The 62,019-nt window shown below is 52.3% G+C and overlaps 2 protein-coding genes across 9 annotated transcripts; both read left to right on the forward strand.

The window, feature by feature from the left end:
- The first annotated feature begins 2,405 nt into the window (after positions 1 to 2,405).
- Positions 2,406 to 18,306, forward strand: SLC4A1 (solute carrier family 4 member 1 (Diego blood group)). The gene is made up of 20 exons (XM_040245167.1): positions 2,406 to 2,482; positions 7,097 to 7,179; positions 7,293 to 7,410; positions 8,373 to 8,437; positions 9,285 to 9,465; positions 9,558 to 9,693; positions 10,111 to 10,234; positions 10,388 to 10,469; positions 10,638 to 10,834; positions 11,302 to 11,512; positions 11,724 to 11,930; positions 12,079 to 12,227; positions 12,342 to 12,536; positions 13,601 to 13,774; positions 14,221 to 14,310; positions 14,808 to 14,974; positions 15,465 to 15,718; positions 16,800 to 16,969; positions 17,061 to 17,237; positions 17,904 to 18,306. Exons 2-20 carry the CDS (start codon positions 7,165 to 7,167, stop codon positions 17,982 to 17,984), a joined length of 2,793 nt encoding a protein of 930 aa, XP_040101101.1. The 5' UTR covers positions 2,406 to 2,482; positions 7,097 to 7,164; the 3' UTR covers positions 17,985 to 18,306.
- A 22,519-nt stretch (positions 18,307 to 40,825) lies between these two features.
- On the forward strand, positions 40,826 to 59,106 carry UBTF (upstream binding transcription factor). Of its 8 annotated transcripts, none has more exons than XM_040245170.1 (21): positions 40,826 to 43,134; positions 46,063 to 46,187; positions 47,716 to 47,891; positions 48,442 to 48,525; positions 48,618 to 48,773; positions 51,178 to 51,242; positions 51,523 to 51,643; positions 52,001 to 52,111; positions 52,462 to 52,595; positions 52,766 to 52,907; positions 53,201 to 53,242; positions 53,379 to 53,492; positions 53,595 to 53,750; positions 54,126 to 54,260; positions 54,421 to 54,531; positions 54,938 to 55,026; positions 55,129 to 55,318; positions 56,073 to 56,120; positions 56,439 to 56,510; positions 56,609 to 56,752; positions 56,847 to 57,613. In XM_040245170.1, the coding sequence occupies exons 2-21, from the start codon at positions 46,130 to 46,132 to the stop codon at positions 56,970 to 56,972; spliced, it is 2,274 nt and encodes a 757-aa protein (XP_040101104.1). In that variant the 5' UTR covers positions 40,826 to 43,134; positions 46,063 to 46,129; the 3' UTR covers positions 56,973 to 57,613. The 8 variants fall into 8 exon arrangements, with proteins under 8 accessions (XP_040101104.1, XP_040101109.1, XP_040101106.1 ...); XM_040245172.1 differs by having other exon boundaries at positions 42,191 to 42,443; XM_040245168.1 differs by lacking the exon at positions 40,826 to 43,134 and adding an exon at positions 43,423 to 43,604 and having other exon boundaries at positions 56,847 to 59,106.
- Positions 59,107 to 62,019: the final 2,913 nt, after the last annotated feature.

A 62,019-nucleotide genomic window follows, 5' to 3' on the forward strand; every position in this document is an offset into this window, starting at 1 on the left:
AGACGTCCTGGAGCTCTGCTCAGTTCCCCAGAGTCCAGGCCTCTGATTATCTCCATCCAGCCCAGGGGCATGGCGAGGGGAAGGGAGCCCCTCTCTTATCTCCCCAGTGCCTGAATTGAACTGACCCGAGTCCAAACTGGAATAAAATGAGTGAGAAGAGCCATCACTTCTTCCTGGAAAATCTTTAAAACAAGAGAAATGTGACGTTGGGCAGATTTCGGGGGAACATCCGCCAAAGTCAATCAAGGTGACAAGAATGATCAAGAGCACGTGGTGTGAGGGGGAAGGACCAGAGGCCCTTCTGCTCTGAGGCTGCCTGGGTGACTTGGGCTGCGAGGGGCTGGTACCTGCAGAACAGCTGGGTAGATTCTCCTTCTAAGCCAGATATTCCCATGTCATCCCGCCATCTCCTTGCCTCCCACCTAGCTAGCTGCTGGTCCTTTCTGGCCCTGGGGGAGGTGCTCTCTGGCTGCCTCCTTCACTTGGCTGCCTCTCAGCTTCAGAGATAGGCAGAGGGCTAGGTGCCTGGGCCCTCTGGGCTGTGCAGGGAAGGCAGGGCCTACATCTGGCGTTCATTCACTGCCATGCACCACAGGAAACAGCCCAGTCTGGACCGGGCCTTGGGACACATGCCATCAGCTGGGAAACTGAGCACCAACGTGGAGCACTGGGAGGCATCCCTTTACCAAGACCTCTCTGCTTCTACTGGCATCAAGGCCAAGGGTGGCAGGAGGGAGCCCAGGGCTTGGCAGCAGGCAGAACACCAGTGAAGGGGCCTGGGGGGATTCGTCCACCTCTCCATCCACCTTCCCCATCTGTAAGAGGGAAAGAGCAATAATAAACAGCGCCTTCCTCAGAGGGGCTTGCAGAGCTCAGAGAGAGATGTGTGTGAAGCCCCAGGCACAGAAACCTGAACAGAGCGGGTGTCCATTCATTGGTTGTTCTTTCTTTCTTTTTTTTGACTGAGTGGTGTGACATGTGAGATCAGACCCATGACCCCTGCCTTGGGAGTGCAGAGTCTTAACCACTGAATCACCAGGGAAGTCCCGTCATGGGTTATCCTTTTTACTGGGAAGCCACTTTACCTCTCTGTCAAATGGGGGGTTGTGGGGGGGGTGGCTGTAAGGATTAAGTGTGACCACCAGGTGAAGGCCCGCAGGGCATTGCCTGGAGCAGATTCCTCAGCAAACAGGATTCCCTTTCTCCCTCTGCCAGGGCTGGGCACGTGCGGGCTCGTGGTGAGACCCAGGAAATGGCTGTGGAATTGCTGGGTATGCCACCTCTCTGACCTGGTCTCTGGGTTGCTATTGTTCGAATCTCAAGCAGGAAATCCCCAGGCTGGTGGCCGTGGAACCGGCATTCTCCCTTTATAGATGAGGTCACAGAAGCCCAGAGAGGGGCAGGCACTTGTCCCACGTCCCACAATCTGGCTGGTTCCAACGGGGCTGGGACACAGTTTCCTCCCTCTCTGCAGTGTCCACAAAATCCCCTTTCTGTCTGCTTTCAAACCTCTGTTCATCCTTGCCGATCTGAACTCATCTTTCAGCCCAGGAACAGGTGACCAGCTCCAGCAACACCCTCACTCCCCAAGAGCAGAGACTGCCCTGCTGGGGGGTGAGGGGAGGGCCACGGCGGGGGCCGAGAATGCGGCTGCTCTGGTCCGGGGGCCTGGGGCCGGGTTGCCGACAGAGGAGCCAGTGTGCCCAGACATTGGGGCTTTGTGAGCTCAGGGCACCGTGTGGGGATGTTGTTTGTATTGACCTGAGATTGTTTCAGGTTGGCGGAGGGGCAGCGTCTTAGCGTCCAGGTGCCAGTTCTTCAGAGCCAGTTGCAGTCTTGAGGAGAGGGTGGCTGGGTTGCCCTAGCCTGGGGCAAGAAGGGGAAGGGGCTGTTTGAGCTGGTTCCGCTAGGGGTGGAGGGGATGGCTACAGAGGAAGAGTGAGTGAGCCCCCGAGGGAGGGCACCAGAACAGAGGGAGGAGAAAGCAAGCACCGTGCAGCTTGGGTCCTGAGCAGAGGGGTCTGGCCGGAGTGAGGATGGACAGAGGCAGGACAGGTGCATCCAAGGCTGGGGCGGACCTGCCGGGAGGCTGGGTGCTCCAAGAACCCAGCCGTCAAAGGCTAGTCCATGAAGGAAGACCCAGGAGAATCGCAGGGGCCAGGAGGGCCTTGGGAGGCCTCGGGGGCTGGCCAGTGGGGTTGGGTGGGGTGGGCCAGCCTCACAGCTGTCCAGATGTAGGTGAGAGATAGCTCTGTTTACCAGGCGCCCAGCGGCAGCGGGGCAGGGGGGGTGGAAGGGGCTCCCAGGGCCCGTGGGGCGGGCAGATTAGGAGGCGGGGGCATGAGTCAGGGGTTTGGGAGCTGCCCCCGGGGCTCGGGAGCCGGGACCTATTGCCAGCTGGAGCAGGTGTGAGCTCATCTGGGCGCAGAGGCCACAGGTGGCTGCAGGAGCTTGCCGAGGGACCCCCGAGGCTTGTGAGCAGGTGAGCAGGGCAGGGAGGGGCTGGGGTGGTCCTGAGGCGCCTGTCCTGAAGGTTTCTGCAGGTGCCCAACCTGAATCTGGGCCCAGGCAGGCATGGGTGCTGGCCCTCCAAGGGGTGCCGGTGGTGGGGTGAGAATGTTACCGTGTGCGTTGTTACCCCTCAGGGCACAGGCCCATTGGCACCTGCACCTGGGAAGAGTGGGGCGGCAGGTGTTAGGGGAAAAAAGGCTGGCACGTGGCAGCAGAGGTGTGTGAGTGTGTGTGTGGAGGGGCAAACCTGATTCCCCTCCAGGTGTGGGTCCTTGTCAGGCTCCTTTTTACCAGCCCCTTGAATCACACAGGCTAGGGTCTCCCAGCCACCCAGCCCCCTCTTTCCTCCATGTATGGGGATCCCCAAGCCACTCTGTCTCCTGCCTAGGAGGAAAATTGTCAGCTGACGCTGCTCATTTTGAAACATTTCCAGGGACTCTAGCCAAGGAGACCTGGCGCTGTCCTCATCTTCGGGGGTGTTGGGAGGGAAAGGAGGAGACCCCCGTCACCTGAAGGTCTCCAAACACAGGTTAATTCCATGGGAACTGAAGGAAAATCAGAAGGGAATGAAGACAGCAAGTCTGCCTTTCATCTCTAGGAGCAGAGCTAATGATAGCAAACATTCAATGAGAGCTCTTTATGTGCCAGGCACTACTCTTTTTTCGTTTTAACTTTTTATTTTATATTGAGATATAGCTGATTAACAATATTGTGACAGTTTCAAGCGAACAGCAAAGGGACTCAGCCATACATATACATGTATCCACTTTCCTCCAAGTTCCCTTCCCATCCAGGCTGGCCAGGCAGTATTCTGAGTGCTTTATATGCATGAACTTTCTTAATGCTGCAACAGGTCTATGGGGTAGATAGCATTATGGTGGTGGTGGTTTAATCGCTAGGTTGTGTCCTACTCTTGTGACCCCATGGACTGTAGCCTGCCAGGCTCCTCTGTCCATGGGACTCTCCAGGCAAGAGTACTGGAGTGGGTTGCCGTTTCCTTCTCCAGAGGATCTTCCCAACCCAGGAACTGAACCCGGGTCTCCTGCATTGCAGGCAGATTCTCTACCAACTGAGCTATGAGATAGCATTATGATTACCCCCATTTTACAGATGAGAAAACTGAGGCACAGAGAGGTTGAGTTACTTGCCCAAGGTCACACAGTGAGTGGCAGGGCTGGGATTGTGGCAGCCTGACTGCAGAACCCATACTCTTAGTCACTAATACTAAACCAGCTAATAGATATTTTATCTTCTGGGAGGCAACTCAGCACCATGGTTAGAGCGGTAGCTGGAGCAAGATAGGCCAGGGCTTAATGCTGCCTCTGCTATCTACCTGCTAGGGAACCAGGGCAGGTAAGCCTCTCTGAACCTCAGCTTTCTCATCTGTAAAGTGTGGCTAATGACACTACCCACTTCACAGAGTGGTTTGCGGATCATCAGAGATAAGACAGCACAGCTATGTATGGTGTCGGGGTGATTACACAAAGGTGGTGTCCTGTGCTTCCAGGGAGCCTTCCCCATCATCTGGTACCCGCCCCCCACTCTCTACCAGCTGTGTTCCACCTCCTGGGCCCCAGATGCCCTGCTCCCCTTTATCTGCCTGGCCCTGGCTGGTGGGCTGGCCAGGTGTTTGGTGTACTTCCAGACACAAGTCAGCCATCGGGGTCCAGGCTCTTGTCAGTGCCCGCAGAGCAAGCCCTGCAGCTGGGGAGTGGCTGGGCCTGGGGCAGGCAGCAATCTGGGTCATGGGTGCACCCTCTAAGGCCCTAGAGGAGCTCAAGGCATCTACGTTCTCCCCTCTTCTCTCTCACTGATGCCTCCGGACCCCAGCAGAAGGGCCTTCCATTGTACAGACGGGGTGACTGAGCCCTAGAGAGAGTCTGGGAGCTGCCAGTCAGTGGCAGAGAGGCAGCTTGGATGTGTCTGGGTGCTCTGGCTCTGGAGGGACCCTCTCCCCACTCAGATGGGAAACTAAGACCGCAGTGCCTGCCCAAGGAGGGCGGTGTTTAGCACCTCAGGGTTGACAAGGTGGAAGCAGCTAGAGACCTGAGGTCCAGGTGGCGACAAGACCAGAGAAGGAAGAGAGAGGTTAAAGACGGGAGAAGAGGAAGGAGAAGGGGACAGGGAAGGACAGAAGAGGGAGAGAAAAAAGGTGCATGAGGACTTCCCTGATAATCCAGTGGCTAAGACTCCGTGCTCCCAATGCAGGGGGCCCTGGTTTGATCCCTGGTCAAGGAACTAGAATTCACATGCCGCAACTAAGACCCAGTGCAGCCAAATAAACAAATAAATATTTTTATTATAATAATAATAATAAAACATAATTTTTTAAAAAAAGGTTTTCTCTGCAATACCAGAGACCTCGAATGCCAAGTCTCCTGCAGTAGGGACACCCCATCCTCAGACTTTAGAATTCCCCACCATGGCCATCACTTGCCCTACAACCAACCCAAGGCAGGGACCCTTGCCTTCCTCAGTTTGGGTCAGGGGCTCACTCATGCCCCTTCTCTATGTCTAAGGACTGCAGGACTATCCATTCCTCAGAAACAGAGCTCTGTGTACAGTTCTTTCTGTACATACTCCCCATCCTGTTCCCTTCCACAGTGCCCAGCCTTCTCTGGCATGGTCTTCTCTCTGCCTCTTGCCACCATTCCTAACACCTGGACTAGCCCTTCCCATCTCTCAGCCCTTCAAATCCCACCAGTGCTCTGGGGCAAGCACCAGTGTCCCCTGCTGCAGGGACAGTCTGCCTCCTAACCCCATCAGCAAGTCCTGCTCTCCTTCCTGCCACAGACATCCTTGGCAGCCAGTACAGTCTGCTCACTGCTTGCGTTGGTTTGGGACACGTGTTTTCTCCTGAACCTCTTCACCTGTCACGTGTTCCTGGCTGGTCTCCCCAGCCAGGGCTGTGAGCTTCCAGAGAGCTGAACAGTGTCTTCTTCATCTCAGCTTCCCAGGCTCTATGCCAGGCGTGGAGGGGCACAGTTGTCAATCAGACTCAAATCCGTGTCACCACAACATGCTATGCAGCCTGCCGTGGGTGAAGGGGAGAAGGATGTCCCTCCACACCCAGTCTGGGCCATAGTAGGGCACCCCTGTGTTCCCTGGGGCTGGTCCTCACATTCCTGAGTGGGTGTCCTTCCTTTCCACTAGAGACACAACTGAGAAAACGGAGGTGCAGGATTCCATGGCCTCCTGGCCTCCTAGTCATCCTGGCTGCCCAGGCCCAGAGCCCCAAGCCTGCAAGGGGCAGCCATTCTTCCACTCTTTCAACATACTCTTTTTTTAAAAAAAATTTTTATTATAATTGCTTTACCACGTTGCATTAATTTCTGATTTACAGCAAAGTGAATCAGTTATACGTATACATATAGCCTCTCTCTTTTAAATTCCCTTCCCATTTAGGTCACCTCAGATCATCGAGTAGAGTCCGCTGTGCTACACAATAGGTTCTCAGTAGTTATCTATTTCATACACAGTAATCAACACGTATTTATTGAGCGCCTACTATGTGGCAACCACTCTGCTAGGAGTGGTGGATCTGGTGGGGATTTAGATGTGCAGGGTCTCAGTGCTCCTGTGGCTTCCCTTTTAGAGGTGTCCTCAGACCATACATGGGCTTCCCTAGTGGCTTAGACAGTGAAGAATTCACCTGCAATGCAGGAGACCTGAGTCGAGAAGATCCCCTGGAGAAGGGGCTGGCTACACACTCCAGTCTTCTTGCCTAGAGAACTCTATGGACAGAGGAAACTGGTGGGCTACATGGGGTCGCAAAGAGAATGACATACTAAACGACTAATAGCCACTCACTCAGACCATATATACACAAATGAATCAAGAAACCAGAAAATGACAGCCTGCGTTAGTGATTGTTAGGGTAGTCAGGAAGGGAATCTGAAGAGCTGGTGTGTGAGCTGAGGAGTGGGAAGGGCTGAAGTCGGGGGCTGGACATCCAGGACATGGACAAAGCAGGTGCCAAGGCCCTGGGGCAGGAAAGGGCTTGGGAAGCAGGCCAGTGGAATAGGTGGTGAGAGAGCGAGAGAGATGGAGTTCAAGATGGAGTAGGGGAGAGAAGCAAGGCCGCATCATCTAGAGCCTGTGAGCCCCTCCTAAGGATACCGCAGCCCTATGCCCAGCAGGAAGCAGCTATTTCTGGGAGAAGACAGTGGAGACTGTCAGCTAAGCTCCCTGAAAGAGGGACAGGTCATCTCCTGAAGTTAGCTGATTCCTGGGGAGGGGCAGAAAAGGAAGTCGGGTGAGGACTGGTGGATGGAGGAAGGAGTTTATTTGAAACAACCCCCATCCTCCCAAACACCCTGAGGTCGATGCCAGCCGAGTTTCAACTCCCCTGCACACCTGCCCTCACTCCTGCAAACCCAGCTCCGCCCCTCAACCCCCCACTTCCATCCCTCAACCCCCCACTTCCACTTCTTTCCTCTGACCCTCCCTTGTCTCCTAACACTCGGGATCCCACTTCGATCAAATGCAGCCCCCCGGGAGGTCCCCTTGGGGGACGAAGGGAAGGGGAGACCCCAGGTTGCCTCATGCCTCACCCAGCCTGTACCTTCCCCCCAGTCCACCACAGGAACTCCGAGAGTTGGTTATGCTGGGGGCTCAGATCACCACAGACAATTGAACAATCAGGACAGCACCATGCGGGATCCAGAGGTGAGTCTTTGGTGGTGTCTGCAGGGCTCCCACCTGGGGGCTCTGGGAACCCAGCCCTGGACTCCCACCTTCAGAGCCCCCCGCAGTCCAGCCCTGATGGCAGCTTCTCACAGGAGTATGAAGATCAACTGGAGGAGATTCTAGAGCTAAAAGAATCTGAAGACCGTGAATCCGTCAGCGTCCAAATGGAAGAGGAAGAAGGTGACACAATTCAGGAGGAGGAGGCACAAGGTGAGCCCATCTCCCACTTTCCTGTTGGGATGAGCTGCTGAACCCTATCATTGACAGGTGGGGAGTTTGTCTTTGCCTTCTTCCCCCTCTCCACCGGCCCAGCCCCAGGGCCAGTTCTCCCACAATCCTGGCTGATTGAAGGATAAACAGAGTTTTGTTTGAAATGATCACAGGAGGTGACTAGGGGCGATGTGGGGGGGAGCAGAACCAGTCACCCATTACTGTGCCCCGTAGATTTGTGACTGGGCAGTCAGCCCTGTCTGGAACAAGGGCATGAGCCCCCATGCCATTTGTGCCCATCCGGCTTCCGGGCCAGGTGCTGGGCCTGTTCTGAGAACATTGTTCTGTTTGGAAGTCCAGAAATCCTGAGAAATGGGCGGGCTGCAGGGACCCTCAGGGCAGAGAGACCCAGGGAAACCTTCCTGGGCTTGTCCAAGGTCTTGGTTGGGGAGCCCTGGGAGGGGACCTGTTTACTGTCAACTGGGCTTAAGTGCTGGCAATTGATATAGGAGATAAGAGGCCCCTCTGGAAATGAGGGCTAGGGGGTGTGAGGGCCAATATAAAGGCAGCCCCCACCCTGGCTCCCAAAGCTCCGCTTGGAGGTGGTGAGAAGCTGCTGGGCCAGTGAGATTATTGAGGCAGGTGGGAAAAAAGAAGAGAATCTGGTCCCAGAAGGTAGCAGGAGAGGGAAGAGAACTGCTGTTTAGGACGCCCTAATCCCCTTGGAGATGACCCTCCTGTCAGCGCGGGGGGATGAGCCCCAGGGGTCTTCCACAGGGCTCAGATGGCGAGTGACAGCGCCAGTCTGGGCCAGGAACAGGCGTAGGGCAGGGTCCCAGCCAGGGGCAACGAGAAGGAGAGAGGCGTCATCCTGTGTGGTCTCTGCATCTCGTGGGGATGGGGCAGGAGCGTCTTGGGGGGGATTGTCTGGGGGCATCACTAACTGGCTTTGGGGTTTTCAGCTCGGGTCACCCAGCTGACAGACACAGACTACCACACAGCATCGCAACACCCAGGAACCCACAAGGTGAGCACCCCAGCCTCCCCCAACCTTCTTTTCTGTGCTGCCCTTGGGACCCATCATTCTACCAGGGGAGGGGAGGAACGGAGGCAGAGCTACAGCTTTGAGATGGGGAGACTCCACAGAGAAGGAACGGGCATCCTGGGAAATAGGTAGACGAGGACATCTCCCGGTGAGGGGGGAGACCTGGGCCTCCTTGCACTCATGGGGAGCTCCCTGGACAGAGGTAAACTGGCCACTGGAGGTCTGAGCCCCCAGGTCCGCTGGCCCGGGCTGGACTGTCACGTGCCCTGTGGAGAAGCACAGAATTACATGCATGCTCTCCTCCACCCAGCTTTCCCTCCCCAAGCCCCCCGTGTCATTGCTGGGCACCAGACTGTGTAGCCAGTTAGGAAATTGGGTCTGCCCTCAGCTAGGCCCCTGAGAGTGGGCCCCTGGCCTCATGGAAACCCAAGGGCACGCCGAGCCCACGCAGAAATCTTAGCGGCAAGAGACAGACCCAGTGGCTCCCAAGGCTTTCCTCTCCTCTCCCGTGCCCACTCTAGCACCCCTTTTGCATATCTTCAAATGCCTCTGAAATGGGGGGAAGGGCCTGGTCAGGAAGTTGGGGAACAGAGGCAGAGGTGGGGGACCCTCAAGCATCTCCCCACGTGTCACATCTCACTCTACACCCCCAGGGTGTAGCCCCTGATGGTCCCCTCTGAGCTCAGCCTCTGTCCTGAGTGCCCCAGGACCCTGGGCCTCTGACAGACACCCCTCAGGGCCTGTCAAGTGCCCCCCATGCTGGGCTTCCAGTCCCCCCAACAGCCCTGCCCTGGGTCTGAGGAACTAATTCAAGCCTGTGGGGCCGCAGGTGTGCGTGGAACTGCGGGAACTGGTGATGGATGAGAAGAACCAAGAGATACAATGGATGGAAACAGCACGCTGGGTGGGGCTGGAGGAGAACCTGGGCAAAGATGGGATCTGGGGCTGCCCCCACATGCCTTACCTCAACTTCTGGAGCCTCTTGGAGCTTCAGAAAGCCTTTGCCAAGGGTGGGTGAACCTTCTGCAGCCCTGCATGTAAAGCCTGCTGGGGGGCAGGGGCGGGGACAGGGCCAGCAACCTCACCCCTTCACTACCTGCAGGTACTGTCCTTCTGGATCTGCCAGGGAAATCCCTGGCTGAAGTGGCCAACCAGCTGCTGGACAGGTTTATCTATGAGGGGCAGATCCAGCCAGACGACCAAGAAAATCTGCTCCGGATCCTGCTGCTGAAACACAGGTGCCCGTGCCTGCTGGGCCCTGGACCCCATGCCCACAGGGCCTACCTCCCCAGCCCGCCTGCCCCAAGCTCTCCCCGGGAGCGCCTCCCCACCAGGCTGGGTCCCACTTTTCTTGCACCATGGCTCCTGCCTCCGACACCTTTCAGGCGGTGACCATGTCTCCATGCTCAGTTTTGGGGGCCACTGGTCCCCAGGAGGACAGACTCTCAAAGTCCCTCCCTCCATCCATTTTTCTGGCTACCTAGTCAGTTCAGACTGAGGCCACCCGCTCACAACCACAGCATCCTTTGGAGGAGGCCGATTCTCCTTCCACCCCTGGGCCTCTCTAGTCTGACGCTAGCGAGTCGCAGTCTCCACTCTGCTAACAGCCCGGCCTGAGCAGCCTACTCAGCCCATGTCCACTGTGTGCCCTGCAGCCACGCCAGCGACATGGAGGCCCTGGGGGGCGTGAAGCCTGTGGTTGTGACACATTCTGGGGACGCTTTGGAGGCTCTGCTCCCACAGCATCCATCACTGGAGACAGAGCTCTTCTGTGCACAGGTGAGGCTGCGCCGAGGCCGTGTGAGGAGAGCCGGAAGGCCCTCAACCTGAACGTGGTTCTAAATGAGAGTGGGTGGAGGAGAGGGGGTGGGACACTCGGGTGTCCGGGGTCTGCGGTGGCCGAGGACTCCCCTTACCACCTCCTCCCAACAGGGAGAGGGTAGCGCACGAGGGCACGCATCTGAAATTCTGGAAGAGAGTCCCCAGGACTGGGAAGCCACCCTGGTGCTAGTGGGTAGGTGGCCAGAGGGCTCCTTCCCTCATCCCTGCATACTCCCTGCTCTGCCTCCTGCCCTGGCACTGCCCCTCCATAAGCCTGGACCCCACCAGCACTGCTCGCACCCTGCCCCGTGCCCCCCACCTCCCCAACGAGCCTTAGCACCTCATTTCCTCCACCCGCCAGGCCGTGCCAGATTTCTGAAGCGGCCAGTGCTGGGCTTTGTGAGGCTAAAGGAGCCGATGGAGCCAGAGCCAAAGCCAGAGGGGTCAGAGGAGCCAGCAGTGCCTGTGCGCTTCCTCATTGTGTTGCTGGGACCCGAGGGCCCCAACATCGACTACACCCAGCTGGGCCGAGCTGCCGCCACCCTCATGTCGGAGAGGGTGAGGAGGGGCCGGCGAGGGCCGGGGGAGCCGGGGGCCCTGGGTGGCAGGGGAAGCCTGGCTTACTTTAATGTCACTAGTTTGGCCCGTTCTGTTGGATCTATTCTGTCTGCTCAGCAGGGTCCAGGCCCTTGTTCTGGCCTAGCCCTGCCTGATCAGGCCTGGTTTAGTCTGGCCTACTCTGTCTTGGTTCTACCTGGTTAGGGCTGGCCTGGTCTGCTCTCGTTCCATCTGGTCTGCTACAAGCCACTTGGTTCACTTTAGTTCTTTCTGCTTTCCCCACTCAGGGCCCTGTCTGCCCTTTCTCAGTAGAGAGTGGATGGGTGGAGGGACAGGGCAGGAAAAGCAGATCCTAGCTGGCAGGAGCTGGGTGAAAGGATTCTGATCCCCAGAGGCCTTGGCTGTGGACTCCTGGGTCATTTTATCCACCAGGTCCTAGTGGCTCCGGCCTTCTCTCCTGCCCCCAGGTGTTCTGGAATGAGGCATACCTGGCCCAGAGCAGGGAGACGCTGGTCCAGTCCCTGGAGGGCTTTCTTGACTGCAGTCTGGTGCTGCCTCCCTTGGACGCCCCCTCTGAGAAGGCCCTGCTCAGTCTGCTGCCTGTGCAGAAGGAGCTGCTGAGAAGACGCTACCTACCCAGCTCTGCCAAGCCCGACCCCAGTATCTTCAAGGACCTAGGTACCTGCCCTGCTCTGCCCAGCCCAAGTTTTTTTTTGAGCCTCCAGACTCCCAGCGCGGCCCTGTGACCCCCTGGCTCCCCTCTCGCTGTCCTCATCCCTCCCAGCCTCCTGGATGACCCCACTCCCATCAGGCATCTCCTCCTCGATTCTCCTCTGCCCTCACTTCCCCCTTCAATCTTCTGTGACCGTGGTCCTGCCCTCCACTACAGATGTGAAGAAAGGTCCAGGGGACACCCCAGAAGACCCTCTGCAGCGGACAGGCAGGCTCTTCGGGGGACTGGTGCGTGACATCCGGCGCCGCTACCCCCACTACCTGAGCGACATCACAGATGCCTTGAACCCCCAGGTCCTGGCTGCCATCATCTTCATCTACTTTGCCGCCCTGACCCCCGCCATCACCTTCGGCGGCCTCCTGGGTCAGTGTCTCCACGCGTCCCACTAACCCTCACCTCTGACCCTCTGGCCTACGTATCAGCCCTGATTTTGCCCCGATCTGACACTCTGGACCCCTACGTCAGCTTACCCGTGAAATGATCTTGACCTTGACCACACCTCCACCCACAGGAGACAAGACCCAGAACCTGATGGGGGTGTCGGAACTGCTCCTCTCCACCGCGTTGCAAGGCATCATCTTCTCCCTGCTGGGGGCTCAGCCCCTGCTCGTGTTGGGCTTCTCGGGACCCCTGCTTGTGTTTGAGGAAGCCTTCTACTCGGTAACTCTATCCTGGCCCCACTGTGACCCTGTAACTGGTCCCCAGCCCCACCTGCTTAATGCATGGTGCCCGGGCCCCTGTATCTGACCCCAGCTCCCTCTGACCACCCTACAGTTCTGCCAGACTAACAACCTGGAGTACATTGTGGGCCGTGTGTGGATTGGCTTCTGGCTCATCCTGCTGGTGGTGCTGGTGGTGGCCTTCGAGGGCAGCTTTCTGGTCCGCTTCATCTCCCGCTACACCCAGGAGATTTTCGCCTTCCTCATCTCCCTCATCTTCATCTATGAGACCTTCAACAAGCTGGTCACGGTGAGGGCTGCAGGAGTGTTAGCGGCGTGTGCATCCGTGTGTGTGTGTGACTGTGCATAAGCCACGTGACTGTGGGTGTCATTGCACTAGTGTCTGTTCGGCATTTATGTGGCTCTGTTTTCATGGAATGTGACTGGGGCCACATCCATGTTGACACCAGCTGTCTGTGGGCTGGTATTCTCACCATGACTGTGCATGAGAGGGCCCTTCTGCATGCAAAGGCCCGTGTGTATAATCACAGACAGTGACTAATGAGCTTCCCTGGTGGCTCAGATGGTAAAGAATTTATCTGCAATGCAGGAGACCCAGGTTTGATTCCTGGGGTGGGAAGATCCCCTGGAGAAGGGAATGGCAACCCACTCCAGTATTCTTACCTAGAGAACTCCATGGACAGGGGAGCCTGGTGGCTTACAGTCCATGGGGTCACAAAGAGTTGGCTGCAACTTAGCACTTTCACTTACATGTGTGTGAGACTGAATGTGGGAACGAGTAGGCATGGCATGGTGGCAGAGGTCCTGGGGGCTCTGAAGGCCCACCCCGCCGCTCCCTCTCCTGCTACTGCCCTTAAGAACCACAGGGCCTGCACAGCATGTGCCCCGCCTCCTCAGCTGTGTCACCTTGAACTATGCCTACTTCTGGGCCTGCATTTTATATGGAGGAAGGGTGAATACAGTACATCTACCCCTGATTCTGCTGGTTGATGGGTATTTCTGTTTTCAAGTCTACCTCCTTGGCACTTGTTTCCTGCCCTCCAGCCTTCTCATGGCTCCCAGGCCCTGCATGCATGTACACACACACACACAGACTCATTTCCTCCATGGTCTGCCCCACCCAAGCCTAGATTGGTCCTCAGTCCTGAAAACCAAGCTGTGGAATCCCATTGCCTCTCTGTTTCCATGACAGCTGAGGAATAAGATAGGTAGATCGATGATGGATTGGTGAATGGATGCTGATAGAGAGATAAATGGTGAATACAGAGATGCATGGACGGATGATGGATAGATAAGTGATGGTTGGAGGTGGATGGATGGGAAGGAGCAGGATGCCTTGGTTTTCTGCTGCAGATCTTCCAGGAACATCCACTGCAGAAGAACTATGACCGCGATGTGCTGACAACACCCAAACCTCAGGCCGCCCTGCCAAACACAGCCCTCCTCTCTCTTGTGCTCATGGCTGGCGCCTTCTTCCTCGCCATGATGCTGCGCAGGTTCAAGAACAGCTCCTTCTTCCCTGGCAAGGTCAGCACACCCTCCCCACCTGTCCTTGCCTTTACTGCCCCATCCAACTCCAAGGCACTCGCCTCAGCTTTCCAGGTGCCATCATTTCCCCTTCTTACCCTAGATTCCCATTTCCAGTTCCAAGCTCTGCTGGCCCCCTCATCACTTAGGATTTTACCCTTGAGACAATCCCTTTCTCAGCACATCCAGGCTGAGGACCCAAGTGGGGAGCCAAGGATAGTTCTTCGAAGGGGGTAGAGAAGCTGTGGGGCCGGGGTGCAGCCTGGCCAGGGGGACAAGAAAGGAGGCAGGTATGTAGAGGCGCAGGACAGGTCGTTAGATGTTGATGGACCCCCTGAGAAGAGTGGGCGCCTCCTGGTGAAGATGGGGCATGAGTGGGGCCACGTGGAAGGTGGGAGGTGGGACGTCACTGGGCACTGACCACTGGCCCCTCCACCTGCCCTCAGCTGCGACGGATCATTGGGGATTTCGGGGTTCCTATCTCTATCCTGATCATGGTCATGGTGGATGCCCTCGTCCAGGACACCTACACCCAGGTGACCCTCTCTCCCCGCCCTGCTACTTTATTTCATTCCCCCAGCAAGCCCCCTCCCCCAAACCGCCTTCCCACGCCTGAAACCAGCTAGAACTACCCCTCCCCCATCCCTGCCTCCCCTGGGAGCCCCGTGTTCTTCCCACAGCCCCTCAAGACCCCTCTGGCTGCAGCAAGGGCCTGGGTCAGGTGGCCTCCTTTTACTCCTTAATCCAGGGCGATAGGAAAGAATCTGCTTTGGAGCCCAGGCTGTCCTGAGTATGAATCTCAGTTTTGCCACTAAATAGCTGTGCGATGCAGAGCCAGCTGCATAATTTCTCTGATTCTGTTTCCTCATCCATAAAGTAAGGAATGAGAAAATGTATGTAAAGGGCCTAGTGCGGTTATGGAGTACAAAGTAGATGTTCAATATAAGTAAGTTCCCAAGTGCCCAGGACCCTGGCTCCACCTTTCCCCATCCTCCTACCCCCAAGTGTTCTCACCAGCATTCTCCTCCCACAGAAACTCAGTGTACCTGAAGGCCTCGCTGTATCTAACCCCACAGAGCGAGACTGGCTTATCCACCCACTAGGCATACGTGTCGAATTTCCCATCTGGATGATGTTTGCCTCTGCCCTGCCTGCCGTACTTGTCTTTATTCTCATCTTCCTTGAGTCCCAGATCACCACGTAAGAGCCAGGGTGGGATGGGGCCTGGGAGGGTCCGAGGCAGAGGAAGGGACAAGCTCCAAGCAGGCAAGGGACTAAGTGCTCAGAGGAATGATGGGCGGGCGGGGGCAGGTCCAGATTTTGTGGGACCTGATATGACATTATTTGAGGGGTGCTTTTTAAGAAAAAGAATATAAAATGAAAATTGTAAATTTAGGTGCTAGATCTTGGAAAGGGCCTGTACCGGTGAGGTTCTCTGAAGTGTACACTTCTTCAGTTTCCGAGTAGACCTGCTGGCGGGTGTTCTAGGCAATGATGAAGACATTTCTGCTCTTAGAGTCTCTACTGTCAAGATGGGGTGGGGGTTGAGGGGCGGAGCATGGAACTCCAAGGGAGAAGGGCAAAGAAGGACAAACTAAAGTAGAGGGACCCAAGACTGGGGAAGAAAAGAGGGGTGAAGGGAGGTTGGGGTGAAGGAGAGCCCTGCTTACTCGACTTTCCACACCCCCAGGCTGATCATCAGCAAACCGGAGCGCAAGATGGTCAAGGGCTCTGGCTTCCACCTGGACCTTCTGCTGATCATGGGCATGGGTGGGGTGGCTGCCATCTTTGGGATGCCCTGGCTCAGCGCCACCACTGTGCGCACTGTGACCCATGCCAACGCCCTCACCGTCATGAGCAAGGACAGCACTCCAGGGGCTGCATCCCAGATTCAGGGAGTCAAGGAACAACGGATCAGTGGACTTCTGGTCGCTGTGCTCGTGGGTGAGTGAAGACTGGCCACCCTCTCCAACTTTCCACCACCTGCTGGCTCTGCCTCTTAGCATCCAGTGTCCCTCCAGCCCTGGCCCTGCAGCCAGGTCTCCCCAAACACCCACTGCCAATGTCTTCCTAGAGTCAATTATTCACCTGAGGGAATTCTGGAGGATAACTCCAGGCTCTGAGATGGGCATCTGGGCAGGGCACGTGGGTGGACCACTTGCTGGAACCTTCTCTAGACAAGACCCTGTAGTCAGAGCTTCTCCAACAGTTCAGTGAACTGTGATTCCACCCTGACTGGCTGCTAACCAGGCATCTCATCTCATCTCTTATCTCATCTCATCTCATCTCATCATCTTATCTCAAATTTCTCTGTCTGCACCAAGAGAGGGTTCATTAGATGTCCGAGGTCTCCCCAGCTCAGCCCCTCTGTGACTGATACAAACAGCAGGGCTCCTGGAGCAGGGGATGGGTGAGGTGAAGACAGAGGGTCAGGGATCTGAGTTCTGGAGCAGCCCAGAGTCCAATGGGCTCTGTGTGTGGGCAGCGCCACGGTCACTGTTGGAGAGGCCAGGGAAGCTTCCTGAAGGAGGTGAAGTTGATGTTAGCTGGAGGAGACCTGGGATTTGGGTAGGTGGAGGGTGATGGAGGCATTCTGGACTGGGGTAAGAGGAAAGGTGGGCTTCTCTGACCTCCGTAACTCCCTCGATTAAAGGAGTAGGCTATGACATCAGGCAGGCAGGAGTCTGACTCCCTGCTCTGCACTTACTAGCTGTGTAGCCTTAGGTAAGTTGCTTCCCCTCTCTGCATGTTTCCTCACCTGTAAAATGGGGATAACATCTATCAAGAGGATCCAGGGAGTTCCCTGGCCATCCAGTGATTAGGACTCGGCACTCTCACGGCTGTGGGCTCAGGATCAAGTCTCTGGCAGAGGAACTGAGATGTCACAAGCCATGTAGCATGGCTAAAAAAATAAAAGAGGATCCACAGAAGGAGTTTCATATAATTCCTGTGATTTTGCTCCTCAGCCCCTGCTGGTGCCGATCCTTGATCCTTGGGGGCTAAGAGTGCGTGGTTCTCCCCGCAGGCGTGTCCATCCTCATGGGACCCATCCTCCGCCACATCCCCCTGGCGGTGCTATTCGGCATCTTCCTCTACATGGGGGTTACCTCCCTCAGTGGCATCCAGTTGTTTGACCGCATCTTGCTTTTGTTGAAGCCGCGCAAGTACTACCCAGATGTGCCCTACGCCACGAGGGTATGCGGCCGTCTCAGATGCCCAGGTCGGGGTGGGGTGGGGGTCTGGGTGCCCGGGCCGGGCAGGCGATGACCCCAGCCTCTGCCCGCAGGTGAAACCCTGGCGCATGCACATATTCACGATCATCCAGGTTGCCTGCCTGGTGGTGCTGTGGGTGGTGAGGAGCATCAAACAGATCTCGCTGGCCCTCCCCTTCGTCCTCATCCTCACAGTGCCCCTACGTCGCTTCCTGCTACCACTCATCTTCAGAGACATGGAGCTCAAGTTTGTGAGTCTCTGCTCCCACCTCTGTCCCCTTCACCCATTTCCTCTGACCAGAGGGCACAACTCCAGGGCAGGGGGCAGAGAGGGGTCATCAGTGGCTCTGGGAGAATGTGGGAGGGGGAGGGGTCTGGGAACTAAGGAAGGCAGAAGAGCACCGCGACCAAAGCCTGGGTATCCTGCCTGCCTCCTCATCCCAGCCCTGCCATGTCCTGGTGGGTGACCTGGAGCAAGTGGCCTCGTTGCTCTGTACCTCAGGCGTCCTCCCCTGGAAAGAGAGGAACAGTGACAGGGCTGCTGAGAGGGCTAAGAGGCTCGCGGGATGCATTGCTTGTGGGTTGTCCTGACCACTGAGCAGCTAGCCCTTGGTCTTCCAAACCATCTGGACAGTCACTCCTCCAACAGAATGCTTCCACGACGCGACACAGGTCACTGTAGCACTGCCCACATGAAGGGGTCTCCTGCCTGCCTTCTGGAGGCCCTCTCCCACCAGGGACCAGATTCCTGGGCGTTCTATCTAGACCATCCCTAGGGGATGAAAGGACAGGACGGGAGACTTGACCCAGGTTCACAGAGAGACAGGCTCTGCTGACTCCAGAAGTGCCTCCGTGCAGTGGGGAGGGCTCACGTGGCCCCTCAGCCGCTCACCCTCTGTCTTTCCTTCTTCCCACAGCTGGATGCTGAGGATGTCAAACCGAACTTAGATGAGCAGAATGGTCAGGATGAATATGATGAGGTGGTCATGCCTGTGTGAGGGGAGAGCCTGGGCCCCAGAGCCCCCTCCACCATTCCACTTCCCCGTTCTTCCAAGAAAAGCAGAAGTTCCTGGGCATCCCATGGACTCCCAGGTGCCCGCTGGGCAGCAGTCGAGGTCCTGGGGACATGGGTAGGGGAAGGAAGGGGTGTCTAGCTAGCTTTGCATGAAGGGTAGACTGGCTTTTCTGGATGGAAATGACCAGTGGGGCCCAAAGTAGAGGATTTGCTGTGCAGCCCCTCCTGGGCCACACTGAGGGTCCTGGCCTGGAAGACTGAAATCTAAGTCCTACCTCCTCAAGGCATAGACAGGGGCAGTAACAAGGTGGGAGTTGGTGGGGGGTTGGGGGGTGGGGATTCAAAATCCTGCTTGCTATATGACCTTGGGAAAGTCCCTGGATCTCTCCAGCCTCTGCTTCCTTATCTGTAAAGTGGGTATATTGATAATCCTACCCACATTACAGGATGGTCTCTGAGCACCAAAGATAAATGTGAAGAAAGGGCTCTGTAAAATCTGAACAGACTATTAGACAATAGTCATCACTCTTCAAGCCTGCCCAAGGTTACCCAGCTCCTGAGCCATGCAGCTGGAATTTGACCTCTGAGGCCAGAGTCTCCTTCAGTCACCCACCTTTCCAGGCTTAGAGATGTGCCTGCTGGTCCCTCTCTTCCCCTTCTCTGCTCATACTGGGACCCTCTTCCTCTGGGCAGAGGAGGTATCCTGGTAACGGCAAGGATCAGGTGAGGACAAAGTCAGGGCTGGGACTCAGGACTCCTAAGTGCTTGCTCTCTCTCCCATGGTCTCATTCATTCACTCATTCATTCATTCCACAAACATGTACCAAAGGCCCTGGACCCTGTGGCCACAGAGGTTACTGAGACAAGACCTTGCCCTGGGGTTGGGGGTGGGGGCAGTGTACAGTCTTCTTGATTTGGAGGGGGTTGGAAAGAGGATGAGAAGATAGGGAGGAGATGGGAAGGGGAAGGGAGGGAGGTTTGTAATTTATACCTTGTATATTCTCAGAGCTTTCATTGTACTTCACCTATGCACCTATGCACATGCACACGCATACACGCATACCCTGATTAAAGACTCACTGTCCTCAACTCCACTTGAACCAAATCTTGGGGAGAATCCCAATTCAACCAACTGGGGTAGGAGACAGTGGTAGCTGCAGAATATGGGCAAAATGTTTTTGTTTTTTGTTTTTTTACAAAAGAAAAATATAAAAAGAGTTGAAAGAACTAGAAGCAGTGAGAGTTGGTTGAAACTGGGGAGCGGGGTATGACAGAAAAGAAAGGAGGCTGAGAGAGGACTCTCAGGTACCTCTTGAAGGCTGACAGCTGCTTCCCACCACTTCACTGTTCTATGCCTCAGTTTTCTCATCTGTAAAGTGGTACCTACTTTGTAGGATCCTTATAAGGATTAAAGGAGACAATGCCTGTAAAGTGATTGCTTAGCACAGACCCCTAAGCAAGAGTTTGGCAGAGTTAGCCACTGGTCTTGTTATTCTGAATGGGATGTCCCTGTCCCCACCCTCTGCTCCTTGATCACTGCTAAGTGGAAAAAGTCACTCTGCTAGCATCCTTCCCCTTGATGGTGGGAAATAGGTTTTACTAATAAATGCATATATGGTAGAGTGAGGACTGTGCTAGAATTCCCCTCCCAGAGTTGGGGGGGGGGTGGTCCCAGGGGTCTGGGCTGGATGAGGTGGACAAGGAATGTATGCTGTGGAGCTGGGGCAGGGCTGTGGCCCTGGGAGGAGGGTGGAGAGGGGCAAGGTGGGCTGGGCTGGGGGAGGGGAGTGGCACTAGAGTTGGGGGAGAGGCAGAGCTGGTGGGGAGGGCCAGCACCCAGTGAGGGAGTGAAAGAGCAAAGGAAGACAAGTTTATGTCCTGATAGCCAGCCTCTGCAAAATAAGCAAGACCCATGGAGGTGGGGAGAGGAACTTTCCAGGGGCCTTTCCCTCTGTCCCTTATACAGTGAACCCCAAGTCCCTTTGGGCCAATTAGCCTCCTAGCTGGGACTCATGAGGCTGGACAGCACCTTTAAGGGAAATTGCTGGAGAGGGACTTCCCTGGTGGTCCAGTGGCTAAGACTCCTCACTCCCAATACAGGGGGTCTAGGTTTGATTCCTGCTCAGAGAACTAGATCCCGCATGTCACAACTGAGACCCAGAGCATCCAGTAAAGAAAAAGAAAAACAATAGAAAAAAAACTGCCAGAGAGAAAATGCAATTTGCCACGGGTCACAGAAGAACAGCATCCCCTGACCACCTTCTCACCAGCCCCCGCCACTGTGATCCCCATGGAGGCTCTGTCCCCTCCCCTCCCCCAGCCACTTCTAGCAATTCCAGGGGGCTGCTGGGTTGGGGGTTACCCATCCTGAGGAAGATGCCAGGACATAATCCCTCCCCACCCCCACCCCCACAGCCCTCCAACCTTCCCAAGAGAGGTCAGCGCAGGGTTGGGCCGCCTGGCTTCCTTCCCTGGATCTATATTTACATGCTGTCTATCCCCAGCTGACCCCTCCCAGGCTGGCCAGGGCGGCCGCCAAAAGGCCAGAGCACTGCCGTGAGCCCAGGGATAGTGGCCTCAGGCACTCCTCTCCAACCCATAGCAACTTCAGGTTCCACAGGCCTGCCCAGTCCCTGGGGCTTGCCGGAGACCCACCCCCACCGCCCCCTGCAACCTGAAGACCACAAAAGTCACTCAGGATCCAACTTCCTGCCTGGCCTGAGACCTCACCCCCCCACCCCTAGATTTCCTGCCTTCTCTCCTCACAGATGCCCTGCCCCCATGCCTGCACTTCCTCTCAGGAAAACTGCCTCAACGTGAATTAACTGCCATAATGAGGTCTACTGTGTGAACACAAACTAACCTAACCCTCACCCACTCCTGGTAAGGGTATAAATGCCACAGAATCCAGAAGCTTTATACTCAAAAATATGCCTTGCAGGACTATCGATGAAAGTAAAAATCTAGAAAGAGCCCAAATACTCTGCAATAGGAGGGCTGTTAGTAAATTACAGGGAGTTACATCAATATAATGGACTATTACGCAGGCCCTAAAAATAACGGGCTTCCCTGGTGGCTCAGATGGTAAAGCGTCTGTCTGCAAAGCGGGAGACCCAGGTTCTGTCCCTGGATTGGGAAGATTCCCTGGAGAAGGAAATGCCAGCCCACTCCAGTACTCTTGCCTGGAAAATCCCATGGATGGAGGAGCCTGGTAGGCTATAGTCCATGGGGTCGCAAAGAGTTGAACACGACTAAGTGACTTCACATTCATTCATTCAAAAATAATGATGATGATGAAGAATTGATTGGATCAACTTGGTACAGTCACGAGATCCTGAGACCAAGCTGTTTGAAATTTCAGCTAAGAACCACATTCCTGGGCTCAGTTTTCTGCATCTGTACAATGGAGACCAGGACACGGGACTGACCTCACTCACAATGTTACTGAGAGGATGAACTGAAATCACACACCAGTGAGTCCTAGCTCAGTGCTGGCGCTCAGGAAGCAGAAGGGCATTCCTGTTTCTAAGGGAGGCATATGGTGATGTGGCCGTCATGGTGACAGCCAGGTGGAAAAGTAAGGTGGGCACAGGAAGGAAGGGGAGAGGCTTAGACAGAAATAGTTAAAATGCCATAGTGGTAGAGGTATATGGGGTATCAATTTCTTTCTGTTTTTTTTTTTTTTTTTTTTTTATTTGTTTTTGCTGTGTTGGGTCTTTGTTGCTGTGTGCAGGCTTTCTCTAGTTGCAGCGAGTGGAGGGGCTGTTCTCTAGTTGTGATTCGAGGGCTTCTCATTGTAGTCACTTCTTTTGTTTCAGAGCAGAGGCTCTGGGACTAGGGCTGAGTTGCCCCAAGGCATGTGGGACCATCCCAGACAGGGATCTAGCAGGCAGATTGTTAACCACAGGACCACCAGAAAAGTCCTCCTCCTTCTATTGGACTTTAGGTGCAAAAGGTTAATTATCCTCCTGAGGACAAATGGGATTTTCATTGATCACTGTTGTTTTCTTTCTTCTGTCCTTCCTTCCCTTTTGTCTTCATTTTCTACTTAAAAAAAAAAAAAAGGAAACCATGGCAGGTTTTTTAAAAAAATTAATAAATTTGTTTCTTTTTATGGCTGTGTTGGGTTTTAGTTGCAGCACAAAGAATCTTCATTGCAGCACATGGACTCTCTACTTGAGTGTGCTCAGGCTTAGTTGCCTTGCTGCATGTGGGATCTTAGTTCCCTGACCGGGGATTAAAACTTCGCCTCCTGCACTGGAAGCATAGCGTTGTAACCACTGAACCGTCAAGGACTATGTGAACATAGTCTTGAAAATATGTATCAAAATTGATGCTATTTTGTTTTACTATGAAATTTTTAATACATACACAAAAATAGAGACAATAGTACAACAACCCCCAATATATTCATCTCAGACTCAAAACTTATCAAGATTTTAACCTTAAAATCTTGCTTAAATCCCTGCCTACAACACATTTGTTTCATCTTTTTCCCCTCTGCTGAACCACTAGAAAGTAAATTCCATACATTGTGCCATTTTACCCCTATATTTTTCAGCTATGCATCCCCCCAACATTATACATTTTCTTGCCCAACTGCACCACCATCATCTCTGTCCAATCCAGAACCAAATTTCTCAGAATGTCTGTTTTCAGTTGGTTTGGGGTGGGTGTGTGTGTGTGTGTGTGAGTGTGTTTGTGTATGCGTTGGGCTGCACCCTCAGTTCCGTTCAGTCGCTCAGCCGTGTCCGACTCTTTGCGACCTCATGAATCGCAGCATGCCAGGCCTCCCTGTCCATCACTAACTCCCAGAGTTCACTCAAACTCATGTCCATCGAGTCAGTGATGCCATCCAGCCATCTCATCATCTGTTGTCCCCTTCTCCTCCTGCCCCCAATCCCTCCTAGCATCAGAGTCTTTTCCAATGAGTAAACTCTTTGCATGAGGTGGCCAAAGTATTGGAGTTTCAGCTTTAGCATCATTCCTTCCAAAGAATGCCCAGGACTGATCTCCTTTAGGATGAATTGGTTGGATCTCCTTGAAGTCCAAGAGACTCTCAAGAGTCTTCTCCAACACCACCGTTCAAAAGCATCAATTCTTCAGCTTCAGCGTTCAGCTTTCTTCATAGTCCAACTCTCACATCCATACATGACCACAGGAAAAACCATAGCCTTGACTAGACAGACCTTTGTTGGCAAAGTAATGTCTCTGCTTTTGAATATGCTATCTAGGTTGGCCATAACTTTCCTTCCAAGGAGTAAGCGTTTTTTAATTTTATGGCTGCAATCACCATCTGCAGTGATTTTGGAGCCCCCCAAAATAAAATCTGACACTGTTTCCACTGTTTCCCCATCTATTTGCCATGAAGTGATGGGGCCAGATGCCATGATCTTAGTTTTCTGAATGTTGAGCTTTAAGCCAACTTTTTCACTCTCCACTTTCACTTTCAGCAAGAGGCTCTTTAGTTCCTCTTCACTTTCTGCCATAAGGGTGGTGTCATCTGCATATCTGAGGTTATTGATATTTCTCCTGGCAATCTTGATTCCAGCTTGTGCTTCTTCCAGCCCAGCGTTTCTCATGATGTACTCTGCATATTAGTTAAATAAGCAGGGTGACAATATACAGCCTTGACGTACTCCTTTTCCTATTTGGAACCAGTCTGTTGTTCCAGGTCCAGTTCTAACTGTTGCTTCCTGACCTGCATACAGATTTCTCAAGACACAGGTCAGGTGGTGTGGTATTCCCATTTCTTTCAGAATTTTCCACAGTTTATCGTGATCCACACAGTCAAAGGCTTTGACATAGTCAATAAAGCAGAAATAGATGTTTTTCTGGAACTCTCTTGCTTTTTTCATGATCCATCGGATGTTGGCAATTTGATCTCTGGTTCCTCTGCCTTTTCTAAAACCAGCTTGAACATCTGGAAGTTCACGGCTCACATATTGCTGAAGCCTGGCTTGGAGAATTTTAAGTATTACTTTACTAGCGTGTGAGATGAGTGCAATTGTGCAGTAGTTTGAGCGTTCTTTGGCATTGCCTTTCTTTGGAATTGGAATGAAAACTGACCTTTTCCAGTCCTGTGGCCACTGCTGAGTTTTCCAAATTTGCTGGCATGTTGAGGGCAGCACTTTCACAGCATCATCTTTCAGGATTTGAAATAGCTCAACTGGAATTCCATCACCTCCACTAGCTTTGTTTGTAGTGATGCTTTCTAAGGCCCACTTGACTTCACATACCAGGATGTCTGGCTCTAGGTGAGTGATCACACCATCGTGATTATCTGGGTCATGAAGCTCTTTTTTGTACAGTTCTTCTGTGTATTCTTGCCACCTCTTCTTAATATCTTCTGCTTCTATTGGGTCCATACCATTTCTGTCCTTTATCGAGCCCATCTTTGCATGAAATGTTCCCTTGGTATCTCTAATTTTCTTGAAGAGATCTCTAGTCTTTCCCATTCTGTTGTTTTCCTCTATTTCTTTGCATTGATCACCGAGGAAGGCTTTTTTATCTCTCCTTGCTATTCTTTGGAACTCTGCATTCAGATGCTTATAACTTTCCTTTTCTCCTTTGCTTTTTGCTTCTCTGGGCTACAGATGCTGTGCTTACCGAGCTTCAAGTCTAAAGAAGGAGTCTGGAGTCAGCAATAGGCACATCAGTGGTTTAATGGATGGGGGAGCTTACACATCTGAAGCAAAGTCTTAGAGCAACACCCTACCATGTATAGCGGACAGAAAGCAGGACTTGGCTGCAGTCTTTGTTCTGGTGGGAAAGAGGAGATTGCCAATTGTGGGGGGAATTGATATCTGGTTTGTCATTAGTTAAGGACTTTCCTGGTGGCTTAGACGGTAAAGCGTCTTGTTTACAATGCGGGAGACCTGGGTTGAATCCCAGGATCGGGAAGATCCTCTGGAGACGGAAATGGCAACACACTCCAGTACTCTTGCCTGGAAAATCCCATGGACGGAGAAGCGTGGTGGGCTACAGTCCATGGGGTGGCAAAGAGTCGGACACAACTGAGTGACTTCACTTGTCATTAGTTACCAGGGAAACCAGCAGAGAGGCATGCCCCTTACCACTCGTTTGATAAGCTATCAGTAGCTGGGCCCTGGGGCAAGTACGTAGGAAGGTCAATCATGTGCGTGGGGTGCAAGTGAAGCAGGCACTGGCTGGGCAGGGGATGTACACAAGGCAAGAGAACAGCCATCTTGAGTGGCCTGACAAGACAGTGCGTGTTTCTCTATATACATTACTGTTGATGGGGTTCTCAAGGCAAGCACACTGAAGTGGTTTGCCATTCCCTCCTCTAGTGGACCATTGCCATTCCCCTGACTCCAGCGGTGTCAGAACATTTTGTTAGAACTCTCCAGCATGACCCATCCGTCTTGGGTGGCCCTATATGGCATGGTTCATAGTTTCTTTGAGTTAAACAAGGCTGTGATGGGCAGGGAAGCCTAGTGTGCTGCAGTCCATGGGGTCGCAAAGAGTCGGACACAACTGAGCGACTGAACTGAACTGATCTGTATACATTACCAGCACTGTGTTCTAGGCCTTGTTCTGTTGGTCCTCCTTTCACCCAGCACTATGGTTTTAAGATCCAATCAGGTTGCCCTGTGAACACTGAGGTGTTTTCATTGCTGTGGGGGCAACCCCCCACTTTGGCCTCTCTGCTATCCCAGAGAGAAACATCTGACTGCACCCAACTCCCCTCCAACAAATCGCGCTGCGTGCACACCCTCAGCCCTGTTCACCTATGGATTCAGTGAGAATCTCTCTGGGTTATACACGTAGAAACTAGGAGTGGACTTACTAGGTCATAAGCTGTAAATATATGTCTCCCTTTGACTAAGTACAGACATATTTTTCTCCTCAGTGTCTGCCCCAGTGCACACTCCCACACACAGAGCAGAAGGTTCCTATATTCCCATATGATTGATGTTATCCAGCTGTCTGATTTTTCCTACCCTGACTGAGGTATTATCTCACTGTTGTTTTATTTGCATTTGTCTGGTCACTCACTAAAGAGTTTGAGCATCTCTGCACTTGATGATTAGTCTTTCACATTTCCTCTTACATAAACAGTCTTTTTATATCATTGTGTTATATTTCTATTGATGCCTTTTTGGAGGCTGATTTGCAGGAGATCTGAAAGAGTCTATCCTTTGTTAGTTTTGGATCTTGCAAATATATTTTCCCATTTTGTCATCTCTCTCTTAACTTTGTCCACCTCATTGAACAGAAGTCTTTAATTTTGATTTAATTAAATATACACAAGAAGAAGAGTTTGGATTTGATTCAGTAGGCACTAGGGAGTCATTGCAGGTTCTAGAACTGGGGATGACATGATTAAAGTGATTTATTTGGAAGCTATATACAGGAGGAGTTGCCTGAAAAGAGGTAAATTGGGAATCTTTCCAGGTAGATGAGTCAATAGCAGAGGCAGGTGGATGCCATCCCAACCCTCATAGGACTTCCAGTCCACATGGGAGTCAGGGTTCAAGAGTGATCTGTATCTACAGCAAGTGCTGGAAGCAGAGGAGACTGGAGTTTGGCAAGGCTACCTGGAAACATTTACTCTGACTCCTGAGGAAAAGTAAGAGCTGGGCCAGAGATGAGAGAGGGGAAATATCTTGAGAGAATAAGAGTCTGGAGAATGGAAAACATTGAGACATAATCTGAAGATAAAGTGGGTGAAATTTGCTCAACAAAATCAAGTCACATGATGGAAAGCCTGCTGGGCTGGCAGGCCACATGGTGACCTCAAAAAATTGTTTCTTTCCCAGGCACCTGGGCCCAAAGCCAGGTGACAGGAGGTGAGGAAGGAAGGGCTGATAAGCAAGAGAAGCAGGAGGTAGAAGCCACAGTCTGGGAGCTTGGCAGGATGGGACAGGCAGAGAGCTCCCTTTTTTCTGAGATGGATCACAGAATGCTTTGCAGGCTGGGAGGACACATTTGCGGGCACCTTTATATTTTCAAATTTCAAAATAATACAAGTGTTGCAGGATGGGGGACCCCTTCCAGGCCCCGAAACTGGGCTCTTGTCTAACACTCGGAAATGAATTGTTCGAGGAGACACACGTGCTCACAAAGCAAGAGATTTTATTGGGAAAGGGCATCTGGGTGGAGAGCAGTAGGGTAAGGGAACCCAGGAGAACAGCTGTCACATGGCTTGCAGTCTCGGGTTTTATGGTGATGGGACTAGTTTCCGGGTTGTCTTTAGCCAATCATTCTGACTCAGAGTCCTTCCTGGTGGTGCACGCACGTCTTGTTCGGCCAATATGGATGCCAGAGAGAATTCTGGGAGGTGGTCGGACATGTGGTGTCTCCTTTTGACCTTTCCCCAAACTCTTCCAGTTGGTGGAGGCTTATTAGTTCTGTGTTCCTTACCAGGACCTCCTGTAGTGAAACAGCTCATGCAAATGGTTACTATGGTGCCTGGCCAGGGTGGGTGGTTTCAATCAGTGTGCTTCCCCTAACACATGCATATCATAAAACACTTAAAATTATAGAACTATTTAACATTGAGAATAAAAGCCTCCAATACCCTCCTCCAGTAACCACTGTTAATAATTTAGACTATTTTCCTCCAGATTGCTTATACATGAACACTAGTTTTGTTGTTATTCTTCAGTAGCTAAGTTCTGACTCTTTGTGACCTCAGAGACTGTAGCATGCTAGGCTCCTCTGTCCTTCATTATCTCCTGCAGTTTGCTTAAATTCATGTCCATTGAGTCAGTGATGCTACCTAATCATCCCATCCTCTGTTGCTGCCCCGCCCCCCTCTCCTTTTGTCTTTAATCTTTCCCAGCATCAGGGTCTTTTCTAGTGAGTCAGCTCTTCCCAACTGGTAGCCAAAGTATTGGAGCTTCAGCTTCAGCAACAGACCTTCCAATGGATATTCTGGGCTGATCTCCTTTCGGATTGACTGGTTTGATCTCCTTGCAGTCCAGGGGACTCTCAAGAGTCTTCTCCAACACCACAGTTCAAAAACATCAATTCTTCAGCGCTCAGTCTTCTTTATGGTCCAGCTCTCACATTCATAACATGACTACTGGAAAAACCATAGCTTTGACTAGACAGACCTTTGTCAGCAAGTGATATCTCTGCTTTATAATATGCTGTCTAGGTTTGTCATAGCTTTCCTTCCAAGGAGCAAGCATCTTTTAACCTCATGGTTGCAATCACCATCTGCAATGATGTTGGAGCCCAAGAAAATAAAGTCTGTCACTGTTTCCATTGTTTCCCCATCTATTTGCCATGAAGTAATGGGACCGGACGTGAATCTGAGTGAACTCCGGGAGTTGGTGATGGACAGGGAGGCCTGGCGTGCTGCGATTCATGGGGTCGCAAAGAGTCAGACACGACTGAGCGACTGAACTGAACTGAACTGATGGGCCCGGATGCCATCATCTTCATTTCTGAATGTTGAGTTTCAAGCCAACTATTTCACTCAACTCTTTCACCCTCATCAAGAGGCTCTTTAGATCCTCTTCACTTTCTATCATTAGAGTAGTATCATCTGCATATCTGAGGTTGTTGATATTTCTTCCAGCCATCTTGGTTTCATCTTGTGATTCATCCAGCCCAGCATTTTGCATGGTGTACTCTGCATATAAGTTAAATAAGTGGGTGACAATATACAGCCTTGTACTCCTTTCCCAATTTTGAACCAGGCTGTTGTTTCACATCTGGTTCTAACTGTTGCTTTTTGATGCACATACATATAGGTTTACATCCTTTTAAAAAAATCATAGAGGCTGAAAGCAGAATGGTGGTTCCCAGAAGCTGGAGGGAGGAGGAATGAGGAGTAATCATTGAATGGGTAGAGTTTGTTTTACACAATGAAGAGTTATAAAGATGAATGGTAGTGATAGTAGTGTAGTATTATGAATGTATTTAATATCACTAAAGTGCACACTAACAAATGATTAAGACAGTAAAATTTATGTTATACATATTGGGGAAAATAATGAATTAAATAGTGTAGAAAAGGAGAAAACAAAAGAACAACAAAAAGAAGTAGAGGACTTCTGGTTTCTGGTCCAGCATATAAGAAGGCTAGAAATCTTCATTCTGTCCTAAAAACAAGTAAAGAGAAGAACAAATGAAAAAACAACAATTCTTTGATCTGCCAGAGAAGTCAGGTCACAAGGCAAACTATTGTGGACCCCCCACCCCCCCAAATTGGAAGGACAGACAGGCAGATACAGAGGATCGCAATTTACCTAAGCAGAAACCGGCACTGGAACCACTGTTAGCAGGAAAACCTGAACTGTGACTGACAAATTGCTGGAAGTTTAGCGTAGACATGCCCGGGAGTTGAACACTCCAAGGGAACACAGTTCTAGTGGGACCCAAACTTTTGTGAGTTTATCCAAGTTTTATATCCAAGGGCTCTACCAGGTCCTCACAGAGAATATCAGAGAAAAATCCTCTCATGCTTCTGACACCGGGAGGGGAAAGGAACCATTCTGAAATATCCTAGAGCTAGGAGAAACTATTTTATGAGACCTAACCTGCTGGGAGAGGGGGAGGCAGTTGTTTTGTTTTGTTTTAAGTATTTATGTATTTAGGTACAGCTGGATCTTAGTTGCAACATGAGAACTCTGAATTTAGCATGTGGGATCTATTATAGTTCCCAGACCAGGGATGGGACCCTGGACCCCCTGCATTTGGAGCAGAGTCTTAGCCCCTGGACCACCAGGGATGTCCCCCTGCTGGGATTTTACCGGAGACTAATTTAATAGAGAATAGAACAATTCCAGCCCCCTGTAGTCATCCTACCCCACCTGTGGGGAGAAAAACCTGAAAAGTACAGGTTAGGTTCACAATCTAATAGGACAGACTCACCAAAAGAGAAGACCTAATCAGACCTACAGAGTGCTTTCCCAAGTTCCCACCACGTTATTAAAGGCCTATTTACCTTAATTCCTTTTACCTAGCACTTCATATCTGCCTTGCAGCAAATAACTGCAAAGCACACTAAAAGACAAAAAAACACAGTCTGACGAGGCAGAACAAACCAGAGTCCAGTATGGCATGAATTTTAGCATTAACAGTTTAGGATTTTTAAAAATTATGATTAATATGCTGATGCAAAGAGCTGACTCATTTGAAAAGACCCTGATACTGAGAAAGATTGAAGGCAGGAGGAGAAGGAGATGACAAAGGATGAGATGGTTGGATGGCATCACCGACTCAATGGACATGAGTGTGAGAACTCCAGAAGTTGGTGATGGACAGGGAGGTCTGGCGTGCTGCAATCCATGGGGTCGCAAAGAGTTGGACATGACTGAGCGACTGAACTGAACTGAACTGACGCTGAGAATTTAATAGAAAAAGCAGGTGTCCTGCAAGAAAGATGGACAATATAAGCAGAGGGATGGAGAGTCTAAAAAAATTATAAAAAGAAATGCTGGAGATCAAAGACACTGTAACAGAACTATAGAATGCTTTTGATGGGCTCCTTCGTAGACTGGACAGGGCTGGGAACAATCCTGAGCTTGAGAATATGACAACAGAAATTTCTGAAACTGAAAAGCAAAGAGAAAGATGAGTAAAACAGAGAGAAAGAACAGGATATCCAAGAACTGAGTTTAACTACAAAAGGTGCAATATACGCACAGTAAGAATACCAGGAGAAGAAAGAGAGAAAGAAACAATATTTGAAGCGGTAATGATTAAGAATTCAGACTTCCCTGGTGGTCCAGTGGTTAAGAATCTGCCTTGCAATACAAAGGGCTGCAGGTTTGAGGGTTTGATCCCACCCACCAAGGGGCAACTAAAGCGTGTGCTCTGGAGCTTAACAAAAGATCCCACATGACAAAGATCCTGCATGCCGCAACTAAGACCCAGTACAGCTGCGGCAAGATAGTAAATATATACATGCGTACGTACAGACTGAGAATTTCCCCAAATCAATGTCAGGCAACAAGTCTCAGATCCAGGAAACTCAGAGAACATTAAGCAAGATGTTGATGTTGCCAAAAAACAAACCCAACAAAACACACATACACATAAAAGAACCCTGCAATAGGAACAGGTATATCTTATTCAAACTTCAGAAAATTAAAGCTAAAGAAAAAAATCTTGAAAGAAGCCAGAGGGGGAGAAAACTCCCGATCTATCTATAGAGGAACAAAGGTAAGTTACATTTGACTTCTCAGAAGCCATGCAAGCAAGAACAGTGTTTAAAAGTGTTGAGAGTGAAAAAATACCAACCTAGAATACTGTATTCTGCAAAATTACCCTTTAAAAGTGAACAAGAGGGCTTCCCTGGTGGCTCAGTGGTAAAAAATTCGCCTGCCAATGCAGGAGACACGGGTTCAATCCCTGATCCAAAAATATGCCCCATGCCAAGGAGCAACTAAGCCTGTGCACCACAACTATTGAACCTGTGCTCTAGAGCCTGGGAACTGCAACTACTGAGCCCATGCGCCCTAGAGTCTGTGCTCTGCAACAAGAGAAGCCACTGCAATGAGAAGCCTGCACACTGCAGCCAGAGAGTAGCCCCAACTCCCCACAACTACAGAAACGCCTGAGCAGCAATGAAGACCCAGCACAGCCAAAAATAAATAAATAAAATTATTTTTTAAAAGCGAACAAGAAATAAAGATGTTCTCAGACAAACAAAAATGAGGGGAATTTGTTGTTAGCAGACCTATCTTGTAAGAAGAGTTAAAACAAGTTCAGCAGAGAAAAGGAAAATGGCAACTCAGAAATTCAGATTTATATAAAGAAAGGAAGAGTACTAGAGAAGAAAAAAGTGAATGTAAAAGGAAAACATTATTTTTCTTATGTTTTTAGAAAAAATATTTTTATCATTCTTAAATAACCTAACATAACAGTTTGTTCAAAATAATAATAGAAACAATGTATTTGACTAGTATGCTTGTGGGTGTGTGTTAGTCCTTAAGTCCTGTCTGACTCTTTGCAACTCCATGGACAGTAGCCCACCAGGCTTCTCTGGCTGTGGAATTCTCTAGGCAAGAATACTGGTGTGGGTTGCCATTCCCTCCTTCAAGGGATCTTCCCGACCTGGGGACTGAACCCAGGTCGTATGCTTATATACATATATATGTATGCCTATATATCAGTGAAATGAATGACAACTATGACAGGAGGGATGGGAGGAGGGAGGGAGGAATTAGGAATATTTTGTTATAAAGTATTTGTACAACCCATGAAGTGGTATAGTGTTTTTGAAAGTTGTAAATATATATTGCAAAGTGTAGAGCAACCAACTAAAAAACATAGGGGCAGAAAAGCATAATGATATGCCAAGAAAGGAGAGAAAATGAATTCATATAAAGTACTTAAAACCACAAAAGGCAGAAAATGTGTGGAAGAAACAAAGGAACAGAGAACAAAAGGAACAAATAGAAGATAGCAACAAATATGAATGCAACCATGTCAATAATCACCTTAAACATGTATGGTCCACATATACTAATTAAAAGATAAAGATGGTCAGAAAGGGTAAAAAAACAAGACCCAATTATATATTATCTATAAGAATCTCACTTTAAATATTATAAGTACACATATAGATTCACAGCAAAGGGATGGAGAAAGATATACCATGCTAACACTGATCAACAGAAAAGTGGAGGGAGTTCCCTGGTGGTCTAGTTAGGATTCAGTGCTTTCACTTCTGTTGCCCAGGTTCAATCCCTGGTTGGGAAACTAAGATCCCACATACTGCAAAGCATGGCCAAAATGAAAAAGTGAGGTTAGACATATTAATTTCAGACAAAGCCAACTTCAGAGCAAGCAAAGTTACCAAGGATAAAAAGGGCATTACCAATTAATAAAAAGGTCAATACCCCAAGAAGATGTACCAATCCTTTAAAAAAAAAAACAAAACTTATTTGGCTGTATCAGGTCTTAGTTGCCAAGTTGCCCCATGGCATATGGGATCTTGGTTCCCCAACCAGGGACTGAACCTATGTCCCCTGCATTGCAAGGTAGATTCTTAACCATTGGACCATCAAGGAAGTACCCAACCATCCTTCACTTATATGGGCCTAGCAACAGAGTGTCAAAATACATGTGCAAAAACTGATAGATCTGCAAGGAGAAATAGATGACTCCACTGTAACAGTTGGAGACTCTAACACTTCTCTATCAGAAATGGATAGACCCAGCAGGCAGAAAATCAGTAAGGACATGGTTGAACTCAACCACACTGTAAATAAACTGTATATGATTGACATCTATAGACTACTTATCCAACAACACATTGGTCTCAGACTCACACATGGAACAATCACCAAGGTATACTATATTCAGGGCCATAAAGCACACTTTAATAAGTTTATAACATTAGAAATCATACAACGTCTACCCTCAGACCACAATGGAATGAAACTCGAAATCAACAACAGAAAGATAGCTGGAAAATTTCCACATACTTGGAGACAGAGCAGCATATTTCTAATAACACATGGGATAAAGGGGAAATTTCAAGAGAAATTTTAAAATATTTTGAAATAAATGAAAACAGAAACAACTTATCCAAATTTGTAGGATTTAGCAAAACCATTGCTCAAATTTATATCAACAAATGCAGATAGTATTAGAAAGAAGAAAGATCTAAAATCAATAATCTAAATTTCCACTTCAGGAAACAAGAACAAAAAGAGTGAACTAAATCCAAATTCAACAAAAGAAAAGAAATAATAAAAAAGAATCAGAGCCAAAATCAATGAGGTTGAAAATAGGAAGTCAACAGAGAAAATCGACAAAACCAAAAGCTGGTTCTTTGAAAAGATCCATAAAATTGATAGACTTCTAGCCAGAGTAACTAAGGGAAAAAAGAGAAGAGAAGACACAAATTACTAATATCAGGACTTGTCTGGTGGTACAGTGGATAGGAGTCTGCCTGGCAATGCAGGGGACACAGGGGCTTCAGTCCCTGGTCTGGGAAGATTCCACATGCCACAGAGAAAATAAAGCCCATGGGCCACAAATAGTGAGCCCACGTGCTGCAACTGTGGAAGCCCCCTGCACCTAGAGCCTGTGCTTTGAAACAAGAGAAGCCACCAAAATGAGAAACCCATGTACCGCCATGAAGAGTAGCCCACAGTCACCACAATCAGAGAAAGCCCATACGCAGCAATGAAGACGCCACCAAAAATAAATAATTTTTTAAAAACTGCTAATACCAGAAATGAAAGAGGGGACAACAATACAGCTCCCATGAACATTAAAAGGATAATATAAGAATATCATAAATAGCTTTATGCCCACAAATTTGATAACCTAGATGAAACAGACCAATTCCTTAAAAGTTACAATCTGCCAAAGTTCACACAAGAAGAAATCTGAATAGGTCTTTTATCTATTAACGAAATTGAATCAATAGTTAGTAACCTTCCAAAACAATAAGGCCCAGATGGGTTCATTGTTGATTTCTACCAAATGCTTAAAAAAGAAATTATAACAATTCTCTAGTCTCTTCGAGAAGATAGAAGTGGAGGGAATAGTCAGCTCTCTATATCCCCAGGTTCCACACCTACAGATTTCAATTAACTGTGAATTGAAAATAATCCAAAAAACAATTTCCCAGAAATCTCCAAAAATCAAAATTTGAATTTGCTGTGTGCCAGCAACTATTTCTGCAGCATTTACAATGCATTTTCAACCATTTCCATATCATCTACATTGTATTAGGTATTCTGAGCAATCTACAGGTGATTTAAAGTATGTTGTTGTTGTTGTTTAGTCACTAGGTCGTGTCCCACTCTTTTGTGACCCCATGGGTTGTAGCCTGCCAGGCTCCTCTGTCCATGGGATTTCCCAGGCAAGAATACTGGAGTGGGTTGCCATTTCCTTCTCCAGGGCATCTTCCCCACCCAGGGATTGAACTCATGTCTCCTGCATTGGCAGGTGAATTCTTTACCACCAAGCCATCAGGGAAGCCCAATTTAAAGTGTATGGGAGGGTATATTCATACATAGGTTTTATACAAATACTAAGCTATGCTAAGTATTATAGTATTAAGTATATTATATACTAAGCTATACTAAGCTGTGCTATGCTCAGTTGTGTTAGACCCTTTGGGATCCCATGGACTATAGCCTGCCATGCTCCTCTGTCCATGGAATTTTCCAGGCAAGAATAGTGGAATGGGTTGCCATTTCCTACTCCAGGAGATCTTCCCGACCCAAGGATCGAACCCATGTCTCTTTCATCTCCTGCATTGGCAGGCAGATCTTTACCACTGCACCACCTGGGTCAACAAACTATTATAAAGTTTATATGGAGAGACAAAAGACTCAGAATAACCAATACAATATTGAAGGAGAAGAATAAAGTTCAAGGACAGATAGTACTCCAGTTCAAGATGTATATAAAGTTACAGTAATCAAGACAGTGTGGTATGATTGAAAGAATAGACAAATAGATCAGTGGAATATAATAGAGAGACCAGAAATAGATCCACATATATATATAATCAACTGATTTTAGACAAAGGAGCAAGGAGATACAAAGTGGCAAAGATTGTCTTTTCAACAAATGGTGTGTGAAATTCCCTGGTGCTCCACTGGGGGTTAGGCTGGGTGCTTTCACTGCTGTGGGCAGGGGTTCAATCCCTGATCCAAGGACTAAGATCCCACCAGCCTCATGGCAAAGCCTCTCCTGCAAAAAAATGACACTGAAACAACTGGACACCAACATGCAAAAACTTCAAAAATCAATCTAGACATGGATCTTATATCCTTTACAAAAAAAAAAAAAAAACCCTAAATGGATCACAGACCTAAATCTAAATCACAAAACCATAAAACTATACATCTTCTATATGTAGAAGATAACATAGAAAAAAACCTAGGTGACCCTGGGTATACTGGTGGCTTTTTTGGTATTGTACAACACCAAGGGCATGAAAAGATATCATTAATAAACTGGAATTAAAATAAAAAAACTTCTGTTCTGAGAAAGACAAGGTCAGAATGAGAAGACAAGCCACAAACTGGGAGAAAATACTTGCAAAAGACACATCTGATAAAGAACTGTTAGCCAAAATATATAAAGAACTCTTAAAACCCAACAATGAGGAAACAAACAGGGACTTACTGGCAGTTCAATCGCTGGTCAGGGAACTAAGGTCCCGCATGCTGTGTGGCACAGTCAAAAAATAAAATGAAAGGAAAACAACCTGACTTTAAAAATGGGCAGGAGATCTGAACAGACATCTCACCAAAAAAAGGATATTCAGAGGGCAACTAGGCATATGAGCAGATACCCGACATCATGTCATTAAGGAGTTTCAAATTAAAACAATGAGATTAAAACAAAGAACACACTTCTTAAAACGATCCAAATCCAAAAATACTGACATTATTTGGCAATATCTAATAATGTCCAATATATTTATACTCTATGATAAAGGAAATCTACTCCTAGAAATCTACAGGAAAAATGAATTCATATATCTACCAAAAGATATGCACAAGAACGTTTGAAACTTTTACTCAGTAGTCAAAGACTGGAAATAACCTGTATGCCCAGGAAAATTAGAAAGAATAAGTTGTGGTATACTTACACAATGGAATGGGCTTCCCGGGTGGCGCTAGGGGTAAAGAATCCATCTTTAAATGCAGGTGACATAAGAGACAAGGGTCGGTTGGGAAGATCCCCTGGAGGAAGGCATAGCAACCCACTCCAGTATTCTTGCCTGGAGAATCCCATGGACAAAGGAGTTTGGTGGACCACAGCCCATGGGGTCACAAAGAATCAGACATGACAGAATTGAGTTAGCACGCACATTTGCATACAACCCAATTTTCTGTTGTTGGAGGGGGCTGTGTTCCCTCCCTGTTGTTTGACCTGAGGCTAAACTATGGTGGAGGTGATGAAGATAATGGCAACCTCCTTCAAAAGGTTCCAGGCACGCACTGCCGCATTCAGTGCCTCTGAGCTTGTAGAAGGCCACCATCGACCCACGCCTCCTCCGGAGACTCCTGGACACTCACGGGGAAGTCTGGGTCAGCCTCTTGTGGGGTCACTGCTCCTTTCTCCTGAGTTCTGGAGTGCACAAGGTTCTGTTTGTGTCCTCCCAAGAGTCTTGTTTCCTCAGTCCTGTCTTGGCTCTATGGTGGGGTGACCTCCCCCAAGAGGGCTTATGCCATTCCCAGATCTGCTGCACCCAGAGCCCCTGCCCTTGCGCAGGCCACTGCTGACCAATACCTTCACAGGAGATACTCAAACACAGTTCTGGCTCAGTCTCTGTGGGGTCTTCGGGCCCTGGTGCCCAGAAGGTTTGTTTGAGCCCTCTGAGCATCTCTGGCCAGTAAGGGGTTTGAGTCCAAACGTGATTTTACCCCTCCTTCCATCTTGCTGGGGCTTCTCCTTTGCCCTTGGATGTGAGGTATCTTTTTTTGGTGGGAACCAACATTCTGCAGTCTACGGTTGTTCAGCAGCGAGTTGTAGTTTTGGAATTCTTGCAGAAGATGAGCACACGTCCTCCTACTCCTCCATCTTACGCCACAAATGCACCTCGTTATCAGAAGTCGCCTTCTCCTCGCTCATCTTTCCCTCACTATGATCGGATCTGGAGACGGAGGAGCAACAGCAGGCAGAGGAACAGCAGCAGCCCTGAGGGGCAGGAGGGGGAGTCACGGGGGCAGGGGCTCAGGGGCCTCACCATGTTGGATGCCTCACCCGGAATGGTGCCCCCTACAGCTGGAAACCCGGCTGAAACAAAACTCTCCAAGCCAGCCTTCAACAGTATGTGAATCGTGAACTTCAAGAGTATGTGAATCCAGATGTTCAAGTTGGATTTAGAAAAGGCAGAGGAACCAGAGATCAAATTGCCAACGTCCATCGGATCATCGAAAAAGCAAGAGAATTCCAGAAAAAAAAATCTACTTCTGCTTTGTTGACTACACCAAAGCCTTTGACTGTGTGGATCACAACAAACCGTGGAAAATTCTTAAAGAGATGGGAATACCAGACCACCTGATCTGCCTCCTGAGAAATCTGTATGCAGGTCAAGAAGCAACAGTTAGAACTGGACATAGGACAACAGACTGGTTCCAAATCAGGAAAGGAGTACGTCAAGGCTGTATATTGTCACCTTGCTTATTTAACTTATATGCAGAGTACATCATGCGAAATGCCAGACTGGATGAAGTACAAGCTGGAATCAAGACTGCCGGGAGAAATATCAATAACCTCAGATATGGAGATGACACCACCCTTATGGCAGAAAGCGAAGAACTAAAAAGCCTCTTGATGAAAGTGAGAGGAGAAAAAAAAAAAAAAGTGAGAGGAGAGTGAAAAAGTTGGCTTAAAGCTCAACATTCAGAAAACTAAGATCACAGCATCTGGTCCTACCAGTTCATTGCAAATAGATGGGGAGACGATGGAAACAGTGACAGACTTTATTTTTTGGGGCTCCAACATCACTGCAGATGGTGAGTGCAGCCACGAAATTAAAAGATTCTTGCTCCTTGGAAGAAAAGCTCTGACCAACCTAGACAGCATGTTAAAAAGCAGAGACATTACTTTGCCAACAAAGGTCCATCTAGTCAAATCTATGGTTTTTCCAGTAGTCATGTACAGATGTGAGAGTTGGACTATAAAGAAAGCTGAGTGCCGAAGAATTGATGCTTTTGAACTGTGGTTTTGGAGAAGACTCTTGAGAATCCATTGAACTGCGAGGAGATCCAACCTAAAGGAAATCAGTCCTGAATATTCATTGGAAGGACTGATGCTGAGGCTGAAACTCCAATCCTTTGGCCACCTAATGCAAAGAACTGACTCATTGGAAAAGACCCTGATGCTGGGAAAGATTGAAGTTGGGAGGAGAAGGGGATGACAAAGGATGAGATAGTTGGATGGCATCACCAACTTGATGGACATGAGTTTGAGTAAGCTCTGGGAGTTGGTGATGGACAGGGAAGCCTGGCGCACTGCAGTCCACGGGGTTGCAAAGAGTGGGACATGACTTCACCACTGAACTGACTAATGTCTACAATGGAATACTACTGTATGGCAATGAAAAGGCATTGAACCACTATTACGTGAAAGATCATAAATTAACCTCAGACACAATGGTGAGCGAAAGAGGCCAGATGTAAAAATATATATACTGAATGATTCCATGTATATGAACTCCAAAAACAGACTGAACTTATGGCAATAGCTCAGAATACTAGTGACATTTGGAGGGGAATACTGACTTTGAGTGAGCTTGCTCAATGTTGCTGCTGCTGCTGCTAAGTCGCTTCAGTCGTGTCCGACTCTGTGCGACCCCATAGACAGCAGCCCACCAAGTTCCCCCGTCCCTGGGATTCTCCAGGCAAGAACACTGGAGTGGGTTGCCATTTCCTTCTCCAATGCATGAAAGTGAAAAGTGAAAGTGAAGTTGCTCAGTCGTGCCCGACTCTTAGCGACCCCAGGGACTGCAGCCTACCAGGCTCCTCCGTCCATGGGATTTTCCAGGCAAGAGTACTGGAGTGGGGTGCCATGCTCAATGCTAGAAATATTCAATATCTTGATCTGGGTGATAGTTACATTATATATATATGTGTGCATGTATGTATATATATGTGTGTATAGACATGTTACATGTATATTATGTATACATATGTAAAAATGCATCAAATTGTATTCTTTAAGATGTGTGCAGTTTACTCTCTGAAAGTTATACCTCAATTAAAAAAGAAAAAAATAAAAGAGGGACAGTAGCTTCCTCACACTCAAACAAGAAGCAGCAGCTTTTTGTCACTATCTTAAAAAAACAAAAGAAAACAACATTTCCAACTACACATTATGATACATAACTTTGAAAGCAGTATGTTCATCTGTATACCATCTAAAATTACTCCATGTACACTAGGAATTGAAGTGTCACACTTTGGTTAATGCATTCCAGGCACAGCAGGGATTTTATATGAACTAGTGCTGGGATACTGGCAACCCAGGGAAAGCCTGGGGCCAAGTGGAGAATGTGTAGCTAGGATTATGCCTTGTCACCAGCCTGGCTGGGATTGTGGAATGCTAAGGCTCTGCTTGGAGGCACAGGGCAGAAAACTGGGAGCAAGGGGGGAATAAATTGGGAGAGGGGGAGTAGGTAGGTTCCCTTATGCTCTGGGTCCATAGCCCATAGCTCTTGGGCCCATAGCCCAAGTCTAGACTCCTGACCTCACCAGAGACACAGGAGATGTAAAACAAGCCAGTCAGTTTCCAAGTGGGAAGAGTGCCAGCCATGATTTTGGCTGCCTAAGGAACGAAAAATCAATAATAATCATTATGATTCATGTTCACTCTGTTTTATTCCAAAGCACTTTACCGAAAGTGCTCCTTGGCCCAGCCAAGAAGTTCAGGGCCAGGAGCTGGGATACCTGGACACTAGATCTGTGTGTGGAAGACTTGGAACTTTCTTGGCGTCTAAGTTTCTCCCATTGTAAATGTTGCAAGTGACATTGTGGAGTATTTTACAGTTGTACATACATCATCTTACTCAACCCTTCAACCCCTGGTGAGAAAAGCAGAGAACATAGGACTGCTATTCTAATTTTTTTTTTTTAAATCAAAATTTTATTGTCTACATATATATAAATCTTCCCCCCAAAGATGCTATTCTCTCATTTCCCCATCTTCTTCTTCAACACCCCTGATATAAAGGACATTATTACACCTTGGTAGAACTTCACCCAGATGTCCAAACAATGCTCCACTATGTATTCTTCTGTGTTTGCAAGCTGCATGTTCATATAGCCATCTACAGACACCAGGTAGCCTTTGTACTTCATTCCCCATTTAAGCTTCACCATTACTGGCCTTCCTGTTAATCCGTTGAGGAAAGGTTTGGGGTTGAGGGGCAAACTCGTGACTACTGCTGCAGTAGTGGGGGAATGCTGCAGGATACTCGCCGCGGATGCAATTGTCGTGCGACCCTCGGGACTGAAGTAACCACACAGCTGCTATTCTAACTTTATAGACAAGAAAACTGGGATCAGATGAAGGTAAGACATTTAATCAAACTCACACTGTTAAGGTGGGAAAGCCCAGAGGCTGGAAACCCGGGACTTCTGACTCCAAACCCTTTGATGTTTCGAAGTCAAAACAAGAAAGTCATTCCCTGCAGGTTCAAAGTTGGAGAAGGAAATGGCAACCCACTCCAGTATTCTTGCCTGGAGAATCCCAGAGTCGGAGGAGCCTGGTGGGCTGCCATCTATGGGGTCACGCAGAGTCGGACACGACTGAAGCGACTTAGCAGCAGCAGCAGCAGGTTCTAAGTACAGTGTGACATGGCTTGGTCCTTCACAAAATGCCCTCTGTAGGTTCCAAGGGCAGAACTGGGTTTGTGGGGAGGGGGAAGGGGGAGTAAAAAATAATACCAAATGATGAATCAAAAGTAAAGAGATAGCCTGCGATGAGGGGCCCTGAAGCTTAAGCTTCATTAGCATCAAGGTAAATCGGCCCCTCCTACCCACTAAAAAATCCGGACACACCAGATCTTGACAAGATTTTCCTCCCGGTTTGTGAAACGTGGCAGATGTGGGCTGTGGAAGTCCTGGGAAAGGACTCTCAGTTCTCCCAGGAGACAAGAGAAATTACAGCAACAGCGAGGCCGTGGTGTGAGGATGGAGAAGGCTGTGTGACAGGGGAAAGAGTCCAAAGGGGCCGGCGGCCCAGCTGGCAGTGCCGCTATGGTAGGCTGGCATCCCTAGAGCCGGGGGCGATGGCGCCGCCCCGGAGCGATGGCCCAAACCGTAGGCTCGCCTGATGGAAGCAGGCGTTCTTCAGACCGTCTTCTGGCTTCCTGCGTCCAGATGAACCTTTCTCGGTGGAGGAGAGGCAGAGACAGACAACCGCAGCCGACGGCAGTGGGAGGGTAGATGGTGGTCGCGCCTAGGCCTTTCTTTCTCCGGCCCGCAGGATGGTGGAGAGCGGAGGCCTACGGGAAGCCTGCCCCGCTGCGGCTCTGGCGGCGAGGCCGGGGTGCCAGGCTCCCCTCGCGGCTCCCCACCGCCGCCGAGGGGAGGAGGGGCAGGGGGAGAAGAGCCCGCGGCCTGCTTTCCCAGGGCTGGCCAAGCCTTTTTGACAAGCTGATAGCGTGCCGGGGATTGGCTGGTCCGGGCGTGACGCCGGTTAACAACAAAGGTGGAGTTGGAAGAAATTAGATTAAAGGGGGGGTGGGGTGGAAATTAAAGGGGGAGCAGGCTGGAGACTGGAGGCAGAGACCGAAGGGGAGATGCGCGAAGCGCGGTCTCGCGGCTCCGCTTCGCCCCGGAATCCCCTTCGCCTAAACCCACCGGGATTTTTGCTCTCAACCGACTCCCGCGGCCCAGCTACCGAAGCAGGGGTGGGACGGATGGTTGCTGCTTCTTGAAAAATGCCCCCAACTCTCACCCTGACACCCCTTTACTATGGCCCGGGGGGAGAACTCTTTGCTCGGACTCCTCGGATCCTAAACTCGGAGGAGGTGAGGGGCATTGAGAATAGCGAGAGGTTCGCTCTAAAACCCGGAAGGCCCTCGCGGGGCACCGAGAACGGACGAGGCGGGGCACTCCCCCGGTTTTCCAATGTGTTGCAAACCTAAGAGCTTTTCTTGCTTGCCTTTTTTTTTTTTTTTTTTTGGTAACCCCCCCCCCCCCCTTTCTCTCCCCCCACCCTGCTTTGGCTCCAGGGTTGCAAAAGCAAAGAGCAATAAAAAAAAAAAAAAAAAAAGAAAGAAAGAAACCCGCGCATACACTCAGACACACACCAGTGGCGACAGGGGAGAGTTGGAAAGACGCAGGAGAGAAGCAGGAGGCAGCGGGGAGGGAGCAATGGGAGCGGGAAGCCGGCAGGTTCCCTCGCAAATCCCCCTCCGGCCCCACGTCGCCTCGCCGGCCTCGGCAGGGGAGCGAGGAGCCGGGCGAGCAGATGGAGGAGTGGAGCTCGCTCTAGGCAGCAGGCTTGGCCGGAGAATGGAGGAGCCGCCAAGCGATCGGCTGATTGGAAGAGAAACGCAGAGCGATGGAGGCGGGGGTAGGAGGACGATTTCTCTGCGGGGACTGGCGGCGGCGTATACGCCCGGGTCGGGCGCTGCAGAGCTTGGCTAGCTTTCAACCCGCGCTCGCCGGCTCCAGCCCCACGCGCCCCCACCCCCAGCCCTCCCGGCGGCTCCGCAGGTGAGTGCGAGCTGGGGGCAAAAAGACTCGAAAGTCTCAACACGCCCGCCCTGCCAAAAAGAGAAAAAAAAAAAGAAAAGCATTTTTCCTTTTCTTTTTTTTTTTTATTTTCGTGCAGCCCCCAGCACGGTGGGAGGGAAGGGGTGAGGCTGAGTCGCCCGGAGGAGGCGGAGGGGCCAGGCGAGGCCGGGGTGGCCCGGGAGGCGGTGGCGGCGGCGCCGAGGCGGCTCTGACGGGCTAGCGCTCGGAGCGGCGCTGCGCTGCGCCGAGGCGGGCGGGCGGGCGGGCGGAGCGGGGCGGGCGGAGCGCGGCGCGTGGGGCTCGCCATTAGCCGTCGCTCCGCTTCGCCATCTCGGGCTTTGTCTGGCGGCTTGCTGCCCCGGCGTCGGCTGCGGCGGAGCTGCGGCTCAGCTCTTCGGCCCGCCGCACCCTTAAGGTGCCCTTGGCCCGTGCTCCCATTCACACGCTCGGTAAGTGAGCCCCGGCGCCGCGGATTTCGGGGGAGAGGGGTTTCTGCGAGTGGCGGCGGCGCCGATCTCCATGCGCCCGGGCAGGCCTGGGGAGCCATGCCGGGCTGGATTGAACCAGCTCCCACAGAGGCTCCTCCGCCGACTCGTCGCTTTATCGCCGTTTGCGGGATTTAAAGAGCAAAGGAGATTTTTTTTCTTCTGTTTTAATTTGCAAAGAGGACATTTTTTAGGGATTTTTTTTTTTTTTCAAGTTTCGTGTGTGTGCTGCTTAGCAAGGCAGGCTCCGAAGCCTGGCACGGCGATTGGCTTGCGTGCGCCCCAAGCCGGTGGCTACGCTCCGGGGATAAGGGTGGGCGCGAAACGCCCGCTCCAGGAGGCGGGCGAGTGAGCGGGTGAGGGCTGGAGTGGAAGCCCGAATCTGAGCTGGGGGAGAGAGCTCTGGAGCCGGGCTGCAAACACCCCCGGAGCCTCTCCAGCTGCCGGGGGGCCCTCCGGCACCCTCTCTGCGGTCGCGCCTGGCGCCCTCCCTCCTGCGCCGGCCGAGCCTGCTAGTTCCCCCGCGGGTCTGGCGAGGTCGCTCTCGGCGCCCGCCCGCCTCGGCTCCGAGCCCCGCCGCCATCCGGGCGGCTGCGTGTCTCCCTGCCCCGACCCCCCCTCCCCGGCGGCGGCGGCAGCAGCAGCCGCCGCCGCCGCCACCACCACCACCACCAGCAGCACTACCCCCCTCCCCTCCTTCCTTCCCTCCGCCTCGGCCGCCCGGGTCCCCCCAGCTCCCGCCCCTCCTCCCAGCTGCCCCCCGCGGAGCCCGCCCGGGCAGGCTGTGGGAGGGAGCGGAGCCGGCGAGGCGGGCGGGCTGGCGCTCGCTCCCCGGGGGTCGGTGTGCGCTCTACGGGGAAGGACGCGCTCGCTGCCCCGCTTCTCCCGCCCCCCCTCCCGCTCCTCCTCCTCCCTTCTCCCTCCTCCTCCCCGCTCCGGCGGCGGAGGCTGCGGCGGCGGCGGGGGGTGTGCGAGCTGAGGCCGGGGCCGGCGGGCGGGCGGCGGGCGGGCTGCCTGCAGGCGGAGGGCGCTGTGCTTTGTGCTTTTCGCCGCGAGGAGCAGCAGGCAGCAGCCACAGCCGCAGCCGCCGCCGCCACAGCAGCAGCCGCCGCCCCAGCGCCGCCGCCGCCGCGCCCGGAGGAGGAGCCGCTGCCGCCGCGGGAGGGAGCTGCGGCTGTGCCCGGCCGAGCGGGGGAGGGCGCCGCCGCTCAGAGCCGGGGAGGGAGCCGCCGGAGCGGGAAGCCCGGAGGCCGCGCTGCGCCGGGTAACCGAGGCGGCTGAGGACGCGCGCCGGGTCGGGGCCGGGGCCAGGCGGCGGGGAGCGAGCCGTGGGTGCGGTGGACGCGTGGAGGAGACCCGGGGCGACTTCCAGGCAGAGAACTGGGCGAGAGAGAACCAGGGCAAATGGAGAGGACGCCGAGAGCCGGGGGAGGGGAGGGCAGGAAGCGAGGCCCAAGCCGAGCCCCGGCCGCGGGCGGAGGAGCCCGCGCTTCTCCGAGCCGGCAGGCGCAGTTCTCGCCGGCCGCCGGAGGGGGCGGCGGGGCCGGTGAGCGCTGCTCTCCCGCCTCCCGGCCGCCGTCCTCCCGCCCTCTCCTTGGCTCGGCTCCCCGGAGGCCCGGGCGGGGGCGCCGGCGGGGCTGGGCCGCAGGCTCGGGGGAGGAGGCGGCGGTTCCCGCCGTGGTCGCGCCTCTGCGCCGGGCTCCTCCGTGCGCGTCGGGGTGGCTGGGCGGTGGCGGCGCCTCTGGCCGGGGTGGGTGGCTCGGGGGCGGGGGGCAGGCCAGGCCGCTTCTCTCCGGCTGCTTGCCCGCCCAGGCGGGCGGGGACGGCGTCGGGAGCCTGAGGGGGAGGGCGTCGGGAATCCGGATCCGGTCCCCGGGGGCGGTGCGGCCGCTGCGCTCCGGGGCTGGCGGCGGCTGCGCTGCGTCCGGGTCCCCGCCGGGTTGCGGAGGCGGGGGGAACCGGCCGGGGGGAGCGGGAGGAGGAGACTGAGGCGCGTGCCCGCTTCCGCGACCGCGCGCGCCCTTTACCCGCCCTTCCTCCTCCCCCGCCCTCCAGCCTGGGGCCTCCCCGGGGCGGGGCGCACAGAAGAGGAGGAGTTTTTTTTTTTTTTTTTTGGCTGGGGTGGGGGAAGGAGGGCGGAGGGCGGGCGCTCGCGGCGCGCTGGAGCGCGGAGCAGTGTCTCGCGTGGGCAGCGGAGGGCGCACGCCTATGAACGGAGCTGTAGAGGCTGTAGGGGCTGGGGGTGGGGTTAGGAGGTAGAGGAGTGCACTCTCACCCCCACCAACTCATCAAGTCTTCTGGAGTCTTGGCTGGGTCTGTCTGAGAGTGTGGGGTTATGTCCCCCTCCCCTTTCGGGGAGGGAGTGATAGACAGTCCCCCACTTCTCAGCCCGCCTGAGAGGGGACTGGTGTCTCTTCTAAAGGGTGAGGTGGCTTTGACCCCGGCTTGCCTGGCCAGCACGACCGAGGAAGTGGCTGGACGGCTGGAGAATGAACGGAGAAGCCGACTGCCCCACAGACCTGGAAATGGCCGCCCCTAAAGGCCAAGGTAGGAGCCCCAGCCTCAGCCCTCTTTAACTTAAACCCTCCATCATCACGTAGGTATGCGAGGTCCACTCCCCTTCTAAAGGTTTTCTCCCATCGGGGTTCTCTGAACTGAAATGGGAGGAAGGCGCTTGAGTGTCAAACACCCCTCACACTGGGTGTTTGGCTAAACCCAAATTATTTGGCTCTGAACCTGCAAATTGTATTTTTCACACTCCATTCCCCCTGCCCCCAGGTTAGAGAGGGAGGAGGAGGCCTGTTTAAGTCTTCCCTCTGGGGTTCCCAGTCACCCCGAGTGTGTCCTCAGCAGTGTCCTGGAATGGGAGGAGAGACAAGGGATATGGGAGCAAGGGGGAGATGAGAGGGGTTGGGAAAGCTTTTCAGGGTTTTTTTTTTTTTTAATTGTTATTAAGAGGGCATAGTTTTTGGTGAGGCAGGTTGGAGAGAAAGGGTGTTTTGATGGCTGGAGACCTCAAACACACTTAATTATACTCTGCCCCATCCAGTGGGGATCCAGTTGTAGGGTGGCAGGGTGGGTAGGATGAATCTGAGCATCTGGCAATGCCTGTGGGGCACTGGGAGGAGAGAGGATTATGGGTTCATGTGACCCTCCTGCAAAAACCCTGACCCAGGTGACCAGATGTGAATGCAAGTCAAGAGCCCTTTTGACTCCTAGCCATGGCTGGCTATCACCCTAGCTCACCTTCCCCAGTAGTCCCCTCCAGAGAGCCCTTAATGGAGCTGCCTTTCAGTGGCTGGAAATGGCTGGTCCAGACTCCTTTTTTTTTTCTTTTTTTTTGCTTCCATGGGGAATTGGGCTGGGAAGACAACTCAGAATTCTAGGGTGGGGGGCCCTCCCTGGAGCAGAGCTCACCCTTTGCCCACTTGCTGGCTTTGCCTCATAGCTGCCTTGTATGGCTCTACCATTGTTTTACTTGCTCCAAAGTCTCCTTTGGTCCTTTCTGAGAGAGAGGGTAGGGTGGTGGAATACTCATATCTCTAATGTTAGTCTCCAGCTATGCTGGAGCAAAACATTGCCGTGGGTTCTCCTTGCGGCCCACACCCCTGCCTCAGTCTGCACCTTTAGGGTAGCCATGTAGAGCTGGGACTGAATTTAGCTTCACGTTTAGGTGTGTGGCCCCTTTGTTTCCCTTTCTTCTGCAGTAAGCTAGCTGTTCTCCAACAGGGTCCCAAATCACTGTGGCTTCCTTCCCCTCCCCCCTTCCCTACAATAAATTGTAACCCATGGCAGGTTGGCACGTTAGAAATGATAATAGCTTTGAAGTAAGCCAAACTTGAGCCCAAGTCTGGTTTTCCAGGTGTGATGTTGTCTGGACTGGAGTCCCTGCTCTAATCTATACGGCCACAGCTTTTCCTTAGGGCCAGGCCATGCGTTGTCTGTGTCTTCAGATGGAGATAACCATCTGAAGGGTCTGAGAGGCTCCGGGAAGGAAGGGTTGAGTGCTTAAGGACCGGGGAACAGATGCGGGCTAGCATGAGCCAGGCATAATGGCCTTTCTTACCCTTCCCAGACCGCTGGTCCCAGGAAGACATGTTGACTTTGCTGGAATGCATGAAGAACAACATTCCATCCAATGACAGCTCCAAGTTCAAAACCACCGAGTCACATATGGACTGGGAAAAAGTAGCATTTAAAGACTTTTCTGGAGACATGTGCAAGCTGAAATGGGTGGAGATTTCTAACGAGGTAATGGATTCCCCCTCCCTCCCCAACACATTCGAACACACATCTCCACCTACCCTTGCTTCAGCCTTCTTGGTGGGGGAGATGAAACAGAAGTCTATAAACAGGAAGGAAAGAGACCAGGCGAGGTCCTCGTGTGGTCGCCCCTGTGCATTTCGGGAGTTGGCACGGTTGACAGCACTGGCCAAGACTTCTCAGTTCTACTTTCTAAGCTATGTGGCCTTGAATATTTACCGTCTTAGAGCATCTGTCACCTGAGCTGTTCTGGGGATTGAATGAGGTGCTGACATGGACAACCATTTCGAGGTCAGGTGGTCGCCTTCTTGCTCTCCTACGATGTGTACTGACTGCCCAGACCTCTGCAGTAAACATGGGCCAGTGCCTGGGTATCAGCACAGCCTGAGCTGTGTTGCTCTCGACCCCAGCCCTTCTCCTTTGATATCTTCAATCTAGTGGAAAGTAGAGAAGGCCTGTTGGAAAACGAGGGTATGCTCCTAGGTGGCATTCCCCTCTTTGGCACTTCCCCTTATCCTCACCTCCTTTCTTCCTCCAGGTGAGAAAGTTCCGTACATTGACAGAATTGATCCTCGATGCTCAGGAACACGTTAAAAATCCTTACAAAGGCAAAAAACTCAAGGTGAGTTTCCAGGTGGAGGAACACGAGAGTTCAGAAAAGCAAGGCTCAAAGAACAGTGTCTCACCTAGACTGTGTCTTGTCCCTCCTTCCAGAAACATCCGGACTTCCCAAAGAAGCCCCTGACCCCTTACTTTCGCTTCTTCATGGAGAAGCGGGCCAAGTATGCTAAACTCCACCCAGAGATGAGTAACCTGGACCTGACCAAGATTCTGTCCAAGAAATACAAGGAACTGCCGGAGAAGAAGAAGGTGGGGGGCGGGGGGCTAAGGTGCGGAGGGAAGAGGTGGGGAGAAGCTGGTATGGTGTAGGTTATCTGGCTGGTGGGGGGAGGGGGGCAGCAAGGGTTTAGACCGAGGGATCTGGCATCAGGGGCGTGGGTGGGTCAGCAGAGTAGAGGAGGGCCTTGGGGAGCGCACCTGATCATCGCCCCCCGGGCCCACACACCCTCAGGTGTTGGCACTGCTACAGATGTAACCACGACCAAGACAGACACCGTAACACACATGTCCGCTTTCACACACATGTCCTCACTGTTAGGCTTGCACAGCCATTCACGTCTGACGTTTCCCCACGTGGTCTCACTTGATGCTCATAGAGGTAACTCCAGGAGACTGAGTGGTCTGGATTTTGCGGTCAGAGGAACTGGGGTGCAGGAGGGCGTCGTGTCCCAGGACCATGGTTTAGTGCCTGGGCTCCCTGCCTAGCCCTCTTCTCTAGGCAGGTAACGAGCGTGTCCCCAGGTTCCATGGACCTCCTCCCCCTTACACACATTGTCCTTTGTGGCCCCGTGCTGTCCCAGATCGTCAAGCCCACTAACCTTGGGTAGAGGCTGCCCCAGCCTCCCAGGCAGGGGTGGACATGGTCAACACAGTGAGGTTGTGTGGTCCCTGGGAGAAACAGGCAGCACAGCATCGGAGGAGCCTGCAGGTAGGACAAGAGTGAGAGGCGGTGGGCAGAGAGAGACGCACAGAGGAGATACTGCGCGGTGAGATGGAGCCAGGGAGAGATGCTAGCGAGGGGCAGCAGAAGAGACAAGAAGGCACACTTGCTGGAGAGGAGACAGTTGTAGGCAGCCGGCTCTTGGGAGGGCACCAGCCCTGGGAGCAGCCCTTGTCCCAGTTTGTACACCCTGGCTTTGGGCTCACATGGCCTGGTCTTGCACCCAAAAAAAGGAGCTCGCTTGACTGGGTCGATCCAGCTGTCTGCAGCTGCTGCCTGAACCAAGCCGGAGTATGAATCGCTGGAGCTATTCTTGACCCCTCCGATGGGGCTATTGCAGAGCTGACTGTATACACAATGCCCAGACATTCCCATGGGGTGAGAGGGAGAGGCAGAGGGTCTCAGGACCAGGGCGGGACAGAGGAAACTCCGAGGTACAGTGGACAGGGTGCTGGCCTAGGGGACACAGTGAGCCTGTTTCCCTGAGCTGCCACTGCATCACCGTGCATGTGCCCTTTGGTAAATCATTTCCATCCTCTGGGCCTGGTCTTGATCTGAGGCGTGGAGGTTGAGCCTGATCTGGGTGGTGCCTTCTGGCTCTGAAAGCTGCTATTTCTGTGAGAGGAGAGCTGAGACTGGGGCGAAGGAGGCAGGGCTCTGCTCTCGGTTTTTTTGTGGAAACCTCAGAGGGAAGCAGAACTGCCTCGCTTCTCGCACCTGATGAGAGGCAGAGGTTGGGCTCAAGTAGCATGTGTCCCTGGCCTCCTCCAGCGCTATTCTGGTTGTGAATCTGGGAAGAAGAGGGAGAAAGGAAAGAGGGACGTTGAACTGGGGCCAGGAGGGGAAGTAGACGAGGAAGGGAAAGAGAGAGGCTGGAAAAGAAGTCCAAGAGGGAGGGGTGCAGGGAGGCAGGAAGGATGCAGGGATAGAGATGGGATGGTGGGAAGGGGGGACCAGGGTGAGAGAAGGAAGGAGCTGGGGGAGGGAGGGCGCAGGGAGCCAAAAACCTGGAAGAAGGGATCGGAGGCAGGGAAAGTGGTCATGACTGAGGGTTGTGGCAGGGATGGTGTCAGGATCGCCAAGGACAACCAGGGACCCAAAGATAGCGGATTGGAGGTCGGGGGAAATCCAGCTTCAGAAGACAAGAATTCACTCTGGGCTGCGGTCAGTTAAGTCTCTCTCCTCAGTGCCTTAGAAGTGGGACTCAGCCTGCCCCCGGCCCTGTGGGCCACCTGAGAGGGCACACTAGTATTAGCTGCCACAGACAGAGGAGGTGCGAGCGACAGGCAAGGCCTATGCCCTCCCTGACTCCCTCCCTGGGGGTTTCCTTGGTGTTGGGGAAAGGCAGAGGGGGACTCTCTCGGGGAATCCCAGCGCTGTCACTGCTTAGTGAATGACTGGGTAATGCCATGTGGCCACCCCGCCTCCACCCCCATCCTGGGACTCTCCCTTTCTTAAAGTGAGGGGATGGGATGTGTTCTGGGAGACCCCTGTAGTTCCTAGTGTCTGGACTACAGAGTCCCCCCCGCCCCCCGCGAACCCACTGGAAGGCAGGCCACCATCTTCCCTTCCTCCCCTCCCCCCCCCCCCCCACTCATGACATTCTCCATACACATCACTGACAGGGAGGCAAAATAGCTAGCAAGGAGGACTTGGTGGGGTTTGTGGCTCAGCTCTTGGGTCATGGATGACCCCATCGCCTCCTCCCCCCAGATGAAATATATTCAGGACTTCCAGAGGGAGAAACAGGAGTTTGAGCGAAACCTCGCCCGATTCAGGTAAGGCAGTGGAGCCCAGAGGAGGCCACAGGGTGCTGGGTGTGGCAGGAGAGGGGATTAGAGCCTGGCGCTCACCACCCATGAGGCATGGAAGATGGATGGGTCACTTGTTGACCATAGTGGTTCACGCTCAGGGGCAGAGACTGGCAGCTAACCACTGGTCCACTAGGCCCCAGCTGATGGGCTGAGGAGCCTTAGCGAGTGGGGCAGCTAGCCAGGGTCTGCCCTGGCAGGACCGCCCTTCCCAACCACTGACTGTCGCTCCCCGTGCCCTGGCTAGGGAGGATCACCCAGACCTAATCCAGAATGCCAAGAAGTCGGACATCCCCGAGAAGCCCAAAACCCCCCAGCAGCTGTGGTACACCCACGAGAAGAAGGTGTATCTCAAAGTGCGGCCAGATGTGAGTGTCCGGCCAAGGGGTGGCGGGGAGGGCGCACGGTGGTGGCAAGGGGGGAGCCGCGGCAGGTCGGCCGGGCACGGTGCAGGGGAGCAGGAGAGGAGGCCCCTCCCCAGGGGTGGGCTGCATGGACAGGGCCTGGGCCAGCTGGCGTGTGCGTGCGTGCGTGTGCGTGTTGTGAGCCTGTCCCCTCGCACCCAGGCGGGACCCTCCGCCTCTCTGCCTTCCCCTCCTGGCCCGTGGGGGACACTCTTGTGACCTCCTATGGCCTGAGGGGGCGGGGGCCTCTGTGTCCCCCTCCCCTTCCCCTCCCCCCTCCCCCTGGCTGCCTGTGTGTGTCTGACGGCTTTTGGTTTGCAGGCCACTACGAAGGAGGTGAAGGACTCCCTGGGGAAGCAGTGGTCTCAGCTCTCGGACAAAAAGAGGCTGAAATGGATTCATAAGGCCCTGGAGCAGCGGAAGGAGTACGAGGTTAGGCTTCCGCTGCGCTCCTCCCCGTCCGGCTCTTCACGAGCCTCTGCCCTCTGACTCTGCGGCCTCCGCGTTCTGCGGGAGGCAGTCACTGCCCATCCCGTCACTGAGGGAGGGGCCTTCTGGGCCCCTCACCTCTGCCCCTACCTTCCCTGCCCCCCCCGCCCCCCCCCAACATGAGATCTCAGGCTAGGGCAGGGCAGGGCACCACGTCTCTTGTGACACAGCAGATGCACGGCCACCCCCCAGCTTGGCTCCCTGCCTCCCTTCCCCAGCGGCTCTCCCCCACCCCCCGGCCCCGGCTAACCCCACACCCCGTTGCCCTCCATCCCCCCAACCTCACTCTGCAGGAGATTATGCGTGACTACATCCAGAAGCACCCCGAGCTCAACATCAGTGAGGAGGGGATCACCAAGTCCACCCTCACCAAGGCTGAACGCCAGCTCAAGGACAAGTTTGATGGGCGACCCACCAAGCCACCTCCGTGAGCGCTGCCCTGCTCTGGGGTTGGGGGGTGGGGAGTGAGCCGGCAGGCAGCTAGGGAGCCGGGCTGATGAAGGACCTCGGCCCAGGCTCTGGAAGTAAGGAGGCCGCTGCCCTGGGCCTCCCTGGTCACTCACAGGCATGCTCTTCCCTTACTGCCGGTTGTGACAGGAACAGCTACTCACTGTACTGCGCAGAGCTGATGGCCAACATGAAGGACGTGCCCAGCACAGAGCGCATGGTGCTATGCAGCCAGCAGTGGAAGCTGCTCTCCCAGAAGGAGAAAGACGCCTATCACAAGAAGTGCGACCAGGTGCGCCGGGGCAGGGGCCAGCCCTGGAGTGGCGGGACGCCCGGAGAACCTTGGGGTTTTGAAGCATGAAGTCTGACCCTGGGCCCTTGCTTTACACGCGGTGTTGTGCTTGGTTTAGTGTCTGTGCTGATTAAGGCAGGGTCCTGGGCCTCCTGCCTACCAGGTGTGGAGGGAGACTGGGCCCTGGCCAGGCTCTGGACGGTCTGCTGAGAGGCTACTGTTGGTCCCTGGAGCATAGGAGGTCTCCAGTGAGGCTGCCCCCTGACTGACCTTGACTCCCCTTCCTTTCCCAGAAAAAGAAGGATTATGAGGTGGACCTGCTCCGTTTTCTAGAGGTGAGTGTTCCTTTGGGGAGGGCAGTGGGCAGAGAGAGGCCAGGGAGTGGTTGGTGAGCAAGGCCCCCAGGACAACAGACACAGCCTGGGGACTACATATTCAACCCTATGCTGCCCCCTCTTTTTCCCTGATCAGAGCCTGCCTGAAGAGGAGCAGCAGCGGGTCCTGGGGGAAGAGAAGATGTTGAACATCAACAAGAAGCAAGCCACCAGCCCAGCCTCCAAGAAGCCCTCCCAGGATGCGGGCAAGGTGGGCAGGGGGCATGACCAAGCAGCAGGTGGGGTGGAGGGGAAGAGGCGGGGCTCCCTGTGAGCACCCCGTGGACGCCGACCCTCTTTGCACATCTACAAGGGCGGCTCGGAGAAGCCCAAGAGGCCCGTGTCAGCCATGTTCATCTTCTCGGAAGAGAAGCGGCGGCAGCTGCAGGAGGAGCGGCCCGAGCTCTCAGAGAGCGAGCTGACCCGCCTGCTGGCCCGCATGTGGAATGACCTGTCGGAGAAGAAAAAGGTCAGGCTTGCCAGACCAGAAGGGGCTGCCAGGCAGAGTCTGGGCCGCTTCTCCCCCAGGGGCTAGCTGCACTTCCTCACCCTGCCCCGGGTGTGTGTGTGAGGTGTGAGCCACACAGCGGCCTGAGCGCAGATGGTGGGGCTGGGAACCTAGCTAGCCGGAAGGCGGGAAGCTGTCAGCTGTGGGCTGTGGGCTCCCTGGGGAGCCGGGCCGCTGGGCGGCTTGAGCCCCTGGCTGGAGACATCTGCACCAGCCCACGCCTCCGCTTGCCCCACCCCACCCATTGGTGGCGGGGAGAACCTTCCATTGCAGGATGGGCCGTGCGCGCCCCCTGGGGGTGGCCGGAAGGCTGACGCCTCTGCTGTCCCTCCGCAGGCCAAGTACAAGGCCCGGGAGGCGGCGCTGAAGGCCCAGTCGGAGAGGAAGCCAGGCAAGTTGCCGGAGTCGCCCAAGAGAGCAGAGGAGATCTGGCAACAGAGTGTCATCGGCGACTACCTGGCCCGCTTCAAGGTAGCAGGCAATGGGAAAGGGGTCTTTTTCCTTTCTTTCTTTCTGCATAAGTAGTTGCTTTATCATTAATCTCTTCGGAAAGGAGTTGTTCTGCTACTGCCCACACAGTGGGCAGCCCCAGGTGACCCCTCCCACTTCTGACACCCTTCTTTGTCCCCAGAATGACCGGGAGAAGGCCTTGAAAGCCATGGAGATGACTTGGAACAACATGGAAAAGAAGGAGAAACTGATGTGGATTAAGAAGGCAGCCGAAGACCAAAAGCGATACGAGGTGGGAAAGGGGCTTCTGGTTAGCTCTGTGGGACAGGATAGAGCTGGGGCCACCTCCTCCCACTTAAAACTCAGGAACATCCTCTCGGGTGGGTGGCTTTCCTTACTGCATGGAGCCAGAAGTCCCGGCTTGGGTTGTGTGACCCTGAATAAGTCTTTTAACTTCCTTCTCTGAGCCTCAGTCATGCATCAGTAAAATGAGAGTGAGGATACCAATCATGTGAGTGCAATTATGAAACCACTTTCAGACGGCAGGACCTACATGACGAAGGCGTGAGTGGTTAGGAAATTGCTCCCTATCTGTGCCTTAGTTTCTCCTCCTGCCTGGCACTTAAAAGGAGAGTCAGCTAGGGACTGCAGGTATGGGGCAGGAGAGAGGATAGTGACCTTTCTGGGTGTCCTCACAGAGAGAGCTCAGTGAGAGGCGGGCACCCCCGGCTGCTGCAAACTCCTCCAAGAAGATGAAGTTCCAGGGAGAACCCAAGAAACCTCCGATGTGAGTCTGGGGGCCAGAGTCCCTCCTCGGGGTGGGGAGGGTCGGGTGGAGGGGCTGCTTGGTTGGTGTCCTGACCCTCCCTGTGACACCCACCCCTCCCAGGAATGGTTATCAGAAGTTCTCCCAGGAGCTGCTGTCCAATGGGCAACTGAACCACCTGCCGCTGAAGGAGCGCATGGTGGAGATTGGCAGCCGCTGGCACCGCATCTCCCAGAGCCAGAAGGAGCACTACAAGAAGCAGGCCGAGGAGCAGCAGAAACAGTACAAAGTGAACCTGGACCTATGGGTCAAGGTGAGAGGGCAGGGGACCCTAGGAAGCATCATGCTGGCTGGTCTGCATTCATGATTTCATTCAGCGTCCCAGCAGTCCTTCAGGGTAATGGTTACTATCAGAGATAAGGAAACTGAGGCTCAGAGAGGTGAAGTAACTTACCCCAGGTCACACAGCCAGGGAGTAGGAAGATCCAAGTCAGACTGACTTTTCCTCCCTCCAGCCGGGACCAGGGGATGTCTCCAAGACTCTGGCTCAGCCTCTAGCCTCTGAGCTCCCCTTCTGTGCCTTGCTTGAGCAGTCAGATCTGTAAAGTGGGGAGAGTCACCAGTGTCCTCCCCAGCCACCCAGGTGGGTTGGCCAAGGACCCAGGGGGAATAGCAGGGGTTAAGGGTTCCAGACATTTGGTGAGCCCCAGATTGCCTTGGCAGTGGCTCTGGGCTTGACTTCTGGGGTAGTCTTCCGGGGGCGCTTCTCTGAGTTGAGGAAGGCCCTGACTCTGGAGCCTCCATTTGGGTAGAGCACAGGACAGACAGGAAAGCAAACATTCTTAGGATGGGGTAGCTTAGAAAAGGCTTTGGGGCATGTTAAGCAGAAATACTAAGCTGTGTTCTCAGGTCCTTAGGGTTCTCTGCAGAGACCCAAGGAGACTGGGATGGGTGCAGGTGGCATGATGGTCAGAGCTGAGCCCACTGCCTGGTGCTTGACCAGTGTGCTCAGTCAGCAGTAGTTTGGGTCATGTTCCCGCCCTCACCTCCTCCTCTGTCTCCCCCAGAGTCTGTCTCCCCAGGAACGTGCAGCGTATAAAGAGTACATCTCTAATGTGAGTCTGGGAGCAGGGTGCTGTGGGGATAAGGAGGGAACTTGTGGTGGGGGTGGGGGCTAGGGGGTTGCTCCCTGGTGGCTCAGACGGTAAAGAATCCGCCTGTAGTTTGGGAGATCTGGGTTTGATCCCTGTTGGGAAGATCCCCTGGAGAAGGCAGTGGCTACCCACTCCATTATTCTGGACTGGAGAATCCCATGGACAGAGGAGACCAAGTCCATGGGGTCACAAAGAGTTGGACACGACTTTCACTTTCGGGGGGAGCAGTGCAGAACTCCTGGCTACTCCCTTTGCTCATGTCCCCATCCCCTCCTACAGAAACGTAAGAACATGACCAAGCTGCGAGGCCCGAACCCCAAGTCCAGTCGGACTGCCCTGCAATCTAAGTCGGTAAGGAGGCCCTCCCAGAAGTGGGGGGCTGGGTGGGGGGATTTGAGGTGCCTGGTGTGGCATGGCAGGGACCACTGATGTGCTTCCATCCCTCCCAGGAGTCTGAGGATGATGATGAAGAGGATGAGGATGAAGACGAGGAGGATGAGGAGGAGGAAGACGATGAGAACGGGGACTCCTCTGAGGATGGCGGAGACTCCTCCGAGTCCAGCAGCGAGGATGAGAGCGAGGATGGGGATGAGGTGGGGTGGGTGGGGCATGGTGGGCGGGGGGCGGGGGGTGGGGGGGGCGCTGCCAGGACGGCCCCTCGGTGACCACACTTTCCTTGTCGCCCAGAACGAGGAGGACGATGAGGACGAGGACGACGACGAGGATGACGACGAGGATGAGGACAACGAGTCCGAGGGCAGCAGCTCCAGCTCCTCCTCCTCGGGGGACTCCTCGGACTCTGACTCCAACTGAGGCTCAGCCCCACCCGGGGCTCCCTTCTCCAGCTGAACACCTTTGTTTCTCCCCCATGTTTTGTCCCCTGCCCCTTGGCCTCCCCCACTTTCTTTCTTTCTTTTTTTTTTTTTTTTTTAAACAAAACAAAACACGGTGGGGGGTAGGCGCTGGAGGCGCCCAGGCCAGAACTCTGCGGCCTCAGAGACATCAGCCCTGGGGGGCCCTCCAGGGAGCGTACCCATCAGACTGAGCCACCACCGGACTGGTCCAGCCCACCCCCTCTTCTGCACTTGCGGTTTCCGGCATGGACAATGGACCTGGGAGTGGGTCGGGGTTCCCAAAGAGTTCAGTGAGGCCCCCTACACCTGCAGCCCAACCCAAGGGAGGGTGGAAGCTTGAGGAAGACCCCTTCCTTTCCAGAGGGGCTTGCAGCCTGGATCCCTGCATTGGAACTGGAGGCAGGGAACATGGGAGAAGAGGGTGGGCGCCTATGAAGAAATAGGCCTTGCCCCATGGCCCTCTTCTTCCCTGCCCCCTGCGGGAAGGAGCTGCCTGGACCCACTCACGGGGGCGGGGAGGAGGGGGCAGAAGTGTTTTTTATATATGTGTATATATTTTTTTTTTAAGCTCTGAGCTGTCAACGAGACGTTTCCTACCGATCTCGGCTGCCGTCTCTGTTGTCATTTCTGGGAGAGGGAGGGTTTAGAGGGTAGGTTTGGGGCTTTTTTACAACAGTCTTGACGTGTATGGAAAAGTGTGTGTGTGTGCGCGTGTGTGCGTGTGTGTATGCGTGTGGCCTGTACATAGCATGGGTGCACCTGTGGATGTGTGCAAAGGCACGTGTATTTGTGCGTGTAAGAGAAGGTAAAAGGGTTGTGAGGGCTATGGAGACACTGACCCTGGTGGGGATAGGTTGGGGTGGCCCTTTTCTCCATATCTTCTGCTTTGCCTGATCTCTGATTCAGTTCGGGTGTACTGAAGCCACTGGTGCTTCCTCTGCTGGTCTCCCTCAGCCAGGGCCATTGGCGCTATGGCAAGTCTCCAGTATCCATCAGGACAGTGGGGAGGGGGACAGACTAGGTGAACCTTAAATATTTTATTTGGCGGGAACGGTGTCTCCAGCTCATCTGAGGGGTCACCCAGCCGCTGTCAGCTCTGAACCTGAGCTTCAGGAGATGTGTTGGAAGCTCTTAGACACCCTTCCTGCCTGCCCCCCATATCCTCCAGCTACCCCACCCCCATTTCCTTTGATTTCTCAGGTCAGCTCCCTTCCCCACCCCATCTCCCCAAACCCACAGCTGAGGGAAAGGTCTGCAAAAGCTGCTTTGACAGCTGTCCTAACCCTTCCCAGCCATCCCCCAGATTTTGGAACCCTGATTCCTAGACTCTCAAAAAGCCAAGCCACCTAGTCTCTGTGGGTTTAATTTTTGTTGTTGCTTTTGATCAAAGTTTTTTTAAACAATCATGTCAGTGACCTATTTAATTGGGGGTTTGTGCTTTTCCACCCTCCCCCTCTGAAAGGCAAGAGGAAGAACTCTTGTCTAGCAGGTGTGGTGGGAAAGGTGGGTCCTGCTCACAGAGGAAGGTAGATAATCTGCTTTGCCTCGGATGTGGTGCTGGGGGTGGGAGGAGCTAGTGGGGGACACTCCCTACTCCCCACTCCCCTTTCTTCGTCCTGCTCCTGGAATTAGGTACAGGGCTTCATAGGTTCTATTTCTTCCCAAGAGCCCCTGCAGAGAGCCCCATTTCCCTGTTCCAGTGCCCCTGCGCCGCCGTTGTGTTTTAGTGGAATGTGTTTTTCATTTAAAACAACTTTGGGGCACTTTTTTTTCCTGTTTTAAAAATTGAAAAATTCTTACAGTACAAACATAGCTGTGGGGGTGGGGGTGTGGGTGCTGTAAGAGGTCACTCTGAGTGCATTTTGGCACTGGGATGGGATGACTGGGGTGGGAGAACCCCTGCTCTCCCCCCCCCCCACCCCGTTTTTTCTAATATTTAAGAAGTGTTTTTGTAGGTTTCAACAACAACCACAACTTGAATTTGTATCATGGGAAGTGGGAGGGAATGGCTTAGAGGTGTCTGCCTAAGCTTAAGGCCAACTGTGGAAGTTTTGTTTTCCCTTTTTTTGTATAATAAAGTAAAAATACAAAGATTTGACTGCTGTCTGATCACTGGACTCAGTGAAATGGGAGTGGTGGCAGAGGTGACCCAACAGGCTCAGTGTGGTAAGACCCTTGAAGGCAACTTGTTTGCCTCTTCTTTCTAGAACCATCTTCCTCATTCCTGAAGGCTCCACAGCAACCTATTTTCACATTGTTTTGTGCTACTGTTCTTGCACGTTCTCATTCAGTTTGTTAACTTAAGTAGTCAGACCATTAAGGACTGAGAATTTGGAAAACAAATTTTCTCCCAGCATGCATTGCCTTGAAAAATGAAGGTGATGAACCATTAGGGTCAGGGGTTCACCCTGGTCATGCAAGGGCTAATCATTGGGAGTTGGGGTAACCTTGAGCCCTCAGCCTCATCAGGATGAGAAAAGACTTTCCTAAAGGACCCAGACCTCTGATGGGAAGTGGGCTGGGCCAAGATGACTCACTCTCTGAGGTTAAGGAAGACATCCTTCCCTCCACAGGCCTCGGCTGGGTTCCCAGAACCACCAAGGGATAAAGACCCAGGCCCACTGAAGACTTCTCCCTTCACCCCACACCCCTGTTTCACTCTTTGCCAAACTTCCGAAAAGCTCCTTGCCCCTCATGGCCTCCTGCTTCCTCACCTTCCATTCACGATTCCCCTGAGGGGAATATGTTCATCATTACACCCAGTGGATGGACACTCTTGACTTCTTGGTCTCCTCTACTGGCATTGGCTCCTCCTCCTCATTCTATCATAGGTGTTCAAGTCACTCTATGAACTTCCAGTTGTCACCCATAGTAACCATTCCAAAAAGTGGCCTCTATAAAGATGTCTCTTCAAAGCTGCAGACCAGTACAGACTTCAGTGTATCCTCTGGGATGTCTTACAGGTACCTCAAGACCCCAGATGAGCACTAAACATCTACTCATTAGTATCAGCCTTAACTCTACTCCCTGTTTCATCTCTCAGTGAAGAGAGGTGAAATTTGCTTACCGAGACCTGTTTGTTCTACTTCTTGTATCTCTCAAATCTGTCAGCCTGCTTACATCCCCATCCTATTCAAGGCCATCACCATTGCTCATCCTCTGCAAAAACCTAGAACTCATCTTCCTGCTTGCAGTCTTGCCCCCTACAGTCCATTCTGCACACAGCAACCAGAGCTATCATTTAAAAACAAATCTGGTAACTTCTGCACTTACAACTTGCCTTGTCTCACCATGACCCTACAAGACCTGGCCTCTGTTTTCCCTCTCCCTTCTCTCACTCCACTCTCCCTATTCACTCACAAGGATCCAACCAAGTGTTCTGTCTTTTGCTCCTCAAACATACCTACCACAAGATCTTTGCACTTGTTCTCTCTGCCCCAAATGCCATTCCTCCAACACTACAGATAGCTTGGCTTTTTCAGCCTTGACTTAGGCTCAAATGTCACCTCACAAGCCTTGCCTGACCAACCTCTCTAGAGAGGCCTTCTCCTACACCCCCTTGTTTCTGTATTTGTTTACCTGTTCATTGTCTATCTCCCCAGACCAACACATTCAGTTTGAGATATGCTGGAGTTATGGTGGGATTAGCTGGTGGAGACAACTTATGTGTTCATTCATTATAGTAATCCCAGCACCTATTCCCAGGTGGCTCAGTGGTAAAAAAAAAAAAAAAAAAATCTGCCTGCCAATACAAGAGATGCAGCAGATACAGGTTTGACCCCTGGGTCAGGATGATCCCCTGGAGGAGGAAATGGCGACCACTCCAGGATTCTTGCCTTGACAGAGGACCATGGCGAACTATAGTCTGTGGGGTCACAAAGAGCTGGACACGACTGAGTGACTGAGCATACATAGCATACATTTGACAATCAAGAAAGATTCATTAGGGGACTTTCCTAGAGGTCCAGTGGTTAAGACTTCCAACACAGGGGGCCTGGTTCAATCCCTGATCAGGGAACTAGATCCCACATGCTGCAACAAAGATTTCAAATGCTGCAACTAAAAGGTCCCACATGCCACAACTAAGACCTAGTGTAGGCAAATAAATAAAAATACTTAAAAGATAAAAAAGATTCTTATTCCCAGCCAAAGGAATAAGAACGGCCCACAATAATGTCATATATATATATATATATATGTATTATAAATAGCCTTTTACCCAACTCTAACTGCACAAACCATCCCAGACTTAAACACACCACACTCTCTTCTCAGGCCTCTACACATTCTGCCTATATACATAACTGTTCCCTAGAATGCTCCTCTTAACCTCTCTTTCTAGTTAATTCAAGGCTCCACTTGAAAGATCTCTTCCTCTAGGGAGCCTGCCCTGACGTTCTGACAAAAAGATTTCTACCCGTTTGTTTCTTTGGCTGCTTGAATGCCTCCACATTCAACCTCTTTTCTACATCAGGCTTTGCTGGGCAGTAAGCTCCACTAAGACAAGGTCTGTGTGTCTCTCTGGCTCGCTGCTGTAACCCCAAGGCTTCACCCAGAGCCTGGACCAATGTAGTCCTTAGTGTTTATTGACCGGTGCTAACTGTGGAGACCGGGCACGTGCCCAAAGAGGTCACCACCACAGAGCCACTCAGGCCAAGTGCCAAATGAAGAGTACAATCCAGTTTTAAAGGAGTTTGTTGTGAGGGTGGCCTGGGTGGAGAAGTGAGAAAGGATTTAGGTAAACAGGGAGGAGACAGGAAGGCTTCCTGGGCATATGTAAATTCCTTACGGCAGGGTATATTGGACATTTTCTGAGACCAAGAAACAGATCAGTATCGGCGGAGTGGAGGATTTGTGACTCACACTAAGACACTTGAAGTACTGGCCTCCTACTTGGCTCTAGACTCAAATTCAAACTTCTGAGCGTCTCCACCAGCTAATCCCACAATATAACTCCCAACGAATCTCAAACTCAAACAGGAGAACTCATCATTCCCCTGTATCCT

The sequence above is a fragment of the Oryx dammah genome, unplaced genomic scaffold (genome assembly GCF_014754425.2).
Source record: "Oryx dammah isolate SB20612 unplaced genomic scaffold, SCBI_Odam_1.1 HiC_scaffold_8, whole genome shotgun sequence".
NCBI classification, from domain to species: Eukaryota; Metazoa; Chordata; class Mammalia; order Artiodactyla; family Bovidae; genus Oryx; species Oryx dammah.

What these genes read in the sequence shown, in the direction of transcription:
- UBTF (XM_040245170.1), top strand. Translation starts at nt 46,130, where the DNA reads ATGAACGGAGAAGCCGACTGCCCCACAGACCTGGAAATGGCCGCCCCT. An exon ending in ATCACAAGAAGTGCGACCAG is followed by an intron (nt 52,908 to 53,200) that starts GTGCGCCGGGGC and finishes TTCCTTTCCCAG; the next exon opens with AAAAAGAAGGATTATGAGGT. An exon ending in CCTCCCAGGATGCGGGCAAG is followed by an intron (nt 53,493 to 53,594) that starts GTGGGCAGGGGG and finishes CACATCTACAAG; the next exon opens with GGCGGCTCGGAGAAGCCCAA.
- SLC4A1 (XM_040245167.1), top strand. An exon ending in AGCCACCCTGGTGCTAGTGG is followed by an intron (nt 10,470 to 10,637) that starts GTAGGTGGCCAG and finishes TCCACCCGCCAG; the next exon opens with GCCGTGCCAGATTTCTGAAG. An exon ending in GCTCCTTCTTCCCTGGCAAG is followed by an intron (nt 13,775 to 14,220) that starts GTCAGCACACCC and finishes ACCTGCCCTCAG; the next exon opens with CTGCGACGGATCATTGGGGA.